The following is a 69,265-nucleotide window of genomic DNA, read 5'->3' as shown; positions in this document are numbered from 1 at the left end:
CCAGCAAGTAGACCAGTAATCAAGTGGAGTACAAGGCTGCTGCTTTATCCCGTAGCCTGATGTACGACTGCTTGAGTGAGAGGCTGGGTCAAAACCAGGCCTCCCTAACCGTGCTTCAGAGGGTGACGCCGCTGAATTTATGAGTCTGTAGATTTTTACCTCCCTTGGCTTTCTGTTACTCCCGGGACCGGGGAATGAGAGTTGACTGTGTTCCGCTCCCGCACGCTCCTCTCGAGTCTCCTGTTCCCGGCTCTGCACAGGGCTGCTCCGGGACCGCCGCTGAGAGCCAGGCGCCTCCGAAGGCGGCAGGGAGAACACGGGGAGAAGCAGGGTCTCGCCCTCCACCTTTCCCGCTCCCGGCACAGGCACCAGCTCAGCCCCCAGGCTGCTGAGGGCGGGAGCTCCGGGGTGAAAGCAGCCCCCTTCCCTTGACTGAGGGCGACCGCGGCCAGCTCCGGTCACGCAGCGCTGGGATGGACCCTGCGAGGGATGGAGGCTGAATTCGCCGGCAGGAAGCACCTGTGTGATGATGAGTAGCTGTGGCGTGGGAAAGCGCCGCTGTGCTGCCGGTTCCTGCAGGCGGACCCGTCTCGGTATCTCTGGGACATGTGGGTGAGTGAGTTGGGGTGGTGGGGTTACAGGTGGTGGTGGCGAAATGTGCCAGGGAGAGGCCTGTCTGTGGCGGGGCTTAGGGAGGTGGGGGATGTGCAGGAGGGATCTGTCTATTGCGGAGTTCAGGGTGGTGGGGTTACAGGTGGGGGGATGTGCAGGGAGGGATCTGTCTATTGCGGAGTTCAGGGTGGTGGGGTTACAGGTTGGGGGATGTGCAGGGCGGGATCTGTCTGTGCCGGGGTTTAGGGAGGTGGGGTTACAGGTTGGGGGATGTGCAGGAGGGATCTGTCTATTGCAGAGTTCAGGGTGGTGGGGTTACAGGTGGGGGGATGTGCAGGGAGGGATCTGTCTATTGCGGAGTTCAGGGTGGTGGGGTTACAGGTTGGGGGATGTGCAGGAGGGATCTGTCTATTGCGGAGTTTAGGGAGGTGGGGTTACAGGTTGGCGGATGTGCAGGGAGGGATTTGTCTGTGGCGGGGCTTAGGGAGGTGGGGTTACAGGTTGGGGGGGTTAGGGAGGTGGGGTTACAGGTGGGGGATGTGCAGGGCACGATCTGTCTACTGCGAAGTTCAGGGTGGTGGGGTTACAGGTGGGGGATGTGCAGGGAGTGATCTGTCTGTGCCGGGGTTTAGGGTGGTGGGGTTACAGGTTGGGGGATGTGCAGGAGGGATCTGTCTATTGCGGAGTTCAGGGTGGTGGGGTTACAGGTGGGGGATGTGCAGGGAGGGATCTGTCTATTGCGGAGTTTAGGGAGGTGGGGTTACAGGTTGGCGGATGTGCAGGGAGGGTTCTGTCTGTGGCGGGGCTTTGGGAGGTGGGGTTACATGTGGGGGATGTGCAGGGCGGGATCTGTCTGTGCCGGGGGTTAGGGTGGTGGGGTTACAGGTTGGGGGATGTGCAGGAGGGATCTGTCTATTGCGGAGTTCAGGGTGGTGGGGTTACAGGTTGGGGGATGTGCAGGGAGGGATCTGTCTATTGCGGAGTTCAGGGTGGTGGGGTTACAGGTTGGGGGATGTGCAGGAGGGATCTGTCTATTGCGGAGTTCAGGGTGGTGGGGTTACAGGTGGGGGATGTGCAGGGAGGGATCTGTCTGTGCCGGGGTTTAGGGTGGTGGGGTTACAGGTTGGGGGATGTGCAGGAGGGATCTGTCTGTGCCGGGGTTTAGGGAGGTGGGGTTACAGGTTGGGGGATGTGCAGGAGGGATCTGTCTATTGCAGAGTTCAGGGTGGTGGGGTTACAGGTTGGGGGATGTGCAGGAGGGATCTGTCTATTGCGGAGTTTAGGGAGGTGGGGTTACAGGTTGGCGGATGTGCAGGAGGGATCTGTCTATTGCGGAGTTCAGGGTGGTGGGGTTACAGGTTGGGGGATGTGCAGGAGGGATCTGTCTATTGCGGAGTTTAGGGAGGTGGGGTTACAGGTTGGCGGATGTGCAGGGAGGGATTTGTCTGTGGCGGGGCTTAGGGAGGTGGGGGATGTGCAGGGCGGGACCTGTCTGTGGCGGGGCTTAGGGAGGTGGGGTTACAGGTGGGGGATGTGCAGGGCGGGATCTGGCAGGCAGGGTTTAGGGAGGTGGGGTTACAGGTTGGGGGATGTGCAGGGAGGGATCTGTCTATTGCGGAGTTCAGGGTGGTGGGGTTACAGGTTGGGGGATGTGCAGGAGGGATCTGTCTATTGCGGAGTTCAGGGTGGTGGGGTTACAGGTTGGGGGATGTGCAGGGAGGGATCTGTCTATTGCGGAGTTCAGGGTGGTGGGGTTACAGGTTGGGGGATGTGCAGGAGGGATCTGTCTATTGCGGAGTTCAGGGTGGTGGGGTTACAGGTGGGGGATGTACAGGGAGGGATCTGGCTGGCGGGGTTTAGGGAGGTGGGGTTACAGGTGGGGGATGTGCAGGGCGGGATCTGTCTGTGCCGGGGTTTAGGGAGGTGGGGTTACAGGTTGGGGGATGTGCAGGGCGGGATCTGTCTATTGCGGAGTTCAGGGTGGTGGGGTTACATGTGGGGGATGTGCAGGGCGGGATCTGGCTGGCGGGGTTTAGGGAGGTGGGGTTACAGGTGGGGGATGTGCAGGGCGGGATCTGTCTGTGCCGGGGTTTAGGGAGGTGGGGTTACAGGTTGGGGGATGTGCAGGGCGGGATCTGTCTATTGCGGAGTTCAGGGTGGTGGGGTTACAGGTTGGGGGATGTGCAGGAGGGATCTGTCTATTGCGGAGTTTAGGGAGGTGGGGTTACAGGTTGGCGGATGTGCAGGGAGGGATTTGTCTGTGGCGGGGCTTAGGGAGGTGGGGGATGTGCAGGGCGGGACCTGTCTGTGGCGGGGCTTAGGGAGGTGGGGTTACAGGTGGGGGATGTGCAGGGCGGGATCTGGATGGCAGGGTTTAGGGAGGTGGGGTTACAAGTGGGGGATGTGCAGAGAGGGATCTGTCTATTGCGGAGTTCAGGGTGGTGGGGTTACAGGTGGGGGATGTGCAGGAGGGATCTGTCTATTGCAGAGTTCAGGGTGGTGGGGTTACAGGTGGGGGATGTGCAGGGAGGGATCTGTCTATTGCGGAGTTCAGGGTGGTGGGGTTACAGGTGGGGGATGTGCAGGAGGGATCTGTCTATTGCGGAGTTCAGGGTGGTGGGGTTACAGGTGGGGGATGTGCAGGGAGGGATCTGTCTATTGCGGAGTTCAGGGTGGTGGGGTTACAGGTGGGGGATGTGCAGGGAGGGATCTGTCTATTGCGGAGTTCAGGGTGGTGGGGTTACAGGTGGGGGATGTGCAGGAGGGATCTGTCTATTGCGGAGTTCAGGGTGGTGGGGTTACAGGTGGGGGATGTGCAGGGAGGGATCTGTCTATTGCGGAGTTTAGGGAGGTGGGGTTACAGGTTGGCGGATGTGCAGGGAGGGATTTGTCTGTGGCGGGGCTTAGGGAGGTGGGGTTACAGGTTGGGGGATGTGCAGGGAGGGATCTGTCTATTGCGGAGTTCAGGGTGGTGGGGTTACAGGTGGGGGATGTGCAGGGAGTGATCTGTCTGTGCCGGGGGTTAGGGTGGTGGGTTACAGGTGGGGGATGTGCAGGAGGGATCTGTCTATTGCGGAGTTCAGGGTGGTGGGGTTACAGGTTGGGGGATGTGCAGGAGGGATCTGTCTATTGCAGAGTTCAGGGTGGTGGGGTTACAGGTGGGGGATGTGCAGGGAGGGATCTGTCTGTGCCGGGGTTTAGGGTGGTGGGGTTACAGGTTGGGGGATGTGCAGGAGGGATCTGTCTATTGCGGAGTTCAGGGTGGTGGGGTTACAGGTTGGCGGATGTGCAGGAGGGATCTGTCTATTGCGGAGTTCAGGGTGGTGGGGTTACAGGTTGGTGGATGTGCAGGAGGGATCTGTCTGTGCCGGGGTTTAAGGAGGTGGGGTTACAGGTTGGGGGATGTGCAGGGCGGGATCTGTCTATTGCGGAGTTCAGGGAGGTGGGGTTACAGGTTGTGGGATGTGCAGGAGGGATCTGTCTATTGCGGAGTTCAGGGTGGTGGGGTTACAGGTTGGCGGATGTGCAGGAGGGATCTGTCTATTGCGGAGTTCAGGGTGGTGGGGTTACAGGTTGGGGGATGTGCAGGAGGGATCTGTCTATTGCGGAGTTTAGGGAGGTGGGGTTACAGGTTGGCGGATGTGCAGGGAGGGATTTGTCTGTGGCGGGGCTTAGGGAGGTGGGGGATGTGCAGGGCGGGACCTGTCTGTGGCGGGGCTTAGGGAGGTGGGGTTACAGGTGAGGGATGTGCAGGGCGGGATCTGGCAGGCAGGGTTTAGGGAGGTGGGGTTACAGGTTGGGGGATGTGCAGGGAGGGATCTGTCTATTGCGGAGTTCAGGGTGGTGGGGTTACAGGTTGGGGGATGTGCAGGAGGGATCTGTCTATTGCGGAGTTCAGGGTGGTGGGGTTACAGGTGGGGGATGTACAGGGAGGGATCTGTCTGTGCCGGGGTTTAGGGAGGTGGGGTTACAGGTTGGGGGATGTGCAGGGCGGGATCTGTCTATTGCGGAGTTCAGGGTGGTGGGGTTACAGGCTGGGGGATGTGCAGGAGGGATCTGTCTATTGCGGAGTTCAGGGTGGTGGGGTTACAGGTTGGGGGATGTGCAGGGCGGGATCTGTCTATTGCGGAGTTCAGGGTGGTGGGGTTACAGGTTGGGGGATTTGCAGGAGGGATCTGTCTATTGCGGAGTTCAGGGTGGTGGGGTTACAGGTTGGGGGATGTGCAGGAGGGATCTGTCTATTGCGGAGTTCAGGGTGGTGGGGTTACAGGTTGGGGGATGTGCAGGGAGGGATCTGTCTATTGCGGAGTTCAGGGAGGTGGGGTTACAGGTTGGGGGATGTGCAGGAGGGATCTGTCTATTGCGGAGTTTAGGGAGGTGGGGTTACAGGTTGGCGGATGTGCAGGGAGGGATTTGTCTGTGGCGGGGCTTAGGGAGGTGGGGGATGTGCAGGGCGGGACCTGTCTGTGGCGGGGCTTAGGGAGGTGGGGTTACAGGTGGGGGATGTGCAGGGCGGGATCTGGCTGGCAGGGTTTAGGGAGGTGGGGTTACAAGTGGGGGATGTGCAGAGAGGGATCTGTCTATTGCGGAGTTCAGGGTGGTGGGGTTACAGGTGGGGGATGTGCAGGAGGGATCTGTCTATTGCAGAGTTCAGGGTGGTGGGGTTACAGGTGGGGGATGTGCAGGGAGGGATCTGTCTATTGCGGAGTTCAGGGTGGTGGGGTTACAGGTGGGGGATGTGCAGGAGGGATCTGTCTATTGCGGAGTTCAGGGTGGTGGGGTTACAGGTGGGGGATGTGCAGGGAGGGATCTGTCTATTGCGGAGTTCAGGGTGGTGGGGTTACAGGTGGGGGATGTGCAGGAGGGATCTGTCTATTGCGGAGTTCAGGGTGGTGGGGTTACAGGTGGGGGATGTGCAGGGAGGGATCTGTCTATTGCGGAGTTTAGGGAGGTGGGGTTACAGGTTGGCGGATGTGCAGGGAGGGATTTGTCTGTGGCGGGGCTTAGGGAGGTGGGGTTACAGGTTGGGGGATGTGCAGGGCGGGATCTGTCTATTGCGGAGTTCAGGGTGGTGGGGTTACAGGTTGGGGGATGTGCAGGAGGGATCTGTCTATTGCGGAGTTCAGGGTGGTGGGGTTACAGGTGGGGGATGTGCAGGGAGGGATCTGTCTATTGCGGAGTTCAGGGTGGTGGGGTTACAGGTGGGGGATGTACAGGGAGGGATCTGTCTGTGCCGGGGTTTAGGGAGGTGGGGTTACAGGTTGGGGGATGTGCAGGGCGGGATCTGTCTATTGCGGAGTTCAGGGTGGTGGGGTTACAGGTTGGGGGATTTGCAGGAGGGATCTGTCTATTGCGGAGTTCAGGGTGGTGGGGTTACAGGTTGGGGGATTTGCAGGAGGGATCTGTCTATTGCGGAGTTCAGGGTGGTGGGGTTACAGGTTGGGGGATGTGCAGGAGGGATCTGTCTATTGCGGAGTTCAGGGTGGTGGGGTTACAGGTTGGGGGATGTGCAGGGAGGGATCTGTCTATTGCGGAGTTCAGGGAGGTGGGGTTACAGGTTGGGGGATGTGCAGGAGGGATCTGTCTATTGCGGAGTTTAGGGAGGTGGGGTTACAGGTTGGCGGATGTGCAGGGAGGGATTTGTCTGTGGCGGGGCTTAGGGAGGTGGGGGATGTGCAGGGCGGGACCTGTCTGTGGCGGGGCTTAGGGAGGTGGGGTTACAGGTGGGGGATGTGCAGGGCGGGATCTGGCTGGCAGGGTTTAGGGAGGTGGGGTTACAAGTGGGGGATGTGCAGAGAGGGATCTGTCTGTGGCGGGGTTTGGGAGGTGGGGTTACATGTGGGGGATGTGCAGGGCGGGATCTGGCTGGCAGGGTTTAGGGAGGTGGGGTTACAAGTGGGGGATGTGCAGGGAGGGATCTGTCTGTGGCGGGGCTTAGGGAGGTGGGGTTACAGGTGGGGGATGTGCAGGGCAGGATCTGTCTAGCGGGGTTTAGGGAGGTGCGGTTACAGGTTGGGGGATGTGCAGGGAGGGTTCTGTCTGTGGCGGGGCTTTGGGAGGTGGGGTTACATGTGGGGGATGTGCAGGGTGGGATCTGGCTGGCGGGGTTTAGGGAGGTGAGGTTACAAGTGGGGGATGTGCAGGGCGGGATCTGTCTGTGGCGGGGTTTAGGGAGGTGGGGGGATGTGCAGGGAGGGGCCTATCTATTGCGGTGTTTAGGGAGCTACAGAAGTCGGTCGGGGGGATATGCCCATGATCTCACGGCAAACTCTCACATTTTCCCACAGTCCCATGTGTCCTCTCTCGTTACTTTGAGTGAGCTGAAGACAAGATTGCCTCCCTCAAGCTGGCCATTTCCCTATAGCTTTTGCGCATGGAAGTGAGGTTTCCCCTAATGGACATGGAGACTGAAGCCAGACTGTTCTCAGGGAACATGGCTGCCTCTGTTAGGAGGCTGAACTGGAAGCCATGTGGTGACAGGGGAATACAGGGAACAGAAGGGAGGCTGAAAATGTGCAAGTAGATATGAGGGACAGGAGGGATGAATAGGGGTACAGGGAGAGAGAGACGGGTGTAGGTCATATGGGGTGGAGGAGGAGATGGAGGAAGGTGGGGCAGGAGAATGTGAGGTGCAGGAGGAAACTGAAGAGAGGCAAGAGAGGGCTTGGGAACATCTTTAAAGTGCAAGGGAAAATGTCAGGGGTAAGATGCTATGAAGTGATAGGGAGGGAAACTGGGGACAGGAGTGTTGGAGGCAGAGGGGGATAATGTGAGTGGGGAGAGGAGACTTGGTGGGGTTGATAAGGTGGTGTTGAAGGGAGAGAAATAGGTCAGTGATAGGGGAGGAGAGTGGAGAAGCATTGGCCAGTGGCTCCCCCATTCTAGGGGTTAGGGGGTTAGGTGGAGTCCCTCTTGGATCTGTCAGTGGTGAGGCTGCATTCTGATTGTGCACTTCACTTTGAATTTTGACCCTGAAATGATCTCTCTCACACTGCGACCAGGCAGCTCCCGCTAAAGAATGCAAAACCAGAATGCAGTTCAGAACCTCACATGGGCTTACAGATCATAAGAGGTTTTTCTTTTTTTTTAACCTTGTGATTTTTTGGGGGAGATCAGACTCATGACCAAAGGGGAGATTTCCAGAAGGATTAATGTGCAGACCAAAGGTACTGGCGGCAGGTGAGCGACATAGGGAGCAAGTGGGGAGAGTGCACACGTGTGCCAGAAATGAAGGAGAGGGAGAGAGATGAGGGGATTTCTGCATGAGAGAAGAGACAAAGGGACATGAGCCAAGACAAGGAGGGAACTGGGAGGAAAGGGAAGAGATTTCCAGCCCGACACAGTTGAGATCTGAGGGGGAGCTGAACCCCTCACAGTTGTGAGAAAATTATGAAGCCAGGGGAGAAGGTGATCAGATTTTGGGGCTATGGATTGTGTCCCTCTATAGCTCCTTTTGGTCCCCATTTTTTTCCTGGGGGAGTGTGGGGCTCCTTCTGGTGGTATCTCCAGTTATCATGGATGTGAGCCTGCCAGGTCGCACCCTCTGATGGAAGTGTGAGAGATTAAATCATCCTTGGATTCTCTTTCCACTTGGCAGGTGCCGGGATCCTGAGCAAAGCCGAGATACAGACTCATGAGGAAGGGCCTGAAAACCTGGAGCCGCCTGACATGTTACAAGGGGGATCAGGAGAGACTGCTTGCCAGAGTCCTGAGCAGGAAGAAGCCTGCAAGAAGTAGAAGAGGAACCAAGTCTGGAATGTGTCAGATCCCTTAGGGGAGTACGAGAACAGATTCAGACTTTCCCAGCCACTTCCACAGGGCAGACCTGGGACCATGGGAGATCTTAATAGCCAAGAGAAACCCCATAAATGTATAGACTGTAGGGAAAGTTTCCACGAAAAGCAGGAACTCTTGGCCCATGGGAGAGTCCACAGGAGGGAAAGATCCCATCCCTGTGCTGAATGTGGGGAGAGGTTCAAGCATCAGTCAGAGCTTTCTAAACACCAAAGATCCCACACGGGGGAGAGCCCCCATTCCTGTGGAGAATGCGGGAAGAGCTTCTGGCATCTGGCCACGCTTGCTGCGCATCGCCAAATCCACATGGGGGAGAGACACCATCCCTGTGGTGAGTGTGGAAAGGGGTTCAGCTGCCCCTCAGATCTCAGCGAGCACCAGAGGTTGCATGCTGCCAAGAGGCGCTATTCCTGCCCTGAATGCAGGAAAGGATTCAATCCCCCTGCGAACTGAGCAGGCACCTGCGAATGCACACAGGTGAGCACCCCTTCCCCTGCCCTGAGTGTGGAAAGGGATTCAGCCAGAGCTCGGATCTCAACAAGCACCTGCAGGTGCGCACGGGCAAGCGGCCCTATCCCTGCACTGAGTGTGGGAGGAGCCTTAGCCAGGTCTCCGCACTCACCCTACACCAGAGAACCCACACTGGAGAAAGACCCTACATCTGCGACGTGTGTGAAAAAAGGTACATGCACCCATCAAATCTCATTAAACACAAGAGAATCCACATGGGGGAGTGACCCTGGGGAAGGCTTTAGGGGGAGAAAGCCTCTGGTGTGCTGCCAGAGAATCAGCAGCATCATGATGGCAGATCCCAAGGGACAGAGCCTCCTTGCAGATCGAGTGCCACCCAGACTGATTTCTAGCTACAGCCTACCAGAGAATTGAGCTAGACAAGTGAGACCTTCCCAGACGTGGACTTTGCTCCAGACATATGTGTATAATAATGTGAAACTGAGGAACAGGAACCACTACTACAGAGTTTGAGAGACATTGGCCCCTGCCCCCGACTCCCACCATCTCCTCCCAGAACCAGTGGTTTAAACCACTGGGAAATGAGGAAGGGCTTCCTCTGAGGAGTTGTCCAGTGCCAGAAATCCCCCAGCAGCAATTAGTCCCTTACTTGCTTTTTAGCAGTCAGGGGGTATCTTGTCTCTTCCCTGCATCCGTGTGAACTCATTTTGTTCCCTGCTCTGGCTTCCTCTGTGGCTGTGATGGAGCCTATCTTGGGGCTCTCTGCCTTTGGGTAAGGGAGGTTTCTTTAGGTGTGTTTGGGATTCCCCTGGGACTTGCTAGAGTTGTGAGCAGGAGGAGGTAGAGAAAGAGTTTGTCCCATGGGTTGGGGAGGCCCCAGCATCCACCTGAGAGATGGCTCCAGAATCTTGCACCACAGAGTCAGGTAAGATCTTTACAGATTCCAGACCTGATTGTCCTCTTACTCACAGCAGTTTTACATTGTCACTCTCTTGACTTCAGTGGAGTTACTCCTGATTTACACCAGTGGGAGTCTGAGCAGGACCAGGACCAGCATCCCCTGGAGGCGGAGAATATATTTTATTCCTATCAGGATTCTCAGAGCCCCCTGCCTAAGTGATTTGAGATATAGATGTGGCCTTTGGGTAGGATCAGGCTATTGGTGTCTGAGGACTGTTTGGAACTTCCCAGCAGATTTAGGATCTCTCCTAGGTCCCTCCTCCCATAGACTCTTCTCATGGGAGCCATGTAGTAGTTCTGCATGTTATTTTAATCCTACACTTCTAGGACTGCTGACTATATTTCTGCAATGGTAGCAATGCTGTGACTTGCATGGGAGGTGCTTTCAGGGTTCCTGCAGCTCATTGGCCCAGGCAGAAAAGTTACCTGGTTCCTTTGGCATTTATTTTATTTTCAGAGCATATTTTTTCGCAATTCATGTTGTGCTGAACATGACCACAATCCCTTCTCCTACTGCACCCTCTCCCCAAATACTTGATCGTGAACAAATTACAGCCTGCCTTTTAATGTGGATTTGATTGTTTGGTATCATTAGGCCCAATGTTTCCTTCCCCGATTCATTTAAAACTCCAGTTGCTAACGGAAAAATCAATTACAACCCTAAGATTAGGAGAGACCCTGAATTTTCCCACTTTCAGTGACTTGAAATGTTTACAAACTCTGGCTTTATTGAAACCAGCCTAGGAAAGGGTTGTTCAAGATTCAAAATAAATGACGTCTCCTCAGTACCAATCCTCTCCTTGTATATGTTCATCTACTGGTTTCTTGTGGTGTTGGCATTCACAAATGCAGATCCAATGGATAAGGGTCTGTCTACACAGAGTCGGGAGCACTAAGTAACAAGATGATGGGTTACATGCCTCAGAGTGGCTTTCGGGTATGTCTACACTATGCACCTTTTAGTGACACAGCTGTGCCGCTAAAAGGTGCACAGTGTAGTCGCTCTTTGTCAGGAGAGAGCTCTCTTGCTGACAAAGTGCTATTCACACCAGCGCTTTTTGTTGGTAAAACTCTTGTTGTTCGGGGGGGGTGTTTTTTTCACTCCCCTGAAAGACAAAAGCTTTATGGATGAAAGTCCAGTGTAGACAAAGCCTTAGAGAAGAAGTTAGGAAAATCAGCAGCATCTATAGGGGCTTTGGTGGTTGCTTTTACTCCATAATAATGACCATTGGGAAGCAAAGGTCAAGCATGCCCTGCAGGTTGACTTACCCAGTGTCATACATCTTCCTGTATTCATCCATATAGCATGGGAATAGGGCAAGTCACAACACTCAGGCAAAGGAAGCTGCAACAGAGTGTGAATGACGCAGTTCTTTAAGACCAGAAAGGACTTTTATGATCACCTAGTCGGACCTTTTCCATAACACAGGCTATCACATTCACCCAGTGACTTCCTCCATTGAGGGGAGGGATAGCTCGGTGGTTTGAACACTGGCCTGCTAAACCCAGAGTTGTGAGTTCAATCCTTGAGGGGGCCATTGAGGGATCTGGGGCAAAAACTGGGGATTGGTCCTGCTTTGAGCAGGGGGTTGGACTAGATGACCTCCTGAGGTCCCTTCCAACCCTGATATTCTATGATTCTATGATCAAGCCTGGTTAAAATGTGTCTTTGAGAAAGACATCCAATCTTGATTTAGAAATTCTAAATGATGGAGAATTCACCAGATCCTTTGGTAACCTGATGCAAAGCTTACATATCCTCACTGTTACAATTTTCACCTTGTTTCCAGTTAGACCTTTGCTGACTTCAGCCTTTGGACCTTGGATTATGTTATGTATTCATTTGCAAGATTAAAGAGCCCTCTAGTATCAAATACTTTGATCAAGTTGCCTCTTGACCTTCTCATTGTTAAGCTAAACAGAGTGAGTAGGTCTTGTCAGTGCCTCAGTGTATGACATGTTTTCCTAGGCCTTGGGTCATTATTGTAGCTCTTCTATGACGTCTCCAATGTTTACAGTGGACGCTGGAACTGAACATACTATTGAAACAGTGATCTCCACAATGACATGTAGAAGAAATATCACCTCCTTATCCCAGCCTTGGGGATCATTGCTCCTGTTATTCTTACACAGGGTATTGTGACTGGGGCTCAGAACTGGTTCCACTGGGATTGTCCTGAAAATGACCATGTGAGTCATAGCCCCACTGGAGCCAATTCCCCACCTCCCTGCCAGCGTCCCTCTCCATGGTGGAACCTCCAACATTTACTAAGGGCTGAGCTGCTCTCCACTAGCAATGGGACTAACAACTCATCCTCACATATACGAGAAGCCACCAGCCCACAACCGGCCCTAACTTTCAGCTACTCCCAGCATGGACTAAGCTTGAAGTAAGCCCCGAGATGAAAGGCTGCAGAGCCCATTCTCTCTCTGATGTTAATTGTTTTACGTCTGGGTATTTAATGTAATATTTTCCCCCAGTGGGGTTTGGACCTACATAAGCCAAAGAGACGGGAACAGGCTTCAGTTCTCATAAATGGTTTTTATTAAAAGGTTTAACCAGCTTCTATAGAAATAGACACAACAAGCAGGAGAATGGCTGTCCCAAAACACCCTCCTACATAATCCTCACTAACGAGAGGTCTGCCCATGCTGCTGAGAGTAATGGACACTTGGGAGGATAACTGTGCAAAGGGCCTGGATTGTCCCCAACCCTCATCATTGGATGGAAGCAAAGGAGTAAGAAGAAAAGGTTTATTTGTGGTGATGCTGGTAGAATGGGGGCGGGGGGGGAGTGTGTGTCAATCTAGTAATAAGTTAGATTTGATCCAGGGGGAAGAACTAAATGATGGAGGGCCCTGAAGGGGATGGGGGAAGCAGGTGCTGTAAAGGAGATAAGATGGTGATCAGAGAGGGATGGGTCTCAGTGATGAGACTGGTGGATATTGAGACAGGCAGGGGTGAAGCAGCAGAGGAGGGAGGAGCATGCTGGTTGGACATTTGGGTAATGAGAATGAGTGACAGACAGCTAATTACTAATTAAGGGACTAGGGAAGGAGTTAAGTACACTAATGACTGAATTGACAGGGAGTGCTGTTAAATTCATTATAATCAGGTGAACAGGAAATCATATAAATAAATCAGAACAGCAGCAAATGAGGTATGTCAGTGAGTTAAATACTGAGGGTCCATTCCTGCACTGAGCTCCAAAGGAGCCTGTTCACATGGAGCTCCTTTGCAGAATCAGGGTGTATGTAGTCTGATCAAAACCTCCCATAAGCACAACTGAATTGGTAGTTGTGGTCAAAGGCAGCTGAGCAACAAGACAGCTTCTGAAACAACAGGGGAGTAAACAGAAGTGATATCAGAGTAGTGATCAGGGCAGGAGCAGAAGACAAGGGTGAGAGATGAATAAATAGCTGGTTATTCAAGGAAGGTGCCCAATTAATTAAGTAGTAAGCAGTAAATGCATCATCAGTGGTGTTAGTTGAGACAAGGGAGCAGGAAGAGTCAGCCAGGTGAAGGGGATTTAATAATGCACCATGGCAGACTTTGGACATATTTACTGGGTGGCAGCTGGGGAGGGACAAAAGGACTGGGATGCAGCTAGGGCCAGTGAGGCAGAGCAGGGAAGATGGGAGCTACACAGCTGGTCAGTGGTGGGGGCAGAGGAGCTAGATTGCCTGTCATGGAGGTGCAGTCCCTGGTGCCTCCTACTCAGTTACAAATCTGTGAGAGGTGCTGCTAGCAGAGGGGTGTTTTGGTGCTGTTGGGAAGCAGGGCTGTTTCTCCTATGGAGTTGATGGATCTCAGATGTTGAGGGCCTTGGAAAACAAAAATCCTTTCTCCTCTTCTGGCTGGCCTGCTTTGCTTATAGGTACTACAAATACACACCTGCCCCGGAGCAGCAGAAAGGAAATCAGGGCTCTCCAATCACCTTACCTCCTTTCTGCAGCACTTCAACATATAGAGAGAGCTATACAGGAGTTAAGTGTTATTAGTAAAAGCAGGTAAGAACAGAATATCTTCTGGAGGTTTCAGGCATTGGGGACTCTACTTAAGCCTCCTTCATTCTCCTGTAGGATGTGAGGGGGTGATAATGGCATAAGGGAGGGTCGAGGGCTGATTTCCCTCAGGCTGTGTAGTAGTGGCTCACGTTCTTCTGTTCCAATCACATATATAAGCTAATGGGAGCAGAGCTCTCGGTTAGTCTATAGTTAAACATGGTCTCACTTGTTTCTGGCTGCGGCTCTGGCATGGATTCTCTGGTGACGGGCCAGGGAGGATTTGTTACTGAAGCTCTTCCCGCATTCAGGGCATAGGAAGGGCCGCTCGCCCGTGTGGGAGCGCTCATGCACGATGAGATCAGCGAGGTACTTGAAGCTCTTCCCGCACTCGGTGCATGGGTAAGGCCGCTCCTCGGTGTGGCTTCTTTGGTGTTTAGTCAGGTTGGAGAGCTGGCTGAAGCACTTCCCACACTCAGCACAGGGGTAGGGCCGCTCACCTGTGTGGGACCGCTGGTGCTTGTTCAAGTCTGAGGGGTGAGTGAAGGTTTTCCCGCACTCAGCACAGGAGTAGGGTCTCTCCCCTGTGTGCAATCTCTGGTGAGTGGTCAATGTGGAGAGGTGGCCAAAGCGTTTCCCACACTCTGCACAGAAATAGGGTTTCTCTCCTGTGTGGGTTCTCTGGTGTGTCTTGAGATGAGCTAGGCGGTTGAAGCTCTTTCCACATTCAGCACAAGGATGGGGCCTCTGACTCCTGTGGACTTTGCCATGCTCTGTAAGCTTCTGCTTTTCCCAGAACCTTTCCCCACAGTCTCTACATCTGTGGGGTTTCTCTGTCCTGAGAAAATTGCTTTGATGGTGAAGGTCCCCTATGGTCCGAGGTCTCCCCGGTGCAGGGAGCTGGGTTAGTCTCCTGAATCTGCTGTCACGTTCCCCTGGGGGCTTTGTCTCGTGTGCTGGGCTCCTCTTCTGCCTCTTGCAGGCTCCTCCTTGCTCACATCTGTGAGTAACACTCTCCCCCGATCCCCTTTCTGGTACGCTGGGCAGCAGCAGGTTTTCAGGCCCTTTGTCACAGGGCTGCTCCTCAGTTCTGCTCAGGATCCCGGCACCTGGATGGAAAGAGAATCCATTTCATGTGCTGCTGTTGTAAAGGAAAGTCACTCATCTCATGGCCATGACTGTGGCAGCCTCACATCTTCCCCACTGGAAATGCCCCAGAGTCAGCCGTGCAGAAATGGGGCTGAGGGGAGCTATGGAGGGGGAAAAGTCAGGAATGCCCACATCCCCATTCTTCATTCCCTTCCTTTTTCCCCCTCAGACCCTATCAGAAGGTTTTCATAGCCTCCTTCTCCTCCCCTTCAGTCCCATCACCTTGCTAAGCACCATCCCACCCATTCTATACATCAGAGGTGGGCAAACTATGGCCCGCGGGACCCTCCTGCCCAGCCCCCAGCCCGGGAGGCTAGCCCCCAGCTCCTTCCCTGCTGTTCCTCCTCCCCCGCAGCCTCAGCTCACTGCACTGCTGGCACCCCGAGCTCCTGGGGTAGTGCAGCTGCAGAGCCGGGCTCTGACCCGGTGCTCTGTGCTGCGCGGTGGCGTGGCTGGCTCCAGCCGGGCAGTGCGGCTGTAGCGCCACCAGCGCTCCAGGCAGCACGGTAAGGGAGCAGGAGGGGTTGGATAGAGGGCAGGGGAATTCAGGGGGGGTGGTCAGGGGGCATGGGGGTGGATAGGGGTTGGGGTGGGGAACGGGGGGGTTGAATGGGGGCAGGGGTCCCGGGGGGGCAGTCAGGAAGGAGGGGGGGTTGGATGGGGTGGCGGGGGGCAGTCAGGGGACAGGGAGAAGGGGTGGTTGGATGGGGCAGGGGTTCCAGGGGGGTAGTCAGGAATGAGGAGGGGTTGGATGGGGCGGCGGGGGGCAGTCGGGGTGGGGGTTCCAGAGGTGGTCAGGGGACAGGAAGTGGGGGGGCAGTGGATGGAGTAGGGGTCCCGGGGCAGCTTTCAGGGAATAGGGGGGGGTTGGATGGGGCAGGAGTCCCGGGGGGGGCCATCAGGGGGTGAGAAGCGGGGGAGGGGGCAGGGGCCGGACCATGCCTGGCTGTTTGGGGAGGCACAGCCTCCCCTTACCGGTCCTCCATACAATTTCCAAAACCCGATGCAGCCCTCAGGCCAAAAAGTTTGCCCGCCCCTGCTATACAGGCTTCTTTGCCCGCAGCCTTCTTTCTCTCACTCCTGCCCTCTCAGCTCAACTCCTTTGCCTTCACTCTGTGCCTCTCCTGTGCTTGTCTCTTTACCTCTTCTCCTAGCTGAACATCCCCTTAAATCTTTCTGTCCCCTTCACTTTTAGCTGGCTCTCTGCTCCTGGTTTCTCTCACTCCCTTCAGCTCGCCCCAAGTAGTCTGTTTCTCTGGAGATCAATTCCCACAGAAGCAGGACTAGCTAATCTATTTGGTACACACCTCCATTCCACACAACTGCTTTTCCTGCTCTTCCTAAGGTGATGATCATGCTCCGTTTATTACAGAAATCCACTTAAAGTATTAGCTATCCTGTGTATGTGCCCTTTTGCTAAACCATGTCAAAATCCACTGCTGCTGCCCAGGACAGTTTGTTCCTCCCAGGATTTCTCAGCCCATCAGCATCACAATGCCCAGTGCTGAGGCTCATTCTCCAGGCTTTATTTTTTACTATATCATACATTACACCAGTACATGCAGATATTCTTGTTCCTGAGTTTGGCAGTGAATTCAGAGGGCCTGAATTCTAGCTCCTGCATTCCCACTGCTACAGCTCCCAGAATGCCAGGAACGACACAGAGGATAGTTCAACATCATGGAGGCAGGTGGCAAGGACTTGGGTCTGCACAGCTGTTCCTCTCATGGCCAGCCCCACTTCACTCACTGCAAAGGCACTGGAGCTTTCCTGGGCCAGGGATGATGAACTTTGACCCACAATACCCACCCTAAATTCCCTTAATGAGCACCCACTGCCACCATGGAGCCCCCTCTCTTTCTCAGGCTTCACTCTTGCTTACCTGTAGATGGAAGGCTCTATACATCATTACAGTTCTCCAGAACCATTGAGTTCCCCTCCCCGGACCCTCTGACTTAGGGGTTCCCTTGTTACTGTCATCTGTGCCCCCTTCCCTTGCTGCCCCCACCTTGGTGAGAAGAACACCCCTTATTCCCTGTACATGGCTTATTACCAGTTTCCTGTAGTGCTTGATTCTCCTTAGCACAGGGCAACTTGGACTTGTTTTGTCCAACCTCCTCTGGGGGAAGACACTTGTGATTGGGTTGAAGTTGCTCCAGCTGGGAGTTCTGAGATTCCCATAATGCTTCAGGGGTCTCCATTTCCTCAACCTTTACGTGCACTGTGACCTAGGAATGAACCCAGTACAAGCACATCACTTTGGAGCCAGGCCTGAGAATCACAGGGAAGAGCTGTATCTAAAAGGCCCTGCTGGCAAAGCGCTCCTAGCCCCTTACAGGGTCAATAGGACTTGGAGGACCTGCCTCACTAAAATACAGACTCATCCCTCTGATGAGCTGAAGGGGGAGTCACAGAGGTTAATTTATTGGAGCCATGTCCTGTCCCAGGCAGTCAGGGCCAGCATAGCAACTGGCATCCATGCAACTGGGGCCTTGTAAAGGACTGAGCAGGACATTACAGGCATCAGGCACTCCACTGTCAACGTGCCTGGAGGGTTTCCAAAGCATTCAAATTGGCAGGGTCCCACTTGCCCCCTTGACCACTGTCCGAATCACCTGTCCTGTGGATTTGACCACCCTGCAGTAGGGGCTGATAACATCTTGTAGATCACATCTGCATCTCAAGCTTTGTTACCGAATCATAGAATATCAGGGTTGGAAGGGACCTCAGGAGGTCATCTAGTCCAACCCCCTGCTCAAAGCAGGACCAATCCCCAATTAAATCATCCCAGCCAGGGCTTTGTCAAGCCTGACCTTAAAAACTTCTAAGGAAGGAGTTTCCACCACCTCCCTAGGTAACGCATTCCAGTGTTTCACCACCCTCCGAGTGAAAAAGTTTTTCCTAATATCCAACCTAAATCTCCCCCACTGCAACTTGAGACCATTACTCCTTGTTCTGTCATCTGCTACCGCTGAGAACAGTCTAGAGCCATCCTCTTTGGAACCCCCTTTCAGGTAGTTGAAAGCAGTTATCAAATCCCCCCTCATTCTTCTCTTCTGAAGACTAATCATCCCCAGGTCCCTCAGCCTCTCCTCATAACTCATGTGTTCCAGTCCCCTAATCATTTTTGTTGCCCTCTGCTGGACTCTTTCCAATTTTTCCACATCCTTCTTGTAGTGTGGGGCCCAAAACTGGACACAGTTCTCCAGATGAGGACTCACCAGTGTCGAATAGAGGGGAACGATCACGTCCCTCAGTCTGCTGGCAATGCCCCTACTTATACATCCCAAAATGCCATTGGCCTTCTTGGCAACAAGGGCACACTGTTGACTCATATCCAGCTTCTCGTCCACTGTCACCCCTAGGTCCTTTTCTGCAGAACTGCTGCCGAGCCATTCGGTCCCTAGTCTGTAGCGGTGCATTGGATTCTTCCGTCCTAAGTGCAGGACTCTGCACTTGTCCTTGTTGAACCTCATCAGATTTCTTTTGGCCCAGTCCTCCAATTTGTCTAGGTCCCTCTGTATCCTATCCCTACCCTCCAGCGTATCTACCTCTCCTCCCAGTTTAGTGTCATCTGCAAACTTGCTGAGAGTGCAATCCACACCATCCTCCAGATCATTTATGAAGATATTGAACAAAACCAGCCCCAGGACCAACCCTTGGGGCACTCCACTTGATACCGGCTGCCAACTAGACATGGAGCCATTGATCACTACCCGTTGAGCCCGACAATCTAGCCAGCTTTCTATCCAAATGGAATGCCATGAGCTTTTCCTCTCAGCCTTGCGCACCCACACATGTTTCCTGGGCATTCAGGCAGAGTCCTACCCTCGCTTTGAAAATCCCAGGGCATCCAGCTCTTGCTAGAGCTCCCGGGTACACCTGGATGCATACTTATACCTGCTCAGGCTTTTAATAATGTTGCCCTTGTTGAGCAAAAATGGCTCCTTCCTTGCCCCCTTTCCACAGCTGCAGCACCCAAAATAACCTGCTGAACAGCATGTTTAAACACAGTAACCAATTCTCCCTCTCACCTTCCCCAATCTGACTGGGGCTTCACTATTGATCCAAGCCCTGGTGAGGCACTGAGTGCACTGTAACAGCAGCCACAGTTGCTCGGGATGGGCCTGCTGAGAGGTACTGAGTGAAGGGGACAGGTGGGAGGCAGCAACATTTAAAAAGAGAGAACACCAGGATCTACAGAGCAGAGCGTCACAGAGCAGGGAGCTCTGGAAATCACGGTAACTGGGGACCAAGCTGAGTTCTGAGCCCCAGACCCCAGTGCTGAGAGCAGGATTACACAGAACAAGCCCACCTTGAGAATTCCTGTGTTCACCCAGCGCCCAAACCTACCCCATCAAATTCCCTGCAGAACCCAGTGGACATTCCCCTGCACCCACTCTCACCTGCTGCTCCCACACTCCAGTCTCTCGCTGTCCCAGCTGGAAATCCTCTGCCAGGGACACAGCCTGGGCACAGGTCTCCGGGTGACGTACCCAGACCCAGCTCTGGATTTCCTCGGGTAGGATGGTCAGGAACTGCTCCAGGATCAGCAGCTCCATGATCTGCTCCTTGGTTCGGATCTCTGGCTTCAGCCATCGATGGGAGAGTTCCTGCAGGCAGCTGCAGACCTCTTGGGGCCCTTTGGCCTCCTGGTAGCGGAACTGCCTGAAGTGAAGGCGCTGCATCTCCGTGCTGATGTTGCAGCCTCGCAGGATGGCTGCCTTCACCTTCCCGTAGTCTCGGGCGTCTCTGGCATCCAGGCTGCTAATGGCCTGTTGGGCTTTTCCAGTGAGGGAGGGCAGGAGTCGGGTCACCCACTCTCTTCTGGGCCAGTGGCAGGCTTCAGCCACTTGCTCGAAGGAAGCCAAATAGACCTCGATGTCATCCTCTGGTGTGAGCTCAGGCAGTTCTGGGTTTCCCCGGGCCCGGGCTGATGCCGAAACAGCCTCAGGAGAGGTCCAGAGGGCTCGCAGCATATCCTGACTTTGATTTTCCCAATGCTGGGGGATCTTCTCCTGTGGCTCAAAGCTGGATTTTTGTCGTCCTGTCCAGGAGAATGGGGGACTTGCTGAGATGGGTGGCATCACAGCAGCGTCTTTCTCTTCTCTCTCAGATTCCTTCCCTGGTTTGGGGCCTGCTGGATTTTCTGTTTCCACTTTGACATGCGGTAGCACAGCTTGTAGTGGACCCTGGATCTGCAGCCCCAGGGGCTTCTGACCACGGTGCTTTGCAGCCATTTTGTGTCTTGTGAAAACAGCCTTATCCCAGCTGAGGTAAGTGCTCTAGTTTTCAAAACTGCCTCTCTCCCTTGTTCCTGCTGGAATGGTCCAGACTCCTGGGGCTCCTGCAGCAAAACACTGAATAGGGATTTCACTGTGGAACAAGGACCCCAGTAAACAGAAGGGAAAAGAGACACCCAGGCCTGATTCACCCAAACAGCCGGAGCTGTAACCCCTGCTCCCCTTCAGCACAGACTGGCCCCTGCTGACCCCTAATCCGGTACTGACAACTAAGCACTCAAAAATCACGAGTTTAGCTTTATCATCATGAGATTTACAATAATAAATGGTGGGTTCTGTTTTGGACCCTGTAGGATTCAGGTTTCCAAGCTTTTCTCTGCAGCCTTGAGGGCTAGGAACTTACCACTTCATTCATTTTAACCAATGCGGGCACTGAGCTGAAGCTCTAAGAACAACATCAAATATCCGGGGGCTTGTGATAAGCTTGTGAGAACCGACAATAATGGTCATTTCGACTCCCTGCCCCGCTCCCACCACAGGAAGGCCCCACCCTGAGTCCCTGACCCCCATCCAGCCTGACCCATAACCCCAGGTTCCTGCCCCCCAGCGCAGACAGGCCCCTCCCTCACCCCACAGCCCAGCCCCCACCCGGAACCCCAGGTCCCGGCCGCCCCCGCCTCACCTCGCCGCCCCGCCCGGACGCAGGGGGAGGCCGGCCCCGTTCCCCAGACAAAGAGCTTCCGCCCCGGCCAGCGCAGGGTTAATCCCCAGCGCCAGGATTGGCCGCGATCGCTGTCAGTCAGTCAGAGCCCGGCCCCCGCTCGGCCGCCGCGGGGGCTCAGTCCCTAGAGCCGGGAAGGGGGCAGCGGCCAGAGCTCGCCCACCCCCAACCGGGGCTGCCCCGCTGCGGGGCGGCTGGGCCTGTGGCTCCCGGGCAGGGGGGACAGGAGGGGGGCCCTGCAGCCTTGGGCAGGGGGCTGCCCGCCCCGAGCTGGAGACCCCCGCCCCAGGGCCGGCTCCCTTCCAGGATCACCAGTCAAGGGGATCCAAGGGGCTACTTCCCCCAGCATCTTCCTCGGGCTGACTGCTGCCCCCCTGTCGGGGCTGTGGAGACACCCTGCCCCGACACCCTTTAGATCTCAGGAACCTGCCAGCCCTGAGCTGGGAAACCCCATTTCAGGCCTCTCTGGCCCCTTTCTCAGCTCCCCTCTGAGTCCTCACTGGGATGAGACACACTGAACAAAAGCAACAGGGTAAAAATCCTCCCCCCTCTGGGAGGGTATGTGGGGCCAGGGGGTCAGAACAGGGCCTTGGTCTTCTGACTAGCTGAAGTTCCAGGCCAGGTGGGTGGGATGTCTAGGAGGATCGTACAGGGGGGTTTCTGTACTGTGTGGGGCAGCAGAAGGGATTAAGGTCTGGGCAATATGTAGGTGACGTGGGAGCTGAGTTTACTGCAGTTCTCCCTTTCCCATTACCCAGCCTCCATTGAGCCAGGGCCTTGTTTTCTGCCTCTGTTCACGGAGTTGTTCCATTGTGTGTAGACCTGGCATAGTTAGGCTGAAATTCATCCTCTCTCTTTGCCATTTAGATGTTGTTCTCCTCTGGTAATTCTCAAGACCTGGGTCTGTGGCCATATTTGTTCCCGGTGTGGTTGAAGGTTGAGGAATTTACCTCAGAGGAGATGGCACCACCTGGAGCATTATGACAGTCTCAGAGCTCCCAGCCTCAGTGATTGCAGCCCAGTCCTGAGGGTATGTCCCAGACTCCTAGGACCAAAGTACTAACTGCCCTGTGTCCTTAAAAAAAGGAGCTGTGAGCTCTCCAGGAAACGGATAATTAGCATACATAGGGATCGGGGCAGCCTCTCCAGTGTATGAGGTATTGGGGCACTGAGGGGATAATGGGGAGGGAACTCTCTAAGGCTGAGAATATGGAGGGACAGGGTGGCTCAGGGAATTAAATTGAGGCATGGAACCCTTTATTGCTAGAGCATTGTACACTTGATTGGATAACAGAGATTGCACAGGTTTCAGAGTAACAGCCATGTTAGTCTGTATTCGCAAAAAGAAAAGGAGTACTTGTGGCACCTTAGAGACTAACCAATTTATTTGAGCATAAGAGATTGCACAGTGGTAGTGGGGGCCTCACCAAGGAGATTGGGAGATAATCAGGGTCTCAGCTGACAGGTGTTTCAAGAGGGGAGCAGATGCTTGGTGCTCATGTTGTGTGTTGCATCATTGGAGCCTTCATAGGGAGAATCTGGTGCCTCACAGGGATGAGCTGACATACAGGCCTTCAGGGCATATGGGGCAGGACCTATGGGTCTGGGGTTGTGGTAGCTTGGCATCCCACAGTGAAACAGCCACTTCTTTTTGCCATCCCCAAGTCCCCTGTTCATATTCTATCCAGCAGGTGCTGTCTTCTCACAGCCCTGGGGCAGGGGAGGCAGAGTTGCCAGGCAGTATTTGGTGGGGGAGTTTTGAGTTTCTCACCATCGTGTAGTTCTTGCCATCAAGTCTGTGAATATTCCCCTATTCAAAATGGCCATCGTCTCCCATTATTTCCAGCTGGTCTGAAGCCAAGTTGGCCTCAGTCAAGATAGTCCCCATTTTCCTACAGCCTTTGTGTGTGGCAGTGAGGCTGCCCCTGGTATAGGTGGCTGCCCGTGCCAACTCCCATTGTTTTCAAGGAGACTGAAGCCAAACTTCTCAGGGAAGATGGCTGTGGCTCAGTGGTCAGAGGACCAGTGGGAAACGAGGAAATGGGACTGCAGGGAGGAAGACAAGCTAGGGCAGTGGTTCTCAAATTTTTGTATTGGTGACCTCTTGCACACAGCAAGCCTGTGTGCGACTGCCCCTTATTAATTAAAAACACTTTAAAAAAATATTTAACACTATTATAAATGCTGGAGGCAAAGCAGGGTTTGAGCATGGAGGCTGACAGCTGTGACTGCCCACATAATAACCTTGCAACCCCCTGAGGGGTCACAACCCCCAGTTTGAGAACCCCTAAACTAGGGGCAGAGCCCCTCTGAGCAGCCAGCAGGCAGGCTGCCACGGTGGTTTGGAAGAGGGATTTCTAGAGCTGAGGCTGAGGCCTGGGATCTCTGCTGTTCCCTGGACCATCCTACTTCCTTCTGATATCTTCCCAAGTAGTGTAAGACTCCAGGGCCTTTCCAGGGAGGGGTGAGCTCCTCCTGTGGCCAGCCCCATGTGCCCATCCTTGCCACCTTCTTGCACTATAGGTCCATCTACATTTTGAGCAGGGGGTGTAATTTCCAGGTCCAGGAGCCCTAGCCACATTAGCTCTGATTGAGCTGGTGTGCTAAAACAGAGTGTAGCCATGGCGGTGTGGGGGCTAGCTGCCCCGAGAACATGCCAGGCATCTTGTTGGACCGGTATGTGTGGGCAGCTAATCCCTCCCACCACTCCAACTACACTGTATTTTTAGTATGCTAACTCAAACAGCATCTCGAGCTGTGAGTTACATCCCAGGTTGAAGTGTAGATATATCCCTATGTCAGACAGGCCTCAGTGTCATCTGTTCCCTGGGCAGTGGGAGTGTAGGACCTGGGATCCAGCCCCTGTCTACGCTCAGAGCCACACTGGGATTAGGAATATTTATGAGTTGTTGGAGATGGCAAAACCTGACCTAGACCTGGCTCCTCTTCCTCCACTTTCACTGGAGTTTCCCTCACTCCTTCTATGAAGTCTACAAAGCATGTCGTGTCCCCTCCAGTCCTTATTCTTGGCCCTTTTGCTCTTCTTTTGGAAACTCACAAAGTCCTTGGAAAAGGACATTCTGCCATTCCATTTTGATATCTCAGGGTTGCTTCCCTGTGACATGCATGTTTCCAACACTGACTCCTCAGCAGCAGCTGTCAGAGCCCTTTCTGAGGATTTGGCCAACAGCTAGCCTGTTAGTCAGGGGTCGTTGACGGTGATAATTCCTGAGTCTTCTCTCCATTACAGCTACCCCTGTTCCTTCCCAGAGAGCAGGTACATCAGGAGTGAGTTATGACCTAACTTGCCAAGTCACACACTCATCCACACTGAGAACAGCTGGGCTGCAGGAAGCCAAGCATCCAGTCACAATGCACAAGACTCACTAACTACCTTGGAGTTGAAGTTCCAAGTCTGGTTTTACTTTGCTGGTTCAGAGAGCCCAGCACTCCAGGACACGTGATGTCTGCATGGGAACAGCAAGATGCCTGCTCCAAAGGGTGAATATCTCTTCCAGGCATTCAGTGCAGATGCAAAGATGCTGGGCTGGTATCCATTCTGGCTACCCTGGTTCTTACACCTGTAACATTTTGGGGTAAGTGACAGCAATTGCTTCCTCCCTACTGTAAATTCTCAAATACTGTAACGTCTTCTCTGGAGTGTTAGGTCCCTTATCCCCACTGTGTAGTTCCGCCTGGACTGCAGATAAAAAAGTAGGGGATAGATGGCTGGGAGTAGAGAGGCTGTCCCTTTATCACATGGAATGGAAATCATGGGAATATAGGAATTGCCAGGCTGGATCAGACCCAAGGTTCATCTAGTTCTGTATCCTGTCTGACTGTGGCTAGCATCAAATGCTTCAGAGGCTGGTGTAAGAACAAGAACCCCCACCATCCCCGCCCCAGTAGCAGATATAGGACAATCCACGCCCACATAAAGTCTTATCCTGATTGCCTACAATTAGAGATTGGTTTAAACCCAGAAGCATAAGGTGTAATATCATCACCATAATTTTGTTTGTAATAATTATTGTAACTGGATATGAGAATACCCACATATGTATCCAATCCTTTTTTAATCTTGCTAAGTTTTTGACCTCAAGGACTTCCTGTGGCAATGAGTTCCTCTGTCTATATTACATGCTGTGTGAAAAAGTATTTCCTTTTATTATTTTTCAGTGTGGGAGTGTGCTAATAACATTTGCAGATGACACAAAGTTGTGAGGTATTGCCAATATGGAGGAAGACCAGAATATCATACATGAATATTTGGACGACCTTGAACACTGGAGTAATAGAAATGGGATGAAATTTAATAGTGCAAAGTCATGCACTTAGGGACTAATAAGCATTTTTGCTATAAAGTGGGCACCTTATCAGTTGGAAGTGACAGAGGAAGAGAAAGACCTGAGTGTGTTGGTTGATCACAGAATGCCTATGAGCCATCAGTGTGATGCAGCTGTGAAAAAGGCTAATGCAATCCTAGGATGCATCAGATGAGGTATTTCCAGTAGAGCTATGGAAGTGTTACTACCATTATACAAGGCACTGGTGAGACCTCAGCTGGAATAGTGTGTGCAGTTCTGGTCTCCCATGTTTAAGAAAGATTAATTCAAACTGGAACAGGTGCAGAGAAGGGCTATTACGATGATCAAAAGAAAGAAGAACCCATCTTAGGAGAGGAAACTTAATGATCTCAATGTGTTTAGCCTAATCAGACAAAGGCTGAGAGAAGATATGATTGCTCTTTATAAATGCATCAGAGGGATAAACACCAAGGAGGAAGAGGAGATATTTAAGTTAAGGGCCAATATTGATACAAGAACAAATAGATGTACTGGCCCTCAGCAAGTTTAGGCTTGAAATTAGATGAAGGTTTCTAACAATCAGAGGAGTGAAGTTTTGGAACAGCCTTCCAAAGGGAGGAGTGGGGAAAAAAAATCTAACTGGTTTCAAGACTGAGCTTGATAAGTTTATGGAGGAGATGGTATGATGAGGTTGCCTACAATGTCATCTGGCCCATCTGAGACAGCAAATATCTCCAGTGGCCAGAGATGGGAAACTAGATGGGGAGGGTTCTGAGTTAGTACAGAGAATTTTTTCTCAGGTGTCTGGCTGGTGGGTCTCACCTACATTCATAGGATCCAACTGATTTCCATATCTGGGGTAGGGAAGGAATATTGGCAGAGTCCCTGGTGGTTTTTCGCCTTCCTCTACAGCATGGGTCACTTGGGGGTTTGAACTAGAGTAAATGATGACTTCTCTGTAACTTGAAATCTTTGAGTCAAGATTTGAGGACTTCAGTAACTCAGCCAGAGGTTAGGGGCCTATTACAGGAGTGGTTGGGTGAGGTTCTGTGGCCTGCGATGGGCAGTAGGACAGACTAAATGATAGTCTCTATTGGTCTTAAAGTCTGTTAGTCTAATTTGCCCCCCTTTAGTTTCATTCAGTGTCCCCAGGTTTATGTGTTATGAGACAAGGAGAACAGAGAATTTCCTGATCTATCTTCTTTATTCCCGTTATTTTATATGCTATTATCTTGCCCACTCTTATTCATCTCCTTGCTGAGGGAAACAACCCCCATCTTATCCATCTCTCTTCATAGGAGAGTTCTTCCAGGCCTTGATTATTCCCTTCATCGTTCTCTGAACCCCCTCTAGTTCTGCAATATCCTGTTTGCGACAGGGTGACCCAGTTCAGCACATAAGATCCAGATCAGGCTGCACCACTGATCCTCATGTTGCCCAGTGTCCCCATACACATCTCAGTCTCCCCTATAAGTGTTTGAGTTCTCCCCTCCCCAATTGTCCCAATTTCTGCCTCTCTCCCTTACCATTCAACAAACGGAAACCCCCCCGGAGTGTGATAAACCCATCATTATAGTGATTGGGAAGTTAGAACTGCAGATAAGAAACAAAAATGACAAAAGGGCAAATGACACAAGATAGCTAATTAAGGGACATAATAATGCAGTTAGACAGTGTCAAGTGACTAGTAAGAATTAAGTATGTAGAACAGTAACCGATAATGAACACTATTCCCTTAATTACAATGACTGTTCACATGATTCAACTAAAAAATACCAGAAATTCAGAAAAGCAGCAGACGAGGTAGGTCAGTCAATAAAAATAAAGGCCCTGATCTTGCTTGTGGGGACCTCATTGCAGGATCAAGGCTACATGCTCAAAATCTCGGCAGAAATAGCTAAAGCAATAGTTGTACTGATGGGCAGCTGAACAGTCACACAGTATGGACAAAAAAAAGCACATTGCAGAGACAGAGCAGTAAATAAAGAGTTAACATGGCAGCGAGCAGGGCAGAAGCAGCAAACTAAGGAGGCAATGAATAAACACACAAGATTAATTACATAGCAAACATAAATGCTTAGTTTGGGACAGGAAATAGCAGGAAACTCCTCTCAGGAAAGCAGGAGATGGGACGATGTGGCAGACTTTGGGCATAGTTACAGAGTGACATCGGAGGGCTTGAAAAGTCTGGAGTGTGGAGAGGGTGATTGTGCAGCCACAGAAGCAGAGCTGGTTGACACAGATGTGGCCAAACACCTCCCCCTGGATCCAGTGCTGGGTCTGATGCCTCCTTGTGAGTTCGACGTAAGCAGCAGCCCTTGAGGAATTCTTTGGTTCTTTTTCCTCATGGAGCTGAGAGATCTTGGGCCTTCCAACCCCTGGGAGAAATCCCTTCCCTATCTTGAGTGACCTGCTCACAGCCCGGGCAAGTTCCTAGGTTATTGCAAACACACACCCCCACCCCAATCCCAAAACAGCAGAAATACAGAGAGCCTGTAGTAGGCCGCAGCCCAGCTCTTAGAGAAGCTACAGGGAAACCAGAGCAGATTAATTGATGTTCATGTGGACACGAGAGACAGGCTGCTCAACTGCTAAATAGAGTAGGTAAGGGAGAAGTCCCTGCTCAGGGGTTTCAGGGGCTGGGACTCCTCAGAGCATAAGGTGAAGCCACCCTCTGTTCTCATGGTTCTTAATCCACCTCATGGAGTTTGTGAGGGAGGGATGGAACTGGTACTGGGAGAAGGGGGCTGATTTCTCCCATTTCCTGCACTAACTGTTTCCATTCCTCTACTTCAGCTGTGTGTGTATAATAATGTGGAGTGGCGCTCTCGGCCGGCAGGTCTCACTTGTTTCTGGCTGCAGCTCTGGCGTGGATTCTCTGGTGACGAGCCAGAGAGGATTTGTTACTGAAGCTCTTCCCGCACTCAGGGCAAGGGAAGGGCCGCTCGCCTGTGTGGGAGCGCTCATGCACGGTGAGATCAGCGAGGTACTTGAAGCTCTTCCCACACTCGGTGCAGGGGTACGGTCTGTCCTCGGTGTGGCTTCTTTGGTGCATTGTCAGATTTGATTGCTGGCTGAAGCGCTTCCCGCACTCGGCGCAGGGGTAGGGCCGCTCACCTGTGTGGGAACGCTGGTGCTTGTTGAGATCCGAGGGGTTGGTGAAGGTTTTCCCGCACTCAGCACAGGAGTAGGGTCTCTCCCCTGTGTGCAGTCTCTGGTGCGTGGTCAGCGTGGAGAGGTGGCCGAAGCTTTTCCCACACTCCCCACAGGAGTAAGGTTTCACTCCCGTGTGGGTTCTCTGGTGGGTTCGGAGATGGGTCAGTCTGTTGAAGCTCTTCCCACATTCAGGACAGGGATAGGGTCTGTCCTTCTCATGGACTCTCCCATGGGCCATGAGGTCCTGCTTCTCCCAGAACCTTTCCCCGCAGTCTCGACATCTGTGGGGTTTCTCCATCCTGTGCACGCTGCTCTCCTGGCTTTTAAGGTCTCTTACGGCCCCAGGTGTCCCTTGAGCGGGGAGCTGTGGGAACACCCTTGGCAGAACTCGCTCGGTCCCAGCTGGGTTTCTCTTCTGCCTCTTGCAGGCTTCTTCCCGCTCAGGTCTGCAGACAACACTCTCTCCTGATCCGCCTTGCGACGTTTGGGCCAGATCCAGGTTTTCTTGCTCTCCCAAATTGGGCTGCTCCTCTGCTCTGCTCAGGATTTTGGCACCTGCTGGGTGGAAAAGAGAAATTATTTGAGATCCTGCTGTTGTCAGGAAGAATCACTGGTATCCTTGCAGCAGGTGTGACTGAGGCAGCTTCAGGTCCCACCCCAGAGGAGATACCCCCAGCAGAAGCCCTAAAGTCAGCAATGCAGAAATAGGGGCCAGAGGCTCACTTGGGACTTCCATTTGTTTCTTTCCTGTCAGCTCCCCAGTTTTCTTTCTGCAGCTCAATCCACACAGACAGCACTGGCCAAACTCTTTGCTAATCTGCTCCATTCTACAGAACCTTTCACTGCTGTTGTTAGGTTTCATTAGGAGGCAATCAAGCTCCTTCTGCTTCCTCCAAAAATCCACATAAAGATACTAACCACATACAAGCCCTTCTGCTGAACTATGCCAGGGAAACAAACGGGGTCTCCCTGTGTTACACTGCAGGCACCTGATGCTGTGGGGAGGAATCAGAGAGGCTCCATGACCCAACATTACCGCTGCCTGGAGACAGAATGTTCAGCCTAGGATGTCCCAGCCCATCAGCCCAGTAATGCTCTGTGCCATCCTGGATCACATGCTCTAGGCAGTACTTCACTATAGTGTCGCTTACATCAATGTCTCAGAGACATTTCCAATGTAGCACTAAGCCCACATAAAGGGGTGAATTGCAGTTCCTGCACTCCCCCTGCCAAAACATCCCGAAATCCCAGGGAGGAGAGGACACTGGGCGAGTGGATGGCAAGAACTTGGCACTGGCCATAAGGAACAGCCATGCAGCCTGGACTCAGCCCTCTCTGCTAAGGCCCTGGAACCTAGCACTGCCAGAGGTGATGGACTGATTGCCTCTGAGGACACTAGTATGGCAGCCATCTGTCCCAGGAAGCTGTGTCCAAGGGAAGCTACATGCAGGGGCTTGGGTCCCTGTTGACATCTCCTGGAGAAACTGCAGTTTAGAAATTACAGTTTAGTCTGTGTGAGATAATAGACAGACATGACTGTAGAGACTGCATGGCACAAGGGAGAGGCTGGGGAGCCATCTGACTAGGATGATGGCTGCACATGCTGAGACCAACAAAGGGCATCAGCATCCCAGTGGGCAAGAAGCAGTGAGGCTGGCAGAGAAGCATCAGATTGTTCCCCCAGCCCCTACGGGCCGGCCAGGGTGGGGATGGAAAAGCCTGGCACAGCAGGAATCAGAGGGAGCACCTTCTGTTAGCCACCTGGCTGTTACCAGCCTTGCTGGATATGGCACGATTAGACAGCTCAGCAGATGCACCCTTATAACAGTTAGCGCATCACAGGAGTTTACGCTGGGTGCATGAGAGCGAGCAGGACCCAGAGAAGGGTTAGGGATAGCTGGGGGTGGGATTCCCCTACTAATAGGGATCTCTTGGGTGGGACTTAACACCTTTGCTAGATTGGGGGGGAACAGCTGAACACATCTGCTAAAGAAAACCTGGAAGGAGCCCAGAAAACTGCCAGATCATCATGCCCAGAAGAGGTAACTGCTCCCAGAGCAAACAGTGCTGTGATGGCTGCTTGATGAGACCAGTTCCTTGCTAGCACCTGCTAAGGGTCTGTGGAAGAGAGGCCCAGTGATAACCTAAAATAATGATGCCAGAGAGAACTAAACCCCAGCAATTTTTTCCCCTTACTTCAGCAGGTTCCTCAAAGAAAGAGGCTCCTCAAAGGATGCCTTGATGGGGATAGAGACAGCTGGAAGGGAAGGTGAACAGAGAAGATGCCACCACTGGAGGAGGGAAACCTACCACCTGACTTGATGCACAGGAGACAAGTCACCAGTAGGGGCTATAAGAAAGGCTGGGAAAGGGTCCACGACTGCTATAAGCCAAGGCAGGGAGCACCCACCTGCTAGACAGAACTTCTCTGTAAAGGTAAACAGTCCCACCTAACAGCATCTGCACAGAGTTCCTGGGTCAGGTTAGACAGTGAGAAACATGCCAGAGCCCTCTCTGTACTACAGCGCCACCCTTGCTACCCCCAGAGAGGCTGCCCCAGGGATGGAGGCCAGGCTCCCTCTGGGATAACATCCCATGAGCGTCTCACTATCTCGGGCCCTTCCTGCTTAGGATTCTCCTCATTCGCATTTATCTGCTGGAACAGTAAGAAAGTAACCACAGCTGCTCTGTTGAGACCATCAGGCTCTGAATCCCCTCTACATGCTGGGGAGCAATTTAAGAGGTGCCAATTCTGCCCTCACTCCCCATATTAGCACCTAGAGGATGGATGGGAGGAAGTGGCTCCTTCCAGGAATCAGTCAGGATGCACGGGAAGGCCTGAGGGACGTGGGTCAGGAGGAGAAGGCACCTGCTTGGTAGGATCCTGAACAGGAGACAAGAGATGGCAGAAGGAGGCAGCCACTTGATTGGAGGCAGCCAGAGTGCAATCCAAATTGTATCCATAACTCCATATGTTACACAAGATATCAGCCTCCACATAGGCTCTTCCTCTGAAACACTGATCCCACCCGTGAGCACCTCGCATACAACACCCACCTTCCAAGGTCTCTAAAGTTCCTGTTAGCTATGAAGCCCACAGTCACCACCAAGATTGACCAACCACCATTACGTGGCCTGTTCCGCAGGCACCAATCCTGCTGTGCATTAACCTACAGATTGATGGCTCCACACCTCAATATAAATCCTCTGAGCCATAAAGTTCCCCCCATTCTCCCCTCCATGCTGTCCCCTCCACACACCTTTTCCTCAGAAAGGCACCCCTAATCCCCCACATGGCTTATTACCAGTTTCCTGTAGAACTTCGGTCTCCTCTTCAGGGGCACTTGGCAACTTGTACTTGCTCCGTCCCACATCCTTCTGGGATCCCCATGTGGTATTGGGCTGTAGTGGCTCCAGCTGGGAGCTCTGAGATTCCCATAATGCTTCAGGGGTCTCCACCTCCTCTGGGGTCACTTCCTCGACCTTCACACGCACTGTGACCTGAGAAGGAACCACATGGGTCACCGTGGAACCAGGGCCTCAGAATTATGGGGGGAGAGTCATATCTAAAAGGCCCCATTAGCAAAAAGAGGTCCACCCCCAGGGCGAAGGCTCCCGCAGCCCCTACCAAGGTCAATAGGACTTGGAGGGTCTTCCACACTGAAGCACAGGCATACACGTGGGCAGGCTCACCCCCAAAGTGATGAGACAAAGAGGCTGACCAAGAGGAGCCCTGCCAGTCAGGGTCAGTACTGGACACTGCACAGTACTGTACATCCCTGCCACTGGGGACAAGACAGACATGCGGCGTTCCGCAGCCTGCAAGCCTAGGGGGCTTCCAGACAGCTGTGATCTGCAGAGTGACAGACCCACAGCTGTCCTGAGGGACACCCCGGTGTGCAGGAATTCTCAGCAGTGGACAATTTCCCTCAGCATTGGGCCCTGTGGACACCACCAACAGCTTGGGGGAGGGCCCTAGAGGGAGGTACCACACCCCTTCCTCCAGGGGGTACAATGAGGGAAGAAATTCTGGGTTCTGTCCAAGTGGGAGCCCTGCATCCTCGACCTCTCTACCAGGGTCTGATTACAGCGTGCTTATATGCTGATAGCTAATTAGCATTTAGATGTCATTAGCATATGGCAAGTGCATATGGTGATGTGTACTTAGTGGCCAAGTCCGCTCCGTCCTGAGCCCCCCATGCTCCCCCATGCCCTCCTGGGCATTCCAGCAACTTGGGCACAGTTGACGCCAACTTTGACAATTCCCTGGACACAAAACGTGCTTTGAACCTTTGTCTGGACAAAGCTGGGTACCTGCCCTTAGGCTTCAGATGGGGTCATTTATTGTGATTAGAAACTGCCCCTTCCCTGGCTCACATGCCAAGTGAGCAGCATCTAGCCCCGAGCAAGAAATGCTTCTGTAATAGCACATTTTAAATCCGTGACCAGTTCTGCTTGCAGTGTGTTACTGAGGCATCTCTACCAGGTCAAGTGCTGAGGAGAACGTCCTGCTGTCACCCTCATCCCCAAGAAGAGCTGCTGAAGGGTACTGAGTGACTTTGCATACTAAAGAGCCAGTACCATTGACAGACCAGAGAACACCAGGACCTGCAGAGCAGAGTGTCGCAGAGCAGGGAGCTCTGGAAATCCCTGTGGGGACCCAGTTGAGCCCTGAGCCCCAGACAGCCCAGACCCCAGTGCTGAGAGCAGGATTACACAGAACAAGCCCCACTGACGTCCTGCCTTGAGAATTCCTGTGATCACCCAGCACCCAAACCTGCCCTGTCAAATTCCCTGCAGAGCCCAAAGGAGGCAGCCCCCTGAACATTCCCCTGAACCTGCTCTCACCTGCTGCTCCCACACTCCAGCCTCTCGCTGTCCCAGCTGGAAATCCTCTGCCAAAGACACGGCCTGGGCGCAGGTCTCTGGGTGACGTACCCAGACCCAGCTCTGGATTTCCTCGGGTAGGATGGTCAGGAACTGCTCCAGGATCAGCAGCTCCATGATCTGCTCCTTGGTGCGGATCTCTGGCTTTAGCCATCGATGAGAGAGTTCCCGCAGACGGCTGCAGACCTCTTGGGGCCCTTTGGCCTCCTGGTAGCGGAACTGCCTGAAGTGAAGGCGCTGCATCTCCGTGCTGATGTTGCAGCCTCGCAGGATGGCTGCCTTCACCTTCCCGTAGTCTCGGGCGTCTCTGGCATCCAGGCTGCTAATGGCCTGTTGGGCTTTTCCAGTGAGGGAGGGCAGGAGTCGGGTCACCCACTCTCTTCTGGGCCAGTGGCAGGCTTCAGCCACTCGCTCGAAGGAAGCCAGATAGACCTCGATGTCATCCTCTGGCGTGAGCTCCGGCAGTTGAGGGTTTCCCAAGGCAGGGTCTGGAGCGGACACAATTTCAGGAGAGGTCTGTCGGGCCTTCAGCACCTGCCGTCGCTGGGACATCCCTTCTTGTGGCTCCGTCTTGACCTGATGTAGTCTAATCCGGGACCATCTGGGAGTTACTGAGATGGGGGGTGCCACCACGGGATCTTCTGCAGCCCGCTCGGATTCCTTCCCCGGTCCTGGTTCCATGGGATCTCGCTTTTCCATTTTCTCTTTAGTGGGCCCCACCTGCTGCAGCAAAGCCTGGACCTGGAGGTGCAGGGGCTGTTGGCCCGCCTGCTCTGCAACCACTCTCTGTTTTGGGGTTCGGCCTTTTCCCAGTTAAGGTCTAGGCTCCAGTTCTCAAACCTGCTTCCCTGCTTCGTGCCCCTCTTGGAAACACTGCGGAACCTGCAACAAAACAGTTCATATGGATTTTCTTGTGTGACGGGAGAGCGTGACCCACAATACACAAAAGGTAAAAGAGACCCTGCCTCAACTTCCCCAAACACCCACTGGCCTGTCCCCCCAGCCCCGCCCCACTCCCCGACCCTCGCCTACCCCGCTTTCCGCAGGGGCTGGGCGCGCAGGGCCCCCGGCACAAAGGAACGCGGCGGCTCCTTTCCCGGCCGGGCCTGGAGACAGGAACTCCCCCCGGCCAGCGCAGGGTTAATCCCCCCTCTGCGCGGCCAGGACTGGCTACCAGCGCTGTCAGTCAGCCGCAGAGGCCGGCTTAACCCTTCCCGGCGCTGCCTCCGCCGCTTCCCAGCCGGCCCCACGGCCGGAGCTGGCGTCGGCCCGGCGCTGCGAGCAGGGAGGGCGGAGCCCGGAGCCCGGCTGCGCAGCTCAGCTCAGCTCGGCTCGGCTCGGCTCGGGGGAATCCGGGCGGGAGAGCGGGGCGGTGCCTGGCCGGGGTCCGGCCCTGGGCACCAGGCTCACGGGCTCTGCCGGGGCCGGGCTCCGGCGGCTTCTCCCGGATGGGATTTGCCGTCCCCGGCCCGCTCTGGGACTCGTGTGAACGCTGCTGTAACAGGCTGCGGGGAGGAAACCAGGCGCTGGTCTGAGACCTGTCGCTGAAGCCCTTTCCCCCATTCTGTGCCCCTTGCAGCGGGGCGGGCATAACAGGAAAGGGGGGGTCATCACAGCCTAGCGATGTCAGGCTGGAAGGGCCCTCGAGAGGTCATCTAGTCCAGCTCCCCCACCTCCGAGGCAGCACCCAGCGCCCCTCCGTCCTTCCCTGCAGGGCTTTGTCTAAGGGGGCTGCTGAGGACAAAATGAACCAAGGAACGTAAGGCTGTTCCGAGAAGAAAGGCTTTCATTGCCTAGCCACTAATGCTAGGTGCCTGGGCAACAAACAGGGGATTGGAACGGCTCATGTGTGAGCCTACATTGTCTGGTTGGTGTTCCTGACACCTGGTGGGACGATTCCCAGGCCTGGAGTGCTGAATCCATGGGTACAACCTGTCTAGGAAGGATGGAGTGGGAGGGGCAGTCTATGTCCAAAATGGGATTGCCTGTTTCTGAATCACTGAGAACCTTAAAAAAAATTATCTTGAATGCTTATGGATCAATGTCGTAGCAGGTAACACAAGATGTGTGTTAGCTGGTGTCCGCTACAGCCTCTCTAATCACACTAGTGCAGGGATTTCCCTACATCCCTTGGGGGGGGGTACGCTCCCCCTGAATTTCCCAACACCCCCCCCCCCAAGTTGTGTGAACTAGTTACATGCAGTGTTGCCAATTTAGTGATTGTTTGGAAATTTGAATTGAAATTGAAACATTAATACACACTTTAAAAGGATATACAGTGTATGATAAAATGTGTATCTGAAAAAGTATAATAGATTTGAAAAGTATGAACATAGACTAGCTTCCTTATACAGCTGTTGTTTTTTAGGACAACGTCAGTGCATTCATTTCGGTGATGTTGGCCAACCTAATAATTTCATATTATGATTTGTAAGCAAAGTCTAAATGAGCTCTCCCTGACAGCTAGTGATGAGTTAGGGGCTGGGGGGAAAGGCTTCAGGACCAGATTGTATTTACATTCACACCTAATCTACCTAGGTATCCAGCAAATAGAGCTGTGTTACCCAAGTGATTAGATTTTGGCTTGGGTTGGGTTACAAATCACTTGAATGGGGTGTGGGGGGGTAATGAAATGTTGTTGTTCTTATTGTCTGAGTAAAGGGCATTAGAACTGTACTTAGCCTGTGCTGATTGAGGGCATCAAGGAGAGAGGGTGGGGACAGGTGTTTTGCTTGATGGTCTGACTGAGTCACAAGTACTATTTGACCTGTCCCTCTCCACTGTTTAAAGACAGATCTGAGTAGGCTCCATAGAGAGTCTTTTGTTAAGTGACCACTACAGCTCAAATCACTGATAATCAGGTCTAAGCACTTAGACCTGCTGTGGGACAGTGTTTCTGTGGAAGAGATGGCCCAGTCTGCACTAGCAGAGAGGTTCCCCCACTGAGAGCTCAGCTGAAATCACTGAGAGCTGGGTGGAACTTCAAGAGACCAACTTGCAGAGGTCACAGTGGCAGGTGGCAGCAGAAGGTGATGGCGCAGGGCCACTGGCAATAGAGAGATGGAGTGAACGGTGGCACAATGAACAACAGTGGCCAGAGTGAACAGTGAGCAGCTGGAGGAACGAGCAAGGTGCCTTCTTGCCCCTTGTAGGAGGTGAACTCATGTGAAGGCACAAGGTTCTGAAGATTCAGAGCAGGCTGCACATTGGGGACAGGAGGACGGTGAAGAAATTTGGCATCATGTGACCTCCAGAAGAAAAAAAGGGGAACGTCCATTTACCAGCAACGCCGGTACAGGTAAGTAACCGTTTTCATGTTCTCTCCACAGATACTAATGCGGAGAATGGACCAGATGATACGTCTGAGGGAAGGGAGCAGAAGGAGACTCCACCGATTGGAAGGCATGAGATGCACTGTCCTAGGGTTGGGGGTTCCACGACCACCTGTCCAAGAGAAGGAGGCGGGTGGTGGTGGTCGGGTACTCTCTCCCCAGGGGGATTGAGTCATCTATCTGCCGCCCCGACCGGGAAAACCGAGAAGTCTGCTGCTTGCCAGGAGCTAAGATTCTTGCAGCTAGCAAGAGATGTCAAGAGTAACAAGAAGGGTTTCTTCAGGTATGTTGGCAACAAGAAGAAAGCCAAGGAAAGTGTGGGCCCCTTACTGAATGAGGGAGGCAACCTAGTGACAGAGGATGTGGAAAAAGCTAATGTACTCAATGCTTTTTTTGCCTCTGTCTTCACGAACAAGGTCAGCTCCCAGACTACTGCACTGGGCAGCACAGCATGGGGAGGAGGTGACCAGCCCTCTGTGGAGAAAGAAGTGGTTCGGGACTATTTAGAAAAGCTGGACGAGCACAAGTCCATGGGGCCGGATGCGCTGCATCCGAGAGTGCTAAAGGAGTTGGCGGATGTGATTGCAGAGCCATTGGCCATTATCTTTGAAAACTCATGGAGATTGGGGGAGGTCCCAGACAACTGGAAAAAGGCTAATGTAGTTCCCATCTTTAAAAAAGGGAAGAAGGAGGATCCTGGGAACTACAGGCCAGTCAGCCTCACCTCAGTCCCGGGAAAAATCATGGAGCAGGTCCTCAAGGAATCCATTCTGAAGCACTTAGAGGAGAGGAAAGTGATCAGGAACAGTCAGCATGGATTCACCAAGGGCAAGTCATGCCTGATTAATCTAATTGCCTTCTATGACGAGATAACTGGCTCTGTGGATGAGGGAAAAGCAGTGGATGTGCTGTTCCTTAACTTTAGCAAAGCTTTTCTCACGGTCTCCCACAGTATTCTTGTCAGCAAGTTAAAGAAGTATGGGCTGGATGAATGGATTTTTAGGTGGATAGAAAGCTGGCTAGATTGTCGGGCTGAACGGGTAGTGATCACTGGCTCCATGTCTAGTTGGCAGCCAGGATCAAGTGGAGTGCCCCAAGGGTCGGTCCTCAGCCCAGTTTTGTTCAATATCTTCATTAACGATCTGGAGGATGGTGTGGATTGCACCCTCAGCAAGTTTGCAGATGACACTAAACTGGGAGGAGAGATAGATACACTGGAGGGTAGGGATAGGATACAGAGAGCCCTAGACAAATTAGAGGATTGGGCCAAAAGAAATCTGATGAGGTTCAACAAGGACAAGTGCAGAGTCCTGCACTTAGGACGGAAGAATCCCATGCACCGCTACAGACTAGGGACCGAATGGCTCGGCAGCAGTTCTGCAGAAAAGGACCTAGGGGTTACAGTGGACAAGAAGCTGGATATGAGTCAACCAAGAAGGCCAAAATGGCATTTTGGGATGTATAAGTAGGGGCATTGCCAGCAGATCGAGGGACGTGATCGTTCCCCTATATTCGACATTGGTGAGGCCTCATCTGGAGTACTGTGTCCAGTTTTGGGCCCCACACTACAAGAAGGATGTGGAAAAATTGGAAATTGTCCAGCAGAGGGCAACAAAAATGATTAGGGGCTGAGGGAACTGGGATTGTTTAGTCTGCGGAAGAGAAGAATGAGGTGGGATTTGATAGCTGTTTTCAACTACCTGAAAGGGGGGTCCAAAGAGGATGGCTCTAGACTGTTCTCAGTGGTAGCAGATGACAGAACGAGGAGTAATGGTCTCAAGTTGCAGTGGGGGAGATTTAGGTTGGATATTAGGAAAAACTTTTTCACTAGGAGGGTGGTGAAACACTGGAATGCGTTACCTAGGGAGGTGGTGGAATCTCCTTCCTTAGAAGTTTTTAAGGTCAGGCTTGACAAAGCCCTGGCTGGGATGATTTAATTGGGGATTGGTCCTGCTTTGAGCAGGGGGTTGGACTAGATGACCTCCTGAGGTCCCTTCCAACCCTGATATTCTATGATTCTAAGGATGTACATAAATTGTAGACAGTTCAGAAAAGATCCATAGGAACGATTAAAGGATTAGAAAACCTGCCTTAGAGTGATAGACTCAAGAAGCTTGATCTATTTTGCTGAATCAAGAGAAGGTTAAAGGGGGACTTGATCACAGGCTATAAGTACTGACATGGGGAGCACAGATTGAAAAAAGAGCTCTCAAACTAGCAGAGAAAGGTAGAACATGATCCAATGGCTGGAAGTTGAAGCTAGACAAATTCACACTGGAAATAAGATACACATTTTTAACAGTGAGGGGAATTAACCCTTGGAACAATTTACCAAGGGCTGTGGTGAATTCTGCATCCCTGACCATTTTTAAATCATGATTGGCTGTTTTTCTAAAAGATCTGCTCCAGGAATTATTTTGAGGAAAGTTCTCTGGCCTGTGCTATACAGGAGGTCATGCAGTCATAGGCCTTAAGGCCAGAACTGACCACCAGATCATCTAGTCTGACTTCCTCTATATCACAGGCCACCAGCACCACCCGCACACTAAACTCAATAACTAAAATTAGGCCAAAGTGTTACAGCCCTGAGGAGACTCAACTAGTACGTTCCACAGGCAGATAATAGGAAGGACCAAGGTGCACCAGTGCCTGAGGCTCCCGCAATGGCAGACAAATGATTAAGTGAGATACACCCAAATAATCCTGGCATGTGACTCACTCAGAGGAAGGCAAAGGCCAAGGCAAAGGACAAAACAATCAAAAACAAAAACCCAAGGTCACTGCCAATCTGACCTGGAGAAAAATTCCTTCCTGACCCTATATATGGTGATCAGTTAGACCCTGAGCGTGTGGGCAAGAACCAGCCAGTCAAGCACTTGAGAGACAGAATACGTCAACCCAGCTCACCTAGTGTCCCATCTCCAGCCATCCTGGAGGATGCTTCAGAAGAAGGGGATAGTAAAATCCTCCCATAATACATTGGCGGGGGGGAATCCCTTCTTTACCCCTACGAATGGATTGCTTGATGAGCTGGATGCACACAAACAATATGTGTTTTAATACAGCCAGCTGTACATCTAGGAGCAAAGAATGCAGGCCACATTTACAGGGTGGGGGACTCTATCCTGGGAAGCAGTGACTCTGAAAAAGATTTGGGATAAGCAGCTGAACATGAGCTTTCAGGGCAATGCTGTGGCCAAAAGGGCTTGATCCATGGCTATCAAATAGGTGTAGAGTTTGTGTTCCCTTTGTATTTGGCACTGGTATGACCACTGCTGGACTACTGTGTCCAGACCTCAATTCAAGAAGGATGCTGATAAACTGGAGAGGGTTCAGAGAAGAGTCATGAGAATGATTGAACGGTTAGAAAACCTGCCTTACAGTCATAGACTCCAGGAGCTCAATTTATTTAGCTTAACAAAGAGAAGGTTAAGGGGTGACTTGATCACAGTTTATAGACTTCTACATAGGGACAGTGCATAACTCCTGTGGGCTGGCCTCTGTAGCTCCTGCTCTAGCCGTCATGAGGGCGTTATATGGCTTTGGAGTGAGCCTGTAATTCTCTGGCTTGGACCTCAGTGAGGAAGAGCTTCTGAGGCTCCTAGACTCCATTAGGGCAGGAATGGAGCCTTCTCCTCTGAGCCCCGGCCTTCATCCCCTTCTTCCTCCTTGCACTGATTTTTCCAAGTACCCCGCTGTGGACCGCTCCTCTGCCTGTGGGTGGATGGACTGCTTTGCCAGTGGTGCCTTGTAGATATGCCTCTCCTCTGTAATTCTCAGGCTCTGGCGCCACGGTGACATATCTGGCTTACGCTCAGGTCAAAGGGTGTGTGTGGTCGTGCAAGTGACTTCAGAGTGTCCTGAAGCGTAATGGAAATCTCAGAAGCAACGGCAGCTCAGTCACAAGTGTGTATCCAGGGATAAAGTGGGAGTGAGTAAACTGCCAGGACCATGATACAAGTTGTCCCATGTCCTTAGGGAGGAGCTCCACTGCAAATAAGCTGTGTATGTGGGACAGTGGACACTTCTCTTGGGTGGGGCAGTGAAGGGCAGCAGGGGAGAAAATGTCCAGTGCTGATAGTATTGGGTAAAAGAGGTGGCTCAGAAAATTTAAATGGGGGCTGGCACCTTTAACTAGGGCACCATACAACTGGCACCTGAGGAAAGGGGGAGGCTGCATGAAGAGGCTGGCTGCCTCACCGACTGGGGACAGTAGGGCTTTCCCAGCTGCAGGTAACTCCGGAAGAGGCGCTTGGACTTTGGAGGCTAGGTGCTGTATGGAGGGTGCTCACACTGAGATTGAGAGGAGGTGGGGGTGTAGCTCGCTGGAGAGCGCCCAGGTTGAATCAGATGTCTCATGGGAGGCCAATGTCCCATATGGAGGACTATGGGGCTGAGCATAGGAGGTAAATGATGGCTTGGCCGCCTGCAGTAAGGCCGCCTCCTGTGTCTGCTGTTCAATATTACACCCAGCATGTGTCATCTCCTCCTGGCCCATATCAGGGTAACAAGCCTGGATAGGGGGAATCAGTAGATGTGGTATATCTTGACTTTGGTAAGGCTTTTAATACTGTCTCGCATGACCTTCTCATAAACAAACTAGGGAAATACAACCTAGATGGAACTACTATAAGGTGGATGCATAACTGGTTGGAAAATCATTCCCAGAGCGTAGTTATCAGTGGTTCACAGTCATGCTGGAAGGGCATAACAAGTAGGATCCCGCAGGGATCGGTTCTGGGTCCAGTTCTGTTCAATATCTTTATCAATGATTTAGATAATGGCATAGAGAGTACACTTATAAAGTTTGCAGACGATACCAAGCTGGAAGGGGTTGCAAGTGCTTTGGAGGATAGGTTTCAAATTCAAAATTATCTGCACAAACTGGAGAAATGGGATGAAATTCAATAAGGACAAATGCAAAGTATTCCACTTAAGAAGGAACAATCAATCAGTTGCACACATACAAAATGGAAAATGACTGGCTAGGAAGGAGTACTGCGGAAAGTGATCTGGGGGTCATAGTGGATCACAAACTAAATATGAGTCAACAGTGTAACCCTGTTGCAAAAAAAGCAAACATCATTCTGGGATGTATTAGCAGGAGTATTGTAAGCAAGATACGAGAAGTAATTCTTCTGCTCTACTCCGCGCTGATTAGGCCTCAACTGGAGTATTGTGTCCAGTTCTGGGCACCACATTTCAGGAAAGATGTGGACAAATTGGAGAAAGTCCACAGAAGAGCAACAAAAATGATTAAAGGTCTAGAAAACATGACCTATGAGGGAAGATTGAAAAAATTGGGTTTGTTTAGTCTGGAGAAGAGAACAGGACATGATAACAGTTTTCAAGTACATAAAAGGTTGTTACAAGGAGGCGGGAGAAAAATTGTTCTTAACCTCTGAGGATAGGACAAGAAGCAATGGGCTTAAATTGCAGCAAGGGTGGTTTAGGTTGGACATTAGGAAAACCTTTCTAACCGTCAGAGTGATTAAGCACTGGAATAAATTGCCTAGGGAGGTTGTGGAATCTTCATCATTGGGGATTTTTAAGAGAAGGTTGGACAAACACCTGTCAGGGATGGTCTAGATAATACTTAGTCCTGCCTGAGTGCAGGGGACTGGGCTAGATGACCTCTCAAGGTCCCTTCCAGTTCTATGATTCTATCACTCAGACCTTCCCACCCACCCTGACCAAGGCCTGGTAGGAGCCCCTTTCCTCCGTCATCCTTTTCTTCATGATCAGCCAGGAGAGTGAGACTGTTTCAGAGTTGCCTTGCCCATTTGATCCCGAGTCTGGTGTTATTTGGTGTTTCCTCACACTCTTGTGATTCGTTGCATCTGCTCTGCGAGATTTACACTATGCAGAATGGCCACCACCTCCCTCTGCTTTCAACAGGGATGAAGACAAACTGCCTCAGTCAGTCTGGCCACACTTTTCCTACAGCCTTTGCATGCAGAAATGGGGCTGCCCATAAGTCAAAATGGCCACCAACTCCCAGTGTTTTCAATGAGACTGAAGCCAGAGGTTAGGAGGGTGCCTGAGGAGTCCCCCTTGGAAATGCTGAGCCGGAGGTTCATCGAGTCTTTGATTATAAGGCCAGAAGCCACTGCGATCCTCTCGTCTGACTTCTCGCATAACACAGGCCGTAGGACTTCCCTGAACTAATTCCTATTTGAACTAGAGCATTATTGCTGTGCACTATGTTAAATGTTGATCCTGGTACATTCCGACTTACTAAAGGGTGGGAGACTCACAACCCAGAAGGAAAATTCAGATTTTTTTTTAAATCTCATGATCGTTAAGCCACTCTCGTGATTTTTGAATGTTTGGGATTAGTCCTACGGGCGATGATCTCTTCTCTGTCCAGTAGAGAAAGGAGTTGGGGCACTCGAGCCCTGATAATCTCACCAGCAGAGAGGTTGTGGAAACTGTCATTACTATTAATATTCTGTTGCAAACAAATGCCCTGTTTAATGAATTGTTCTTGGGTACAGCCAGCCTTTTTCCGTGAATCTTCCAGGCAGAGGGTGTTGTCTCCAGGACACAACAGTCATCTCCACACAGCGGTGTCCCCTCCACCTTTACTCCAGCTGCTGCCACTGCTGTTTGGATGGGGGATTCTGGGCTGAAGCCTGGGGCCCGTGCTGTCCCCTGAAATCTCCCATTTGCCCAATAGCCCATCTCTGGTTCTAACACAGGAACCTGCATATAATTTTTCTCCCTTTTCCTGATGGTGGCAGTTACAGGGTTTACCTCCCATCCCATGTAACCTGCACCCAGGACCAGCAAAGCTATAAGCCTTTATCAGTCTGATTCAGGTCCCTTCTGATGTATAAGACCAGGGTCTACCTAGCCCCATCTAAAGTTTGGGCACTACAAGTGCCAAGGCCCATAGAGACAGTAATGCACCTGGTGCCTCAAGCCCCTGGTGTTCCAAGGTTTTCCCCAGACAGTTAGCTTTTGGTGTTACATTCTCACCCCTGCCAGGACCTGGAGGGCCAGGTGAGCACCTATGTGCTGCTCTGCTGAGCTTGCTGTTTCAACCTCTGATTTGCTTGCAAAGCTATTGTCCCAGTGAGATGGCTTCACACCCTCTTCCTTGCTCCTCAGATATGGCAGAACCCAGCATCTGTACAGTCACTTCAGTTTATAGTTGGTCTCATGGAGGATAGGTCTATCAATCTCTATTAGCCAAAATGGACAGGGATGCAATCCCATGATCTGTGTATCCCTAGCCTCTGACTGTCAGAAGCTGGGAGTGGACAACAGGGGATGGATCACTGAATGATTGCTTGTTCCATTCATTCCCTCTGAAGCACCTGGCATTGGCCACTATGGGAAGACAGAACTGGGCTAGATGGACCATTGGTCTGATCCAGTGTGGCCATTCTTAGGTTCACACAGAGTCTCCCCAGGGAGTGTCTGAGCACCTGCCTAGAGTTGTGCCAGGATGGCTTCTTAAGAGTCACTCGTTTTTCTATGCAGTGTGAACTTTACGTGCCTTTTGGGGGAGGGTAAGATCGATCGGCATGCCTCTTCCTATCATGGCTAACCCCAAGGCTTTGCCCTGTGCTTACTGCGCATTTTACAGTGGTGCCCTTTTTTTAAACAGTGAGATAACAATTGGGGATAATTATCATGTTGTAAAATCCTAAGTGGAGAAAAGCTGCTCATAGTGTTCACAAGGCAGCTGGGTGAGGTCAGAACTTTGCCCCCCTGCCCCTGGTTGACCTTGCCTGGTTTACCTCACAGTAACGCCACTGTGTGTGCACAGCAGGAGAGCTAATACACGTCAATTATCCTACGGTTAAACCCCCCTTTTTTTTCTCAGTGAAGACATAGCCTTAGTGTCCTCCCCTTACAGGGACTTTGGGAGCTCCAACGATGGGAGTGCAGGAGCTGCACCACACACCTTTCCCATGTCAGACGCCAAACTGTGGGGATATCTTTGAGGCATCGCACTTGGATTGTCCTCTCCTCCCTCCATATTCACTGGAGTTGTGGAGAAGGGACTGTGTTAACTTGAAATTGTGTGATATGAGATGGTGTTATAACTATTACGTGAAACTCTATGATGTGGCTCCAAGAACATGGGCTACGGGGTGCCCAGAGACGTAGAAGCTGCGACTCGTGGAGGGCCGCTCTAGACAGCTGGTTTGGAGCTTTTGGGGGCTGAACGTGAAGACTGTTGGGTGGCTCTGAAAGAGACAGGGAGCAGGTGTGCAGAGGGGGTAGATTGTGATCAGGAAGAGAAGCATGGCTGGGCTCTTATCGGATTAGGCTTTCCCTCCTGCAGTAATGTAGCAGGGTTACTGAACACTATTATGTATATTGTATTTATTGGGGTTAGTAGCTTTTCAAACCCAGGAGACCAAGGTGTAGTCAATCAGGTTTTGAAGAGATCTGCAAGGCCCTTGAAATAGTTAATACAGCCAGGATCACCCACTATTGACAGGGAAGCGTCCAGAGAGGAAGCGTAGAGAGATAGTGACCCGAGAGAGTGGTGTTGAAGAAGGTGTGCATCCAGGAATGGGAAGGTCATGGCAGGAGCCCTGAAATTTCTCAGCAGAAGCCTGCAAATCTTCTCTGATGCCCTCAGAGCCCCTTCTTCCATCAGAGCTTCTTCAGTCGGTATTTGGAAAGAGTGGTAAGCTGGCCAACAGCTCACTTGCTGGTTAGGGGTTGATGACACAATGGTAACAATGCCAAAGTCCTGTCTACACTACAGCTTCCACTGTTGCTTCTGCCAGTGGAGCTACACTGATGAATTACAGGTCCTCATTCTCAAGCTGTACACGAGGCCTGTCTGCTGTGCGCTCCCTAGCCCCTCTGGAGCTGCAGGGAAGCAGCCATTCAGTCACAACACACAAGACTCACCATCCACAGTGGAAGTTGAAGTTTAAGCTCTGGTTTTGCTTTGCTGGCTCATGGAGCCCAAAACTACAGAATATCACAACATCTACATGGGAACAGCAGGACGGCTGCTCCCGAGTGAGAGTAACTCTCTCAGGCACCCAGTGTGGATGCAAAGATGCTGGGCCTGCACCAGTTCTGGCTACCCTGGTTCTTCCCCCTGCAACATCTTGGGCTGGGTTCCTCCAAATGTTGCCTCCCCAACAAGGAAATGAAGCACTTGTGGGGATGGCACGTGTTCTTCACTTACCAACGTAAACACCGTAATCGTAAAACTGTCCCTGTGAATCACTGGGCCACTTATTCCCATGGTGCACTGCTGGCTGGGCTGCAGTGAGAAAAGCAGAGCGGCACCAGGCTGCAGCTGGAGATGTAAGGGCTGTCCTTGGATCACACGTGTTACCAAGTGTCTTGACGCACCCCTTAGCACCACCACGCAGGTCCCACTTTCCACCCCTTCTCCCTGTTCCAGCCAGAAACTAAACCCATCCAGGGAGACTGATAAAACATCATTACAGTGAGTTGGGACTCGACAGGGCAAGAAGTCAGGGGGACAACAGCGGGAATGGCAACAGGCAGTTACACAAGGGCCAAATCAAGAGAGTGGGTTTAACTGAGTCAAAGGAACAGGGAAAGAGAGTTAATTAAGTGTGCAGAGCAGTGATTGATTGACAAGGAGTACTGTTCAGTACATTACAATCAAATCAGCAGGAAATAAATAAAAAATACCAGCAATTCAGAAGGGTAACCAATGAGGTAGGGAAGATCAGAAGATTTTAAACTAAGGCCCCAATCTTGCATTGAGCTACACATGGGGACCCCAGTAGCCAGGCAGCATTCCAGAGGAATCTGCCCACGTGGAGCTCCGTGCAGGATTGGGGCCATCTGATCAAAATCTCACACCAATAAAACTGAATCAGCGGTTGTGCTGATGGGCAGCTGAGCCAAGAAGCAACCACGTGGTCTGGACAACGCAACGCACTAGAGACAGGGCAGCAAACAGAAAGAGCGTTAACAGGACAGGAGCAGAAAACCGGGGGGGGGGGGGGGGGGGGATGGAGGCGGGGGCGATGATTAAATACAGAAGAGCACACAGAGAATGTCAATGCTTAGGCTGAGATAAGAGTCAGCTGGAAGAGCCAGTCGGGTGAGTGGGAGGCAGGGAGTCAATGCAGCAGACTTGGGCCCCGGTGACATGTGGCTGCTGGGAAAAGATGACAGAGGGCTCTGAAGCTCTGGTGAGGCTGGGTGCCACTGAGTAGGGCAGAGCGTGGAAGAAGGTGGCTGAGCGGGGGCACCGAGGTAGAACTGGTTGGCAGTGGGGCAAGAGTAGGGTTGGCCCAATGCCTTCCCCTGGAGGTGCTGTTCCTGGTACTGCTGGGACTGGGGCCTGCCAGCCTCACCGGGTCTGCCTTCACTACAGAGTTAACTTGAGTTATCTGCAGCCCAGTGACTCCTCTCGAGTCAGCTGAGCTCGGCTGAGAACAGCCACGCTGCTGTACCCACACAGGCTCTGCGCTCCCTCGAGTATGGCACTATGGCTTCTGGGTATACGCGTTTCCCAGTGAGTAGTGGGAGAACTTGTCTGCCTTTCTGGGCATACTACGGGAATCATGGGAAGGCACTGGAGAACTAGTAATATGCAAGTGGCACAAGCCTGGAGCCACACTACAGAGGGGTTGTGTTAGCAGCTGATGAGTTGTGCTCCAATTTTAGCCTATGCCCCCTCCTTGGGGTCACAGCACCACTGCACCCCACTTAAAGGTACTGTATGTGGATGGGACTCGAGTGAGGGACAACACTTGAGTTACAAAAAGTTAATATGCAGCAAAGACAAGCCCCTACAGTGGCCCTCTCCTCACTAGTTCAAGCAGGAAGGAGCAAATCACTGCTGGGGCAGTTCTGGAATCAGGACACCTCAAAGGACTAAGGTGAAGTCCCAATTCACGCCCCCCGGTGTCCATGAGGGGGATGGTTCTGTTAGTGGGCATGGGACTAGCTTCTCTCAGGGCCTGCTTCACGTTATTATACACACACGACCGGAGTGGAGCCCTCTGTTGGGAGGGTCTCACTTGTCCATGGCTGCGGCTCTGGCGTGGATTCTCAGGTGACGGGCCAAAGAGGATTTGTGACTGAAGCTCTTCCCGCACTCGGTGCAGGGGAAGGGCCGTTCCCCAGTGTGGGAGCGCCGATGAACGGTGAGGTAAGCCAGGTACTTGAAGCTCTTCCCGCACTCGGCGCAGGGGTAGGGCTTCTCCTGTGTGTGAGTCCTCTGGTGCATCGTCAGGTTGGAGAGCTGGCTGAAGCGCTTCCCACACTCGGCGCAGGGGTAGGGCCGCTCGCCAGTGTGGGAGCGCTGGTGCTTGTTGAGGTCCGAGGGGTTGGTGAAAGTTTTCCCACACTCGTCACAGGAGTAGGGTCTCTCCCCTGTGTGCAGCCTCTGGTGTGTAATGAGCGTGGAGAGGTGGCCGAAGTTCTTCCCACATTCGGCACAGAAATAGGGTTTCTCTCCCGTGTGGGTTCTCTGGTGCGTTTTGAGATGGGTCAGTCTGTTGAAACTCTTTCCACATTCAGGACAGGGATATGGTCTGTCTTTCTCATGGACTCTCCCATGGGCCGTGAGTGCCTGCTTCTCCCAGAACCTTTCCCCACAATCTCGACATTTATGGGGCTTCTCTGTCCTGTGAATGCTGTTCTGATTTTGAAGGTCCCCTGTGGTCCGAGGTCTCCCCGGTGCAGGAGGATGGATTAGTCTCCTGAATCCACTCTCACGTTCTCCTAGGGGATCTGACTCATTCCCCACTGGGCTCCTCTTCTGCCTCTTGCAGGCTCCTTCCTGCTCAGGTCTGTGGTTAATGCTCTCTCCTGAATCCTGCAGTGATACGCTGGGGGGCTGCAGGTTTTTAGGCCCTTTGCTGTGAGGCTGCTTCTCAGTCCTGCTCAGGATCCTGGCACCTGCTGGATGGAAGAGAGAATCCAGAGATTATTTCATCTCTCGTATTTCCAAGTGGAAGTGGGTGAGGCTCCTCACATCCTTCCACTGGAGAGACCCCCAAGAAGAGCCAAACAGTCAGCCATGCAGAAATAGGGGGCTGTGGAGGGGCACAAGCAGGAAGCCCCACATCCCTTTCTCTTTCCTCTTTCCCCAGGGCCCACAATAGCTTTTCCTCAACTCCCAACATTTCCCCTTCCCTCTGCTCCAGCCCCTCAATTCTCCTCCAGGCTCCCCCTCTCTCTTCCCTCTTCTCCTGACCATAGTCCAGGGGTGGGCAAACTACGGCCCGTGGGCCAGATCCAGCCCGTCAGGCCTTTGGATCCGGCCCATGGGACTGCCACCCCCGTGGCGCCGCGGGCCCCTGGCCGCTCCCGGAAGCGGCCGGCACCATGTCCCTGCAGCCCCGGGGGAGGGCAGAGGGCTCCATGTGCTGCCCTTGCCTGCAGGCACTGCTCCCCACAGCTCCCATTGGCTGGGAACGGAGAACCGCAGCCAATGGGAGCTTCGGGGGAGGTACCGACAGGCGAGGACAGCGCGAGGAGTCCTCTACCCCCCCCGCCCCCTAGGGGCCGCAGGGACGTGGTGCCAGCCGCTTCTGGAAGCGGTGCGGGGCCAGGGCAGGCAGGGAGTTGGCCTTAGCTCCGCTGCCACCCCAGAGCCCACACCCAAACCCTCCTGCACCCCAACCCCTTGCCCTGAGCCCCCTCCTGCACCCCAACCCCCTGCCCTGAGCCCCCTCCCGAACTCTGCACCTCCCCTGCACCCTAACACCCTGCCCTGAGCCCCTTCCCGCACCCTGCACCCCCTCCCACACCCCGCACTCCCTCCCGCACACCAACCCCTGCCCCAGCCCTACATTCATGGCCCTCAACTCAACTCAGGACTCAACTCAATTGTTCTTTTGCTAATTGATTCCTCTGTCTCTTTGGTTCCTTTGCCCCACTCAACGGACCTGCTGTTTAGGTGACAATGATGTTCCCTACAGAAATCCACTTACAGATTAGAGCCAGATAAAAAACAAACGGATAAAAATTTTTGCCAAAAAATTGTGAGGTTTCAAAGTGGTGTTTGGAAACGGACCCATTGTCTACTTTTGCGATTTTTTTTATTTTTCATTTATCAAAATGGTCGGCTTTATGTGAACAAAGCATTTAGATGCAATATTTTATTTACAAAACGGGATGCATAATTTTGTGAAAAATGTCATTAGTGTCAGCAATTATTTGCAAAAAGAGTTTGCTTTACAAAAATGTCCACTTTTCACCAAAAATTAAAAAAAAGGTTTTGTTAAAGAAATGTTGAGTACGGGGGGGACAGGATACCTTAAAAGCCACCATCAAAACAAGGAAGCGAATCATGAGGGGTTCCTGTGTTAGAGCCAGTGAGGCAGGATATTCAACCTGGACTCCAGGGGACGAAACCCACTGTGCTCTTCCTGAAAACGCATTGCAACTGCAGGCACTGCGACAGGGGCTGGGCAGGGTACAAGCCTAGGACCGGCCAAGCCTGTTGGTTGTAACATGCCTGGCAAGGAGAATATTCTGCTCAGACAGTCTGCACAGAGCCCCGCAGCTGGGTCACACGGTGGGAAACACATGTGAGCCCTCCCTATGCTACAGCTCCCACCATTGCTACCCCAGGGGGGTTGCCCCACTGACAGATTACAGCTGTGAGGGATTTCCAGACTAGTGCCAGGCTTGGGTCATGTTACTTTTGGGCTTCCCCAATAACATCCCTGGACCTTCCTTCAGGCCTTTCCTGCGGAGATACTCCTCATTCTCACTCAGCCGGCCAGAACAGGGAGAAAATAAACCACAGCCCCTCTGCTGAGGGTCAGACCCCCCCATCCCCCTAACTCACTACCCAGAGGACAGGAAGGGTCCATCCTGCCTCAGTCTCCCAGCTGGGTGCTCAGTCCCATGGATGGGACTGAGGGAAGGAGCTTCCACCAGAGCTGGCCAGGATGCATGGGAAGCCCTGAATGACATGGGCCTAGCTCCTGCTAGGTAACACCACAGAATAGGACCCACACAAGGAAGGTTCACAACCGCACTGGCTACGGGGCCACCCAGCTCCCACAGTCCCATCCCCACTGCCTGGGCCACTTGTCACCTAAGAGACACCCACTAGCCACCCCAACCCCACACACAGCCTCCCACGTTCTCCAGGCAGCAATCCTGCTGGAGAGCCCCCCCATGGCCTGAGCCAGCCACTCCCCTCTTCTCCCCACACACACACTGAGCCCGAGGGACTCCCTTCTCCATTGTCCCCTCAGTGCCCCCCGGGAAGACCCGCCCCAGGCCCCTTCAGGAGCTCATTACCCATTTCTCGTCCAACTCGGGGCTCCTTTCCAGGGGCGCCTGGCAGCTCGTACTTCCTCAGTGCCGCCTCCTCCGGTGATCCCCATGCGGGATGGGGCTGTGGTGGCTCCAGCTGGGAGCTCTGAGATTCCCATAATGCTTCAGGGGCATCCATCTCCTCTGGGGTCACATCCTCAACCTTCACATGCACTGTGACCTGGGAACCAACCATATGGGTCACTGGGCAACCAGGGGCTGAGAGTCAGGGGGGAAATCATACCTGAATAGTGCCCGTGGCAAAGGGTGCCGCTCCTCAGGCAGAAGCTGCTTTGGCCAGCAGGGCCTGTACCTAATAGGAGAGGTAACCGGAAGAGGAGGCTGAGGCTATGAAGTATGAGCCTGGGAGGAGCTTGGACCTCAGGGAAAGGCAGGCTCCCCATGATGCTATCCAGCATCTCTGAGAGGAGCTGAAGGAAAGAAGCCAAACCCTGTCACGCAGGACCCTTTGGCAATTTCACTCATACCCGCAGCTACTACCCCACTCCTGCAGCAAGAAAGGAAACAAAGTCGCTACCAGCTTCTATCCCCACAACCCCTTTTAAATTCCCCAATTCTGTAGCCCTTATGCAGACAAAATTCTTGATGAACTAAAGTTAGCAGGGGTCCAGAGGTAAAATTCAAACCCTCTGTTTGGGGCCAGGACATGGAGCTTGAATATCATTCTGCAGCAAGCAACTCCGAAAACATGGGATCAGTGTGTGAGGGCCACTTATCTGTGTAAACCTCCTGCGAGGTGAGGCAGCTCAGGAGACACGCGTACCCCAGGACATGATGGCTGCATGTGACACACAGAGGATGCTCAGGGCTGGGTCCCTAGGATCAGGCCATGCTACGTTGCCTCCTAACAGCACACGCTGGATTCACATGGAGCCCCAGTCTGTTAACGAGGCTCCCTATCAGTTCAGATGTTGGGAGAGGCCACTGCCCTCTCCCAGCAGCTGCAGATACTAGTGAAATTATTGCCCAAGGGTCCTGCATGACTCTGCATAAGGGGCAGTGACATTTATACCCAGAGAGAACGGCAGGGTGTGCAGAGCAGGGAGCTGTGACAGCCACAATCCCAGTGCTGCAGGATTACACAGAACAAGCCCCACTCATGTCCTGCCTTGAGAATTCCCTGTGTTCACCCAGCACCCAAACTTGCCCCGTCAAATTCCCTGTAGAACCCAAATTCCCTGCAGAACCCAATGGAGCCCCCTGGACATTCCCCTGCACCTGCTCTCACCTGCTGCTCTCATATCCCAGCCTGTTGCAGTCCTACCTGGAAATCCTCGGCCAGGGACACTGCCTGGGCGCACGTCTCTGGGCAATGTTCAGAAACCCAGCTCTGGATTTCTTCCGGCAGGATGGTCAGGAACTGCTCCAGGATCAGCAGCTCCATGATCTGCTCCTTGGTGCGGATCTCTGGCTTTAGCCATCGATGGGAGAGTTCCCAGAGTCGGCAGAAAACTGCCCGGGGCCCCTCGGCTTCCTGGTAGCGGAACTGCCTGAAGCGCTGGCGCTGTGTCTCCGTGCCAACGTTGCACCCTCGCAGGACGGCTGCCTTCACCTTCCCGTAATCTCCAGCATCTCTGGCATCCAGGCTGCTAACGGCCTGCCAAGCTTTTCCACTGAGGGCCGGCACAAGGCGGGTCACCCACTCTCTTCTGGGCCACTGGCAGGCTTCAGCCACTTGCTCGAAGGAAGCCAGATAGGCCTCAATATCCTCCTCTGGGGTCAGCTCCAGCAGTGGAGGGTTTTTTGATGCAGGGACTGATGTCGGCACAACCTCAGCAGGTGTCCGTAAGCTCTGTAGCTCCTCCTGAAATTGATCTTTCCAATACTGGGACATCCTGTCACACTGCTCAGTCCTCAGCTGCCATTGAGGTCTTACTGAGATGGTTGGTCCCAGGACTGGCTGCTTCCCGTCTCTCTCCAGCTCATTCCCTGCTTTTGGGCCCATTGGATCTGCCATTTCCATATTCTCTCGCGGAGCCTGGATGTGGAGACCCAGGAGCTACTGATCTGTCTTCAAGGACCAGCTTATCCCCGCTGGGGCCTGCGCTCTAGTTCTCCAACTTCGGTCTCTCCGTCGATCCTGCTGGATGCGTCCAGGCTCCTGGGAGGGCTGCAGCAAAACAATTAATCAGGATGTTACTGTGTGATGGGAGAGTCAGAACCACAACAAACAGAGGGGAAAAGAGAGACCTAGCCATGATTTACCCAAACACCCACCGACCCATAACCCCAGCTCCCTGCCCCCCAGCACAGACAGGCCCCTCTCCCATCCCACTGCTCATCCCCCACCCATAACCCAGCTCCCTGCCCCCCAGCACAGACAGGCCCCTCTCCCACCCATCACCCCAGGTTCCTGCCCCCCAGCACAGACAGGCCCCTCTCCCACCCATCACCCCAGGTTCCTGCCCCCCAGCACAGACAGGCCCCTCTCCCACCCATCACCCCAGGTTCCTGCCCCCCAACACAGAAAGGCCCATCCCCCACCCATCACCCCAGGTTCCTGCCCCCCAGCACAGACAGGCCCCTCTCCCACCCATCACCCCAGCTCCCTGCCCCCCAGCACAGACAGGCCCATCCCCCACCCATCACCCCAGCTCCCTGCCCCCCAGCACAGACAGGCCCATCCCCCACCCATCACTCCAGCTCCCTGCCCCCCAGCACAGACAGGCCCATCCCCGCCCATCACCCCAGTTTCCTGCCCCCCAGCACAGAAAGGCTCATCCTCCACCCATAACCCAGCTCCCTGCCCCCCGGCACAGACAGGCCCCTCTCCCACCCATCACCCCAGGTTCCTGCCCCCCAGCACAGACAGGCCCCTCTCCCACCCATCACCCCAGGTTCCTGCCCCCCAACACAGAAAGGCCCATCCCCCACCCATCACCCCAGGTTCCTGCCCCCCAGCACAGACAGGCCCATCCCCCACCCATCAGCCCAGGTTCCTGCCCCCCAGCACAGACAGGCCCATCCCCCACCCATCAGCCCAGGTTCCTGCCCCCCAGCACAGACAGGCCCATCCCCCACCCATCACCCCAGTTTCCTGCCCCCCAGCACAGACAGGCCCATCCCCCACCCATCACCCCAGCTCCCTGCCCCCCAGCACAGACAGGCCCATCCCCCACCCATCACCCCAGTTTCCTGCCCCCCAGCACAGAAAGGCTCATCCTCCACCCATAACCCAGCTCCCTGCCCCCCAGCACAGACAGGCCCCTCTCCCACCCATCACCCCAGGTTCCTCCCCCCCAGCACAGACAGGCCCCTCTCCCACCCATCACCCCAGGTTCCTGCCCCCCAGCACAGACAGGCCCATCCCCCACCCATCACCCCAGCTCCCTGCCCCCCAGCACAGACAGGCCCATCCCCCACCCATCACCCCAGCTCCCTGCCCCCCAGCACAGACAGGCCCATCCCCCACCCATCACCCCAGTTTCCTGCCCCCCAGCACAGAAAGGCTCATCCTCCACCCATAACCCAGCTCCCTGCCCCCCAGCACAGACAGGCCCATCCCCCACCCATCACCCCAGTTTCCTGTCCCCCAGCACAGAAAGGCTCATCCTCCACCCATAACCCAGCTCCCTGCCCCCCAACACAGACAGGCCCCTCTCCCACCCATCACCCCAGGTTCCTCCCCCCCAGCACAGAAAGGCCCCGCTTCCACCCATCACCCCAGGTTCCTCCCCCCCAGCACAGAAAGGCCCCGCTCCCACCCATCACCCCAGCTCCCTGCCCCCCAGCACAGACAGGCCCATCCCCCACCCATCACCCCAGGTTCCTGCCCCCCAGCACAGACAGGCCCATCCCCCACCCATCACCCCAGGTTCCTGCCCCCCAGCACAGACAGGCCCATCCCCCACCCATCACCCCAGGTTCCTGCCCCCCAGCACAGACAGGCCCATCACCCCAGGTCCGGGCCACCCCGCCCTCACCACGCCACCCCGCCTGGACGCAGGGAGGCCGGCCCAGTTCCCCAGACAAAGAGCTTCCGCGCCGGCCAGCGCAGGGTTAATCCCTCCGCGCGGGGATTGGCAGCGATCGCTGTCAGTCAGATCCGGCCCCGCCCCTGCCCAGCCGGGCCGGTCTCCGGGAGCGGCGGCAGCGGGAGCCCGGCGACCTCACTCCACGGGGATGGGCACAGCCTGAGGCGGGCAATTCCCAGCAGCTTCTACCGGGGAGCAAGTGGGGGTCTCCCTGCCCGCTGCTGAGGAGCGGGGGCCTCTGTGCTGGAGTTACAGGGCTGTGCAGGGGGCTCAGGGAGGGGCCTGGGCAGGGAGCGGGGGTTACAAGTTGGGGGGTGCTGTGCAGTGGCTCAGAGAGGAGCCTGTGCTGGGGCAGGGCAGGGAGCTCAGGGAGGGACCTGTATGGGCTGGGGATGATGTGCAGGGGGTTACAGCCCTGCACAAACACCTGTACTAACACCTGTACCTTAACTGGGGAGGGAGTTCATTAGAGTCCAGCCCATCCCCACCTGGGTCCTTATCATGGGGTGCCCTTTGCCACATCATATTGAAGCGGGAGCCAACCCTGCATGTCACGAGCCTGTGTTTCAAAGAGTTCTGAGGTCCACACACAAGCACAAATTGCCATGAAAAATGGCTGCCTCATCAGAGCCAGGGGTAGGATTTTTGGTGCAAATGTGGGGTCACTCCCTCTCGGGGGTGCAGAGATACAGCCCCTGGAGTAGAGGGTCCGTACACGTCGCTTGCTCTCACACTGTTCTTGGCACACACCTGTGGCTGAATCCATGCCCCTGGAGTTTACCCAGTTGGGTTTGACCCCAGCTAGTGACCAATGCTCTGTGCCAGGCCAGGGAAGCAATATTTCAGCAGTTACTAGAGGTTCTGTGTGACTCTACAAATGGGCTCATCTGCCAGAGAAAGTGATTTGTGCAGGCACTGTGGGACAGGCGCACCAGGAGCCTGGCTGCTGACTCTGGTCACTAGCTTTGTGGACAAGCTCAACTCCTGTTATGGTCAGTGGGTGGCTTAGGAAGCTGGATGACAGTCCATGAACTAAGGCAATGCCCGAGGAGCATGAGTTCAAGTCTTCTGCTCAGCTGGTTTAGAGAATGGCTGATGTGCACATTGCCACCCTCTGCCTTTGTTCTTCTCCAGGGGGCTACTCTTGGAAGTAGTTCCCTGGGTGCAGGCTGTATTATAGAGGAGCACTAGAGCCTGTTATCCAAAGTGCTCCAAAATCCATGTCTGTAGGGAGACTGTATAGAAAACGTCCCCTCTGAGCAAGGCCCCAACCTGCTAATCAGAGATAACAGGCCTGTATCCTTCCTGAGCGTTGGAGGACAGCAGGGAAAATGTCCAAGAGTAGCGTGGGGGAAACTCTAAGGCCTTGTCTTCACTAGGAAAAAGGGTGAGTTGAGGCCAGACTTAGCAAACACGAGATAGCTCAGTGCAATCTGAACTTGAGAATTTCCCTAGTCAAAACACCCCCCTGAGGACTCAGTAGTTGCTTACATCCATCCATCCTTGTGGTAAGGAATCCTTCTGGAACATCGCCTCCGTGAGCCCGGATTGAGCCTTGTACCAGACCGCTAGTACTGGCCAGAACCAGCATGCAGCAGAGTGGTGTGTGTAACCCAAGGCAGGGTGGGGTTCTGCTAGGTGCTGAGAATATGCGTGGGGGTGAAACACTCCTCTATTTCCCTGTCACCCCTGAAGGGACAGTGGCAGCTGTTCTAGTGGCCCTAAAACACTACAGCCCATTACCAACATTGTCACAGATTGTGAGATTTCGAGTCGAGGGACCACTGGGATAATCTACACGACTCTCTGCATGGCCCAGACAGGAAATGGGGGCTGTCCTGCCCTCTAGCTGCAGCTGCACCCTCCTCAGCTGGCAGAGTGAGCGCTGACAACCAGCTGCAACTGCGTCCTGGATTGGCCCACTGTACCTAGCCCAGCAAGGGGATGAAGAGGAATGATGATACAGGATTGTGTTAGACACAGCCTAGGAAACAACCTCTGTTAGGGATAGGGCAGGTTTGGCATGGTCCCCATACCAGTTGCTAGCCCCAGGGGAGCAGAGGAAAGACTGTGTGGGGCTGCAGTGTGGGAGACGTTTCCTTAACTCTGTAGTTGCTGGTTTTCAGAGCTGTAGGTTTGGCCCCACTCAACCTGCTGGGAGGGCACTAGGCAACCCAACCTGGGTTTCTGGCAGTGAATTTGGCTCTCTTTCTGTCTCTCTCCATCTGAAATCTGCCAGAAGTCCCTCCCACCACACAGGGACCAAATAGTTGCTTTGTCTAAAATCTTGCCCCCTCTGCATTGTTACTACCTGGTCTCACACTGCCCAACCCAGCCTAGGATGGTGGGTTGTGACCTGTTGTGGAAAGTGAGATTTAAACACTAGACACTCAGGTGCAAGACTAGAGGCTGGTTATTTCCAGCAGAAACAGGAGTGAAATACGGAAGTTTGAGACCTAGAGCTTGGATAAGGCTGGGGCCCCCAGACAGAGAATGGCTGCAAAGCAGGGGAGCTGTCAACTCCTCGGTCTCCAGATTCAGGCTCCAGGAGAGCAGGCAACTAAAGTGAAAATTGAAACCCATGGTCCAGTGGACCCTGACAAGGAACAAAAGGGAGCAGAGAAAATCCAAGTAGCCACCTTTTGGCAGCTGCTGAGATGGCACAAGTGGTCAGGAGTGAGCGACAGGAGGGGTTGCTCCAGTGTTGAGGAGTCCAAGTTCAGGAGGTGCTGCAAGCCCTATATAGACCCTGCATGAAGTTGTGTCGGCTTTAGCCCTAATGGGGAGACACAAAGCAGTCAGAGATGATGCTGGATGAGGCCTTGGCTTCCTTTGAGTGAATGGCTGAAGCCTGCCAGTGGCTGGGAGGAGAATGGGTGGCCCAAGTCAGGGAATCCCAACAGGCCTACAAGAGTCTGGATGCACAAGGTGCTGGAGCCTATGGGAAGGTGAAAGGAGCCATCCTGCAAGGGTGCGACATCAGCATGGACACGCAGCACCTGCGTTTCATGCGATTCCACTGCCAGGGAGCCCCGAGAGGTTTACAGCCTTCTGATGGCTGAAGCCAGAGATCTGCACCAAGGAGCAGATCACAGAGCAGCTCACGCTGCAGCACTTTCTGACAATCATGCTTGTGTAAATCCACAGCTGGGGGTGCGTATGTCACCCCTAGGGACCTGCAGAGGATCCATAGCCAGGACAGCGAGACACTGGGACATAGGAGCAGCAGGCGAGAGCAGATGCACAGGCCTCCTTTCGGATATGAAGATCATTTGACCTGCCAGCTCTGGCATGAGTACAAGGGGAATTCTCCAAGTAAAAAGGGGGTGGGCTTGTTCCACATAACTAGCTCTCAGCACCCTCTGGGCCTGAGGCCAAACTCACAGATTAGGAATGTTTTGGAGGTGTTGGAGTTTGTAGTGGCTGATTTACATCCTCCTCTTCTTCCTCCACTTTCACTGGAGTCCCCCCACACACACACCTATTCCTCATCTGAAGTTTCTAATCCCTTGTATTCCTTACGGAGAGCATCTTCCCTCTTCTTGTGGCAACTCACAGAGTGTTGGAAAGGGACACCCAGTCATCTTGCCCTGACATCTCAGAGCTGTTTTCCTGGGGCATCCTGGTTTTCAGCACCAACCCCTTGACCAAAGCTATGAGATCTTCTTGGGACAATCTGCCCAACATCTCACCCTAACTGGCAGAGGAGATGACACAGTGGTAACAGCACTACAATCCTGCGTCTTCACCACAGCTTGCACTGCTGCTACTGCCAGTGGAGGAGCTGGACTAAAGGTGAATTACAGGTCCTCATTTTCCTGCTGTAACCAAGGCCTGGGTGAGGAGGGCTCCTTAGCCCCCCGAGACTGCAGGAACAGCAGCATCCAGTCACAGTGCACACGACTTGCTAACTGCAGTGGCAGTGAAGTTGCAAGTCTGGTTTTGCTTTACTGGCTCTGGGAGCCCAGTGCTACAGGGTGCATGATGTCTGCATGGGAACAGCAGGACACCTGCTCCAGAGTGTGAACTGCTCTTCCGGGCACTCAGTGAGGATGCAAATACACTGGCCCAAAGGCTTGGGCCTGCACCAATTCCGGCTACCCTGGTTCTTACTCTTGTAACATCTTGGGGTGAGTTCCTCCAAGTGTTGCCTCCCCAAACAATCAAATGAATAGCTGTGCACAGGGGCAGACGCTCTTCCATTATCCGTGGAAATTCTGCAATAGCGTTACTGCCTCCAGAGCACCAGGCCCCTTTCTCCCACCAGGTACTCCTACTGCACGGAAGGAGCCAGAGTATGATCTTGGTGTAATCTGTTTATTCAGACCCTGTACCCAGGTCCTGTTTCCCTGGAGAGTGGTAGGAACAAAGCAGTGCAGGCAGCTCCCTTACACAGAAACTTCAGGTAAGGTACCCCGGCCCTTTTCCACAAAGCAGCTATTCTGCAGCTCTGCCACTGCCTAGAGCTCACAGCCAGCTCTCTGCAAAGTGCTCAGCACAGCACCTTGTCCCACCCAGCTCCTGTAGGCTTCTCCTGGGAAAGCCCTTCAGCACCACGCCTCCTAGGAGCAGATGGTTTGTCAGATGGCCCTGTAAGTCAGTCCTCCACCCCACCCCCGTGCATCCAGGTGCTTTGCATCACAAGTCTCAGCTTCCCCTTCTGTTAGACTGAAGGGGAGTGCTGAAGCCCATCCATTCACTTTAACTCAGGCTGCCATCATCTCTGCATCCATGACCCCCTCAGCTCCTTTCAACAGGGAAGGGTATGTCTACGCTGCCGGCTTAGCCTGTGTTCTTACATGGGTTTTAGCCTAGCATCCCCACACAACCCTTAAAAAACATGCTTGCTTGCCTAGCTGGGGTTATTATTTATATTATGGTAGCGTCCAGGAGCCCCACTGGTGGACCAGGCCCCCATCGTGCTAGGTGCTGTACAAAAGATGGTCGCTTCCCCAGAGTTTACACTGGGTTAAAGTCGTGCTCCAACCGCCTCACTGTCCAGCGAGGATGCCGCAACACATGTGTAGCTGAGCTGGGGTTTAGATAATCCCTGCCGGTTTATGTACATCCTTCATTCCATGCATCCTGCTCCATGTTCTGGGCAGCTCAGCGCAGTTCTGCTGAGCAGTCAGAGAAGTTGCCCACCAGTAGGATGCTAGCTGGGTTAACCTCTGGTGTGCATATAGCAGGGAGCCTAAGTTTGGGAGAAGCACCCAAAACATTCCCTTGTATGAGAAGCTCTTGCAGAGGCTGGTGGGGTGGGGATCCAGCAGATGGCTGTGCAGAGCAAAGGTGCACATTACAAACCTAATGACCATCTCCCATGAGGCAAAGGCTGGCACCTGACAACTACCTGCCCTTACTACAGGGCTGTCAACTGAGCACCCGTCCCAGCCTCAAGCGCAGAGCCCACAGTCCTCCATCACAGGCTTTTGAGCAGGGACCCAAATGGGTTTTAGCCTGGGGCAGATGGAGGAGATCCCAGCAGAAGGGGGGTGGAGTCACAGGAACAGACTGGCCTGGCATGGCCAGCTCCTCACACAGGTCTGCTTCCTTATGCAGGAGTTCTGGAGCCATTGCTGGTCTCCCCAGGTCTGCAAGATGATGTGACCCCACCACGCTGGGCTAGCCATCCTGCATCAGAAGCCCTGGGCTACATATAGGCAATGCATAGCAACTGCAGCATGCAAAAGGTGTCATCAGTCTGCCATGAATTAACTCCCCTCCAAGACCCACTGCTGCCATCTGTGGGTCAGCAACTTGTGCTAAAATGCTGTCTGTTGTCATTAGCCCCTCCATCTGTATTCTGTAATAACAGTGAAGCCACTAGCAGGAACAGCTCTTCCAACTGTGCTGGATCCATGGCATGGCACGGCACCAGCTGGAGGGGGCAGAAGTAAGAATTGTGCAGGGCCTGAAGTGCCGTAGCTACAGGTGTTGCTGGCTAAGAACACTTCCACCACAAAGGGGTCTGGGAAAGACAGACAAGCTCTCCCACAATACACCACAAACCAATTCCTAGAGTGGCTCCAGCACCCTGGCATACACCCTCAGAAATCCTAGCGCCGAACCCCTGCCATTGCCATGTGACTGTGAACATGGCTATATGGGTCTGGATCGTGTGGGGCTCTGCAGGGTGGACACTCACAGACAGGCCTGGCAAGCAGGAATTCACAGGCATGGGAGTCCAGACACGCCTACACTCTGCCATGTGGACATCCCCAAAGTGACCAGGAACTGCTGGGGGATTCAAGCCCTGAGACTCCTCAGGGGAACAAAGCAAAGGCCGGCCCTCCTCATTGATATTGGGCTAAGTTTTAATACAGTTAACTCAGGTGATTGGCACTTGGATCTAGGCACCCTGGTTAGCCTAGCCCAGGTGTGAATGTCCCTACTGCAAGCCCTATCTGCATTACTGTGTCTACACTTCCCTGTGCATGTCTGGTCTGGAAGCAGATCCTGTAGTTCTTTGTTTTGAGATGCTGTACGATTCCTTCCCAGTCAATGATGGAAGAACCCATCTGTCCTTCGGGATGCATTGTGGGAAAGCACTGGAGGACTATGAGCACTGAGGGGACTTTGCCTGTGTCCTCACTGCAACATGTGTGAGTTTTAACCTGAGTTTAACGACAGTCTGAGCTCTAATATATACCCCCAGCTGTGTAAACTAGCCTGGGATTAAAGCACCCTGAATCATGGGTCAGAAGACTTTCTGTGTGGGTAGTAGGGGATTGGGCTAAAACCCAGAGGAAAGCCTGGGTTAACTGTGCAGCAAAGACAAACCCACATTGTGTGTGACAGGGTAATGGGGTTGGGTTTTGAGGCCTGATTTCCCTCGGGCTCTGCAGAACCATTTTCTGTTCCTCCACTTCAAATATTCCTGGTGAACACCTGCAGCGGAGCTCTCAGCCGGGATGGCCTCACTCATCCACAGCTGCAGCTCTGGCGTGGATTCTCTGGTGCCGGGTGAGAGCTGACTTGTTGCTGAAGCTCTTCCCACACTTGGCGCAGTGGAAGGGCCGTTCCCCGGTGTGGGAGCGCTCGTGAATGGCGAGGTAAGCCAGGTACTTGAAGCTCTTCCCGCACTCGGCACAGGGGTAGGGCTTCTCCTGTGTGTGAGTCCTCTGGTGCACTGTCAGGGTGGAGAGCTGGCTGAAGTGTTTCCCACACTCAGCGCAGGGGTAGGGCCGCTCACCCGTGTGGGAGCGCTGGTGCTTGGTCAGGTCCGCGGGGCTGGTGAAGGTTTTCCCGCACTCAGCACAGGAGAAGGGTCTCTCCCCTGTGTGCAGTCGCTGGTGTGTGGTCAGAGCGCAGAGGTAGCCGAAGCGTTTTCCACACTCCCCACAGGGGTAGGGCCGCTTGCCTGTGTGGATTCTCTGGTGCTTGCTCAGCCCTGTCCTGGTGGTGAAGGTCTTGCCACACTCCGCACAGGGGAAGGGTCTCTGCCCTGTGTGGGCTCTCCGGTGCCTCACAAGCGTGGAGAGGTGGCCAAAGCGTCTCCCGCACTCAGTGCATGGGTAGGGCCTCTCCTGCGTGTGAGTCCTGTGGTGCATCTTCAGGTTGGAGAGCCGGTTGAAGCGCTTCCCGCACTCGGCGCAGGGGTAGGGCCGCTCGCTCGTGTGGGAGCGCTGGTGCTTGCTGAGGTCCGAGCAGCTGGTGAAAGTTTTCCCGCACTCGTCACAGGGGAACAAGCCCTCCCCTGTGTGGGTTCTCTGGTGCGTAGTCAGCGTGCAGAGATAGCCAAACAGTTTCCCGCACTCTCCACATGAGTAGGGCTTCTCGCGCGTGTGGCTTCTCTGGTGGGTTTTGAGATGCGCTGGACAGCTGAATCTCTTCCCACATTCGGCGCAGGGATAGCGTCTCTCTTTCTCATGGACCTTGCCATGCGCCATGAGCTCCTGCTTTTCCCTGAAGCTTTCCCCACAGTCTCGACATCTATGGTATTGCTCTTCGTGAAGGTCCCCTGCGGTCTGAGGTCTCCCCTGCGCAAGGAGCTGGGTTAGTCTCCTGAATCTGCTGCATTGTTCCTCTGGGGGGCCTGGCTCCTTCCCTGCTGGGATCTTCTTCTGCCTCTTGCAGGCTCCTCCCTGCTCAAGTGTGTGGGTAACGCTCTCCCCTGATCCACTCTGTGATACGCTGGGGGGCAGCACCATTTCAGGCCCTTCGTTGCGAGGCTTCTCTTCAGCCTGGCTCAGGATTCCAGCACCTGCTGGATGGAAGAGAATCCAGAGATTATTTCATCTCTCATATGTCCAACGGTGGGAGTGACTGCACAGCCCTCCATGGGAGAGACCCCCAGGAGGAGCCCCTCTGTCCGCTGCACATTAATAGGGGGCTATGGAGGGGCACAACCAGGAAGCCCTGTGTCTCTGTCTCCTTCCTCTTCCCCCCGTGCCCACAATAACTTTTCTCCGCCAGTCCCATCACTTCCCCTCCAAACTCCCTCTGCCCCCTCTCTGTCCCATCTCTTTAGCTCTTCTTCCACCCACAGACTCCTTATCCCTGGCCCTCTCCTTTTCTTGGCTCCCATGTACGTGAGGGATCACCCCTCCTGGTGCTTGAGTTGGATCCTCTGTGGGAGGAAGCTGCTGGCAGGAGATTCTCTGGGAGGAGTCCAAATGTTGGATCTCGCTCCTCCACTTGGTCCATCAGAGCCCAGATGTGTTAGCATGCTGCAAAGCCCATCTCTTTATCTTCTCACTAAGGCTGTGAGGAGGGGGCGGGCTGAGATGGATGTATTTACTGTGGGTGTTTTTAAGGTATAGGATATGCACTCAGAGCACCCTGAGTTGGGTTATAAAATTTGAAAATAGTGCTACTCATAAATCCTGCTCTCCAGTCAGGCCCCAATTCATTCATTCTTCTGCAGATCAATCTCCTTGTAAATTGCACTAACCAATCTCTTTGGAGCCCCTGCCATACTAGACAGGGCTGCTGTCCAGGCTATTTTTAGGCAGTGATCACGCTCCCCACCCATATCCACTTCCACATTAGAGATGACCGAACAACAGAAAGATATCTTTGCAAACAACTTTAAAGTTTCAAAGTTGTTTTGTTCCCCGGGGTCAAAATGGACCATTTGGGGGGGGTTACATAAGAATGGCCCTACTGGGTCAGACCAATGGTCCATCTAGCCCAGTATCCTGTCTTCCAACAGTGACCAATGCCAAGTGCTTCAGAAGGAATGAACAGACCAGGCAATCATCGAGTGATCCATCCTCTGTCGTCCACTTCCAGCTTCTGGCAAACAGAGGTTTAGGGACACCCAGAGAGAGCACGGGGCTGCATCCCTGACCATCTTGGCTACTAGTCATTGGTGGACCTATCCTCTAGGAACTTATCTAATCCTTTTTCGAAACTTGTTACAGTTTTGGCTTGAGTTGGTGTCAGGGTTCCCTCCCCACTCTGAACTCTGGAGTACAGATGTGGGGACCCACATGAAAGACCCCCTAAGCTTATTTCTACCAGCTTGTGTTAAAAACTTCCCCAAGGTACAAATTCTTCCTTGTCCTTGGACTGTATTGCTGCCACCACCAAGTGAGTTAGACAAAGATTCAGGAAAAGGACCACTTGGAGTTTCTGGTTCCCCAAAATATCCCCCCAAGCCCCTTCACCCCCTTTCCTGGGGAGGCTTGAGAATAATATACCAACCAAATAGGTAAACAAGGTGAGCACAGACCAGACCCTTGGGCTTTTAGGACACTAAAAACCAATCAGGTTCTTAAAAGCAGAACTTTATTATAAAAAAGTAAAAGAAACACCTCTGTAAAATCAGGATGGAAGGTAATTTTACAGGGTAATAAGATTTAAAACACAGAGGATTCCCCTCTAGGCAAAACTTCAAAGTTATAAAAAACAGGAACAAACCTCCCCCTTAGCACAGAGAAAATTCACAAGCTAAAACAAAAGATAATCTAACACATTTCCTTGCTTTACTTACAATTTTTGTAATCTTAGATGTTTATGTCAGGTAGGGTTTTAGGAGAGGTTTTTGTCCTGCCTGGTCCCGCTCTCTGTCCCGAGAGAGCACACAAAGAGAGCACAAACAAAACCTCCCCCCACAGATCTTCCCTTATTGGTCCTTTTGGTCAGGTGCCAACCAGTTTATTTGAGCTTTTTAACCCCTTACAGGTAAAGGAGGGATTGTATGCTATCCTTAGTTGTATGTTTATGACAGTTGGGTTTCTGACTTTAAATACAAATATTTTATGAAAATCATAACAAATATTTTATTTATGTAGAAGTAGGTTTTACGTGATGGAAATTTAGCTCAAGAGTCTGATTTTAAATAGGCACAAAAATGGCAAATGTCAGCAACATTCACAAAAAGTTTCAATTCAGAAAAAGTTATTTTTCACCAAAAAAAGAACTTGTGTTAGAGCAGCCTCTTTAGAGATACCAGCTGTTCTGTGTGCACTATTCTGCAGACCTACCCCTCAGCAAGAGCCTAGGGAACGGACCACAGGACTCTGTGTTACGCCACAGGGAGCTAGAGCGAGAATCTGGACAGGTGTCTCCGCTCAGAGTCAGTTTGCTGAGCTGAGGATGTCACAGCTGGGCAGCACAGCACTGCCCTCTGCGGTGCTGGGTTTCATTCTGCAGGTGGTATCTCACTCCTGCGTATATCACACCACTGCCCTCAGACATTCCCCGAGCCCAGAGAATGGCACTGAGCCTGAGAGGGGATGGATTCCATTTCCTGTACTCCCCGACCAGAGATCCCAAGTCCCAGGGACGAGAAGACACAGAACCGTCTGACCGGGTGTGAGTGGATGGCAAGGACTAGGGGCTGGACAGTTAAGGAGTGGCCATTCAGACTAGACACCCCCCTTGCTACTAAGGCACCAGAGCCAAGGATGATGGACTGTGACTCTGATAAAGCTAGTAAAGAAGCCATCCTGGCCCACTTTGCTGTGTGTGAGGGAAGCTACAGGCAAAGACTCAAGCCCCTAAAGACACTCCCTTGCCAGAGACTGACAATAGGCTGAAGTGACTGTGCAGATGCTCGATGAAGCCAGGTGAACAGCATAAAGAAGCAGCTGGAGAACTACCACCTGTGCATGCTGAGACTGCAGGAGCCCGTGTCAGGAAAGGAGCATCTACCACTCAGGTAGGCGAGCAGCAGTAAGGCTGGCAGAGCAGAACCTCTGGACTTGCAGAAGCGGGGATGTAAAGCCAAAGACTGATGGGGGATATGCTGCGCCTCAGGAGAGTGTAAAACATCTGGGGAAAAGCTGCCAAGGGCCCAGACAGGTCACCTGCTTTGCTGGCAGCACCCTGGCCACTCAGGTCCTGGCTGGCACCACACGTAAACAAGACATAATTAGGGCTGGGTTAATCCCGCCTTGTAAGTGATGGTAAAAATGCGACTGGCAGAGGGGTACGAGTTGCACACAATCGGAGTAGGGTCAGGGATGCTGGTCACAAGCAGGGTGGTATCTAACGCTGGCTAAGAGATCATTCTTGGTCTGGACTCCCCAACTTTCCTGCCTTGGTTCGGCCAGCAGGGAGCTGCAAGGTGGCTAACAGGTCTCGGGTTGACAACAGGATGGGATCTTGGGCTGAGAGGGGCCACTGGGCCTTGGGAGTGACATGAGCGGGGAAGGAAATCCTGTCAGAGCTGCCAGCAATGGGGAGGAAAATGAGAGAGTTTTGTGTTAGACCCAGCAAGCCAGGATATTGGGCCTGTAGGAAGTGGGAGGTTCCAGAGAGGCCCCAGCCCCAGAATCCCCCTTCCAAACATCAGTGGCAGCAGCTGGAGCGAAGGTGGAGGAGACATCTCAGTATGAAGGTGACCAGTGTATCAAGGGAACAACACCCTCTCCCTGGAGGATTCACAGGGAAAATGCTGGCCATGCCCAAGAGCTGCAGGGATGATGGCCTCTCACCTTGGGCACTAGCCCATGGGCCTGGTATCCGAGGCAAAAGAAAACTTATGCCTGAGTTGGGCAGAGATCTCCTTGGCCCAGCACAGCCCAGGCTATGCTGACCCATTGCCAGATGTGGATGGACAGGCTGTTTCCTGCCCTGCTCACAAGGGCCAACTCTTTTGCAGCCCCTTCCGATTGTTTCTGTTCCTCCCCAGTGGAGAGCACTGGATGCAGCGAAACCATCACACCGGAGTCCGGGCACCGCTCTAGCCTTGGGATCAGGAACTTTGTTACCATGTGCCCCCAAGACATTCCCAGAGAGGGATACGTATCGAGGAAGAGCAGCAGCAAGTGCTGAAATGGGCTGGGTGGGTATCCAGGCCAAGGCGGGTATCTAGGCCAAGGCGGGGAGAACCCACTCATTGGACATAATAGCCCTGGAAAGGTGAAAATTCCTGTCCGACAGCATCTGCACAGAGCCCTGAGTCAGGTTAGGCAGCAGGAAACACAGAGCCCTCTGCATTAGAGCTCCCACCATTGCTACCCAGCAGGGGCTGCCCTGGGGATGGATCACAGCTCTAGGGATTTCCTCTCGAGTCCCAGGCCACAGGCACCCCAGTAAGAGTCTACTGCCTCAGGCCTTCCTGCAGAGGATTCTAGGTCCTCTCTGCAACGGAGACTGTCATGGTCTGAATCCCCTGCATCCCTCCCCAGCTGAGAAGGACCTGCCCCCAGACCTCAGGAAGTGGATGGGGGTGGGGAAGGGCACCCGCTGGGTAACGCCATTGAAAAGGACACCACAAGGAGGGTTCGCTGCTGCTGGCTATGGGGCCACCCAGCTCCCACAGTCCCATCCCCACTGCCTGGGCCACTTGTCACCTAGGAGACACCCACTGGCCACCCCAACCCCACACACTGCCTCCCAAGTTTTCCAGGCAGCAATCCTGCTGGGGAGCCCCCACCCTGGCCTGAACCAGCCACTCCCCTGTTCTCCACACACACACTCAGCCCGAGGGACTCCCTTCCACATTGTTCCCTCAGTGCTCCCGGGAAGATCTGCCCCAAGCCCCTTCACAAGCTGGTTACCCATTTCTTGTCCAACTCTGGGCTCCTTTTCAGGGGCACCTGGCAGCTCGTAATTCCTCAGTGCTGTCTCCTCCAGGATTCCCCATGCGGGATGGGGCTGTGGTGGCTCCAGCTGGGCGCTTTGAGATTCCCATAATACTTCAGGGGCGTCCATCTTCTCTGGGATCACGTCCTCAACCTTCACATGCACTGTGACCTGGGAACCAACCACATGGGTCACTGGGCGGTCAGGGGCTGGGGGGACGTTGGGGGATGTATGGATGGGGGGCAGAGTCAGCTCTGACCATTCCAGAGCCAAATGCAGTGGGGAAGAGCAGGAGACAGACGCCACAATGAAGCACAGCCAGGCCCCTCCCTGCCCCCAGCTCATCCCCCCCACCTGTAACCCCAGCTCCCTGCCCCCCAGCACAGCTAGGCCCCTCCCTGCCCCCCAGCTCATCCCCCCCACCTGTAACCCCAGCTCCCTGCCCCGCAGCACAGCTAGGCCCCTCCCTGCCCCCCAGCTCATCCCCCCCACCTGTAACCCCAGCTCCCTGCCCCCCCAGCACAGCTAGACCCCTCCCTGCCCCCCCAGCTCATCCCCCCCACCTGTAACCCCAGCTCCCTGCCCCCCCAGCACAGCTAGACCCCTCCCTGCCCCCCAGCTCATCCCCCCCACCTGTAACCCCAGCTCCCTGCCCCCCCCAGCACAGCTAGGCCCCTCCCTGCCCCCCAGCTCATCCCCCCACCTGTAACCCCAGCTCCCTGCCCCCCCAGCACAGCTAGACCCCTCCCTGCCCCCCCACCTGTAACCCCAGCTCCCTACCCCCTAGCACAGCTAGGCCCGTAGCTCTGCCCCCACCTGTAACCCCAGCTCCCTGCCCCCCAGCACATCCCCCCCACCTGTAACCCCAGCTCCCTGCCCCCCAGCACAGCTAGACCCCTCCACAGTAACCCCAGTTCCCTGCCCCCCAGCACAGCCAGGCCCGTAGCTCTGCCCCCACCTGTAACCCCAGCTCCCTGTCCCCTAGCACGCCAGGCCCCAGCTCCCCGCCCGGCCGCAGGGAAACTCGGGAGGCCGGTTCCCCCACACAAAGCTTCTGCCCCGGCCAGCACAGGGTTAATCTCTCCGCGCGGGGATTGGCAGAGATCGCTGCCAGTCAGATCTGGCCCCGCCCTCTGCCCAGCAGAGCCCGTCTCCAGGGCAGGCGAGCTCAGACCACGTGGGTGGGCGTCGGGCTCGGGAGAGGCTCAGTCCGGCCCTGGGGCGGAGCCTGCCCCGGACCCCACCATCCTCCCCTCGGAGTCCCGGGTCCGGCAGGGGGCGCTGGGGAGGGGCCCTGAAGCCTTGGGCTGGCGCTGCGCGTGGAGAGCAGGGCGGGGAGCAGGAGGAACCGGGCTGCGGGGTCAGTGCTGGGAGTTGGGGTTGGGGCGGGTGGAATAGATAGGGGG

At 53.6% G+C, this 69,265-nt stretch overlaps 3 protein-coding genes and 1 long non-coding RNA gene across 10 annotated transcripts in view; 1 reads left to right on the top strand and 3 right to left on the bottom strand.

Annotated features, from left to right (window-relative positions):
• The window catches only part of LOC122463622, a 10,753-nt gene extending 131 nt beyond the window's left edge, over positions 1–10,622 (top strand). The window contains exons 1-2 of the long non-coding RNA XR_006287166.1: positions 1–612; positions 8,210–10,622. The exon at positions 1–612 is cut by the window's left edge and continues 131 nt beyond it. This is a non-coding gene — a long non-coding RNA (uncharacterized LOC122463622). The remainder of the gene's footprint in view (positions 613–8,209) is intronic.
• Positions 10,623–12,359: 1,737 nt separating this feature from the next.
• LOC122463612 (zinc finger and SCAN domain-containing protein 31-like) lies at positions 12,360–21,126 on the bottom strand. 7 transcript variants are annotated; one of them, XM_043534440.1, is made up of 4 exons: positions 20,916–21,126; positions 19,397–20,350; positions 17,044–17,218; positions 12,360–14,950 (listed from the first exon to the last, which is right to left on the bottom strand). In XM_043534440.1, exons 2-4 carry the CDS (start codon positions 20,228–20,230, stop codon positions 14,067–14,069), a joined length of 1,893 nt encoding a protein of 630 aa, XP_043390375.1. In that variant the 5' UTR covers positions 20,231–20,350; positions 20,916–21,126; the 3' UTR covers positions 12,360–14,066. The 7 variants fall into 7 exon arrangements, with proteins under 7 accessions (XP_043390375.1, XP_043390374.1, XP_043390376.1 ...); XM_043534439.1 differs by having other exon boundaries at positions 19,397–20,366; positions 20,916–21,034; XM_043534441.1 differs by having other exon boundaries at positions 19,397–20,337; positions 20,916–21,000.
• A 6,977-nt stretch (positions 21,127–28,103) lies between these two features.
• LOC102947061 lies at positions 28,104–54,916 on the bottom strand. Its single transcript, XM_043534880.1, is given in 7 exon segments — positions 28,104–28,975; positions 31,723–31,918; positions 33,266–34,111; positions 47,624–48,510; positions 50,869–51,064; positions 52,133–53,014; positions 54,828–54,916. Coding segments are annotated over 6 exon segments (3,732 nt in total). The 5' UTR covers positions 52,868–53,014; positions 54,828–54,916.
• A 4,591-nt stretch (positions 54,917–59,507) lies between these two features.
• Positions 59,508–68,358, bottom strand: LOC122463613 (zinc finger protein OZF-like). The gene is made up of 3 exons (XM_043534447.1): positions 68,352–68,358; positions 67,835–68,030; positions 59,508–63,087 (listed from the first exon to the last, which is right to left on the bottom strand). The coding sequence occupies exons 2-3, from the start codon at positions 67,986–67,988 to the stop codon at positions 61,799–61,801; spliced, it is 1,443 nt and encodes a 480-aa protein (XP_043390382.1). The 5' UTR covers positions 67,989–68,030; positions 68,352–68,358; the 3' UTR covers positions 59,508–61,798.
• Positions 68,359–69,265: the final 907 nt, after the last annotated feature.

The sequence above is a fragment of the Chelonia mydas genome, chromosome 23 (genome assembly GCF_015237465.2).
Source record: "Chelonia mydas isolate rCheMyd1 chromosome 23, rCheMyd1.pri.v2, whole genome shotgun sequence".
NCBI classification, from domain to species: Eukaryota; Metazoa; Chordata; order Testudines; family Cheloniidae; genus Chelonia; species Chelonia mydas.
The sequence above is the reverse complement of the archived record's forward strand: the minus strand, read 5'-3'. Positions and strand labels throughout refer to the sequence as shown.

What these genes read in the sequence shown, in the direction of transcription:
- LOC122463612 (XM_043534440.1), bottom strand. Translation starts at nt 20,230, where the DNA reads ATGGCTGCAAAGCACCGTGGTCAGAAGCCCCTGGGGCTGCAGATCCAG. An exon ending in CTGGAGTGTGGGAGCAGCAG is followed by an intron (nt 17,219 to 19,396) that starts GTGAGAGTGGGT and finishes GTTCATTCCTAG; the next exon opens with GTCACAGTGCACGTAAAGGT. An exon ending in TCAAGCACTACAGGAAACTG is followed by an intron (nt 14,951 to 17,043) that starts GTAATAAGCCAT and finishes CTTTCCATCCAG; the next exon opens with GTGCCGGGATCCTGAGCAGA.
- LOC122463613 (XM_043534447.1), bottom strand. Translation starts at nt 67,988, where the DNA reads ATGGACGCCCCTGAAGTATTATGGGAATCTCAAAGCGCCCAGCTGGAG. An exon ending in CAGAGTTGGACAAGAAATGG is followed by an intron (nt 63,088 to 67,834) that starts GTAACCAGCTTG and finishes TCTTCCATCCAG; the next exon opens with CAGGTGCTGGAATCCTGAGC.